Source organism: Tauraco erythrolophus, chromosome 19 (assembly GCF_009769465.1).
Source record: "Tauraco erythrolophus isolate bTauEry1 chromosome 19, bTauEry1.pri, whole genome shotgun sequence".
NCBI lineage: Eukaryota > Metazoa > Chordata > Aves > Musophagiformes > Musophagidae > Tauraco > Tauraco erythrolophus.
This window is the reverse complement of record NC_141483.1, coordinates 7,367,642-7,439,418: the sequence shown is the minus strand read 5'-3', so window position 1 is coordinate 7,439,418 and position 71,777 is coordinate 7,367,642. Positions and strand designations below refer to the sequence as shown.

General features: G+C 42.5%; 2 protein-coding genes across 7 annotated transcripts in view; one reads left to right on the top strand and one right to left on the bottom strand.

The window, feature by feature from the left end:
• Positions 1-13,481: 13,481 nt before the first annotated feature.
• GNB1L (G protein subunit beta 1 like) lies at positions 13,482-56,568 on the top strand. Of its 4 annotated transcripts, XM_086623321.1 has the most exons (8): positions 27,487-27,613; positions 34,299-34,309; positions 39,723-39,838; positions 40,077-40,202; positions 42,123-42,285; positions 45,997-46,095; positions 50,899-51,114; positions 55,466-56,568. In XM_086623321.1, exons 1-8 carry the CDS (start codon positions 27,487-27,489, stop codon positions 55,730-55,732), a joined length of 1,125 nt encoding a protein of 374 aa, XP_086479447.1. In that variant the 3' UTR covers positions 55,733-56,568. The 4 variants fall into 4 exon arrangements, with proteins under 4 accessions (XP_086479449.1, XP_086479448.1, XP_086479447.1 ...); XM_086623323.1 differs by lacking the exons at positions 27,487-27,613; positions 34,299-34,309 and adding an exon at positions 13,482-13,537 and having other exon boundaries at positions 39,711-39,838; XM_086623322.1 differs by lacking the exons at positions 27,487-27,613; positions 34,299-34,309 and adding an exon at positions 14,185-14,204 and having other exon boundaries at positions 39,711-39,838.
• Positions 56,569-70,244: 13,676 nt separating this feature from the next.
• Positions 70,245-71,777, bottom strand: part of TBX1 (T-box transcription factor 1) — a 10,234-nt gene continuing 8,701 nt past the window's right edge. For all 3 annotated transcript variants that reach the window (XM_086623501.1, XM_086623503.1, XM_086623502.1), the window contains 2 exons: positions 71,464-71,564; positions 70,245-70,684 (listed from right to left, as the gene is read on the bottom strand). In XM_086623501.1, the coding sequence (XP_086479627.1) occupies positions 70,245-70,684; positions 71,464-71,564 (541 nt within the window). The remainder of the gene's footprint in view (positions 70,685-71,463; positions 71,565-71,777) is intronic.

Sequence of the window (71,777 nt, the reverse complement as noted above, 5' to 3'; positions counted from 1 at the left end):
GTCTGGGAATTTCTAGCTGTAGCTAGAGGAAAAGGGAGGCTGCAATGGGAATTGGTATCTCTTGATCATCAGAGAGAGCAAATATAATACAGGCGGCAGTCTGGCTGCCCCTGGAGCAAGTCAGAAGCAAGAAGCTTGCAAGCAGGCACCTCAGAAAGCTCCCCAGAGTTTTGCTCTGCCTGCTGCACCCGCTGTGGTTACTTGGTAGGTTACTTGCCCTGCTTGTTTTGAGGTAGCTAGAGTCGAAGCATATGTTTTCCATTTAGAGCTTGGAGGATGCCCAGGTCCGACTTGGCATGCTGTCTGCACTGGGCATCAGCAGTACAGATGTGGAAACCACAAACCCGATTAATATGAGCCTAGAGTAAAAACTCAAATAAACTTATAAATAAAACCAGACTTGCAGATTATTTGTTTCCATATTAGTCTATAATAGACCCTACTCAATATGTTTGTTTTATTTAGTTTGGTGACCGACATAGGTATTTATTTTTCCAATAAAAATTTAAATCAGAATGCAACAGACGAAGTAAGCTTAAATTATTTGTGCAGAAGATGATTGCAACTATCTGAAGCATGTAATTCCTTACATGAAATGTTAGTCTACTTTGAACAGAGATGTAGCAAACTCCTCAGTATTTAATTTATCATTCCATCATAGCTCCAAATCCTACATTTATGTATTAAAATGAACTCCTAAATGCACTTTTATCTTCAATGAACAATCCAGAGGTGTTGGACTGCTTGGTGGGTCTAATTCTTGGAGTAAGCACCATCTGTGTGATCCTGGATGAGCCACTAAACGATCCCCATGTCTTAGCTTACAGTGGTGACTGTGGTGTTTGTCCTGCCAGTCTCCTGCTGAGCTCTGGGAATGCTTGAGGACTTCCTGCGCTCCTTTCCAGTGCAACTTCAGCTGCTTCAGAGTAGGTAATGAAATCGTCCAGAGAAGAGAGTTCCAAAGAAACATTTGAGAATATTCTTCAACAGTGCTGACAGACATTTTGCTCCATGGAGATCTCTTCCTGGGAACTGCTGTCTCTTTATACAAGGTGAGATTGCCTTGATTCAGCTCCGTTTAAGCACAGTTGTACCAGAAGAATCTCGAGTTCGGCAGCAGTAGGGCATCTAGTTTATTTTGCCTGTACTATGACGCTTAGGATGGGACACCTGCACAAAACCTGACAAGTCTTTGAAGTGAGACTTGTACCAAGGCCTTGTACACATCTATGGTAAGCAGGATCTACAAGAGATCAATTAGGCCTACCTAGCTTTCAGACCATACCAAGGTGACATAACTGGAATTATGCTTCTCTCTTCTAGACCTCCTAAATAGACAATAGATGGAAATAGGCACTTCCACCTGCTGGTTTGGTTCTCATATAAGCTATCAAGGGAGCATGCAGTTCTTGCAACCCAGTGGGATGAGCCTGGGCCTTGGTAAGTGCTTGCAGTGACTTTTTTGTGCTGGGGGGCTCTAAGACAAATGAATAAAAAAACAGTGGTCTCTTCCCATCTTCACCTTGCAAAAAAATAAGGGAAGAAACTCTCACACGTTATGTTAGGATGTCAATGCCAGAGGAAATACACGAGCAGTTATTCCATTCAAACGTCCAGTTTTTCTTTCCAATTGTTTCTCTGGGTTCCTTTTATATCTTTTCCCCTCTTCAGCTGGTTGAGCGATGGCTTGGTCTTATGAAACAAGTTTTCAGCTTCACAGTGGTCTTGACTTCTCATTGTTTGGAACGCAAAAAGGTCACTCAAAGTAAACTCACTCATGCTAGATATGTTTTTCCACATGGAAATGTTGGGGGGCCACTCTGTGCTGTCAGCTCAGAAAGGCCAGAAGATGCCTTTAGACTCCCCAGGTGCCTCTGTGTTTGTTTTCTAATGTTATTGCACATACAATATCATTAATATTACATCCAAAGCTTGTCCTTTTAAACAGAGTCAACACATCTAACCTATTAGTCAGCCAGGGTAAAAGGAAAGGATTAAGTCAACACTTTAAGGAATTAACCCTTTCCATTGCCCAAAAAAGACATTGAAGATGATATGACCTTCTTAAATTGCAAAAGGGGCTTGATTGTTTTCTCTCACAAAGTAGTGGAAATAATTCCTCTCACTTTGACACTCAGATGTAAAATGCAATAGCCTGTGTCCTGCGGGAATCAGAAAACACTGGTGACTTACAAGACATCATTCTCTTTCCTGTGGCACATGCCATTGAAGGGGAAGAAATTTCTCTCCCACCCACCTTTTTTCTTTTTCTTGAATCCCCATTTCCCTGTGGGCTGCCTCAGGTACTGGGCTAGGCTTGGCACGTAGACACAATTAGAAATATAGGCGAGACTGCATGGAGCAAAGTGTCCAAGTGCTGAGTGAGTGCCCAATGGGCCGTAGCAAAATGCACAACCAAGTCAAAGAAAAATGGAAAATATTTCATAAAATTCATCTTTGCATCCCTTTTTCCTTTCTTGATATATGGCCCCTTATTCACAGCTGCCCGGGCCCCGGCCCCGGCCCGTGTGTAAATATGTCAGTGCACCAATGAGACGGAACATGGTTGCAGAAACGCCGGCGGCTGTTCCCAGATAAAACGCTGAGCTGGAGCCGAGGCGTTTATTGTAAATAAAGATCAAGGCAAAGCAGCAACATTTCTGTTCAATTCAAGCCTGCCAAGGTTGCTAGTCCAGCTCCTTTCACGACTACCATATGTCCACATGGATTTCCCCTTCCTGAAAGTGACATGTTACTCTTCTAACAGCTCTGTAGCCATCGAAAATTCCTCAATACTTTCCGTGTGTTGCCTTACAATAACCTGGAAACACTGGTGGCAGATGGGGCAATGGGTGCATGTATGGGCATGCAGGGGAGCAGGAGACTTCTAACTGTTCAGCTCTTATACTGCTGTATCTTAACTAACTTTGCGGGGCCCAGGAGACGTTAATGCTTTTTTTGGTTCTGCTCAGTAGAGGGCACTGGATCCTATAAACAAGAGTTGGTACTATGAAGCACAAAAGGCCTGATAGCTTTAGCAGATGGACTAATCTTTTTTTTTTTCCCTCTGAACACTGGTAGTGCAGAAGAGAAGTCTGCGGCTCTGTCTGCTGCATGCTGATTGACCAAGGGACGACCATAGCATGTGTTAGCAGGTGATAAATTCCTATCTTTTATATATATATTTTTTTTTTAATTTTAATTAAAGTGTTAGCTACAAAAATCAGTCACCTGAAAATCAAGTTGGCTAAAGTACTAGCCATCTGGCATCCTTCTGAACAGCAACACCCGCCAGCTGGCACAACTAGGGGGAGATGCAAGCACCTACAAACTAGAGCCTGAACAGCCAGGCTGGGGTGGAAACTAGTTGAATTGTGCAGGCTTGTTCCGGCAGTGCACAGGGGAACTGTAGGAGTGATCTGAGAGGAGTTGGCTGAATCAGGGAGTTTAGGCTTCTTTGTAGCCCTTGATCTAAAGTCCCTACAATTTCACTACAAAGTTTTTTTTTTTTTTCCAATGAATTCGTCCTGTTCTCAGTAATGCCTGCAAACACTGCACTCTCAATCCGCTCTGCTCTCCCTTTCGTCACGGAGTTCCCTTTGCTGTATGCCGGGGTTTGCATTTTCCTCACTAATGTCTCAGATGAGCTGTAAGCCAAAGGGACCAACAAAAAAATATTAGGATGTAGCTTTTTCAGTTGAGGTTTTTTTTTACATTTAGATGGATATTGTGTATGTATGTTGTAACATAATTCTTTTAATAATGAAAATTTTAATGCTAAGAAAGAGCGTATATTAAAAAAACTTCCTAAGCCTTCATCTGGCAGTAGTGTAATATGTTGAAGATTTGGAACAATTTACTCACATAAACCAAGAATAAGAACTGAAATTATTCATTATCCACACTCACAGATACTGACCTAAGTTCTTGAGCTGACCTAGAATACTTCACTCTAGATGACTGCTCCAAATGCAAGAAAATTTAATACTACCCCAATATATGCTCTAGCTCTGCTGAAGAAAACTGCGAGGTGATGCTGTTTCCCAAAAAGCAGCTAGTTAGTTATTGAAGGCTTTATACTTGTATACCAACAAATCTCACAACATCCTAGTAATTGCCAGATCCAAACTAGAGGTGAAATATGCCGGAAAATGTGGCAGTAGCTTCCAGCATTTGCTGATTCCTGAGCTTAGTGGGACTCAGGGACGCCTGCCTTGCAGAGCAGCAAGGTCTCGCCACTGGGAGAAAGGAGCAGCTTTTCTTTCACACACCCTCTCTCACAAGTCTGAGCTCCTGCCTTTGCCTCGGCGGTACAACACACGGTTCACGAGCTGCCCATGCGCCACAGGTGGCTGGCCCTTCGCCTGTAGTGCTGTGCCGCTGTTCCCATTTAAATCAGATAGAAACCATGATTGCTATGGGTTGTGGGTTTGGGTTTTTTATTAAATAGGTCAGCAGGCCCTAACAGTTGGCAGCCATCTCCAATCCAGCAGCTGTGTGATGAAAGGCCATATTATGGCAGGCTCCACTATATCTTTTTATCTGTCCTACTTGGTACAGCATGTTCCAGGTGGAGACTGGCATGATGCTAGTGCTAAACCCTGCCCTACTGCCGTTCCCTAGTGACAACAGCAGTATCCTGGCTCCTCGTCCCGTGTTCACATTCCAGCTCCCTTTGACTGCCCTAGAAACTACTGCTCCCATCACAGTTCTTTGATATGTGCAGACTTCCTGACTTGAGCATGTTATTCTGGGAAGAGAGATCAATTCCTTTTAGCTCCTTTGCAAACAGATTTCTTCTTGAAGTGGTTCCTATAGTCTGTATTAGGCTAAACGAGGTCTGTATTTTGTAACCAACTTCACCTTCCGCTGCAGAAGCCTGATATTGTACCTTCATTTCTGGTACTGTAAATCATTATTCCTTAACACCACTCAGTAGAGAAGTAGATAGATGATAAACTTGGCCATAAATTGGTTCAGTAGCAATTTCCCTTAGCAGTTTTAAAGTGTGATATTTTAAAATATTTTTTTTAACAGTTCCTTGACAGGTTAATGGGGTACATGGACAGGAGACTTCTGCTTTATCCCCTGGAGCCCTGACAATTTGAGGTGTTGCCTGGCTCAGCTCCTAGACATGAGAGGAAGGAATAACTTGCACTTCTCCCCAGTGATTTCCTGATGCTCACTGGTGGAGAACAGACATGATTCACTCCAGAAGGTACTGCTGAGTGCTCTCAGGTGTCTGATCTGCCAAGCAAGGTTGGTAGCATCAGCTCCCATAAGATTTCCCTCTCCTGAGGAGAGGCTGGTGTCAGCCCCAGCTAACTCTCAGAGGTCTAACATCAAACTGTGTAGAGTTTTCTTAGAAGCCAACTGAAAACGTGGTGCTGTTATTATCTGACACTGGCTGAAACAAAAGCCAAATGTTGATGAATGTCTGATCCTAAAAGTAAACAGTTTGATTTTTTTCTTTTTTTCTTTGCGAGTCAGGGGCCCTCTAGGGTTTTATCTGATTTTGGCAATCTCCTGCACATTTTGGGGCCTGAAGCATGGTTTTAATTGTTACATCACAAAAGTTGCCAAATAACATTGAATGCTTCTTAAAAACTCTCTCAATTTTATGGAACTTCTCAACGGCTTGACTAATACAATAATTACTGGAACTCAGCTATGTTGCCTAGTGGCAAATGGAATTTTTTCATAATGATGCTGTCTGTCGTTAATAGCAGAATTTGTTCTTTCTCTCAGCGGGAGAGAGGCCAGAAAGCCATGGTATCTGTCTTTTTTAATGACAGCCAACAGCAAACGGATAAAATAATCAATTATATCTACAGATAGGCAGATAAAGTATAATTTATCATGTCAAAAACAAAAATGTTTTTAATTGGGCTGTTAATCATTTTGTAATTTTAACTAAAGATACGGGGGCTCTACTTTGTGCTCAGACATCACTAATATTTCATACAACATTAGCTGATCTTATTATAGCTTTAATAATAGTGTTTACTACTAACTGCCAAAATATAAAATGCGATTTCTGCTCTCATTAGCTGAAGCTTCTGCAGTTATAAAGGGATGCCTTTCCCTTTTATTTTCCTCCCTCTAGAAAGATCCAGGGGAAAAAAAAAAAAACAAAACAAAACCAAAAAAGGGTGTTCAGCTGACTAATGACCTATAACAGCTTCTAGAGTATGTTGGTCTTTCTGTTTGATTAGGAGTACCTATACTAGTTACCAACAAACACGTTACTGATATGATGATTTGATTTGATTTGATTTTTTACAGCAAAGCATATAAGCAGGTTAGCATAACACAGCAAAGATTGGAAGTTGGGAGTTTTGATTTCTAGCCACACCTGTGTTGTCTTGTGGGAAGCTGGGCAGATCATTTAATCCTTCCTAACTTGTTCTCCCTGTCTGTAATGCAGGTATTAGATAGCTGCCTCATCAGGCAGCTGTAGAGTATGTAAGTGTTGTAAGATTCCTGAAAATTTGTAAAAAAGATGGCAAACGTCTGGATGGATAGCTGCAATAGCAGCCTTTCTGACAGCCAGCTCTTTGAGGAAAGAAATGGGAAGTTTATGGCTGGATTTAAATCTTTCCCATATTATAACTGAAAATGTCATCAGGACGCTGTCTGATTTCAGGATCAGTGAGGCATCACCTAGGAGAAAAATCTCACAGCACTGCCTACGCTTTTGTTATTATTCCTGTCGATGTCATGAGCAGATGCCCTTTGTGGGACCAGATCTCTCTTTTTACCTGTAAATTCTACATTAAAAAAATGACAGCCATGCTGTGAGAATACTGTGACTTTTGAGCACCCCTTTGCCTCAAATACACTGGAATAACTTCCTTGCTTCAGAAGTGTTTCGCAGAGGCAAATTAATCTCCATTCCTCTTAACTTGGTTTCCATCTGAAAAGCTCTACCTGACTTAAATGAAGAGCTGGCCTCTGGAGTACCTGTTTGGGAGCAGAACATACACTTAACTTTGTTTGGCAAGGGCAGTTTTCATTTTCAGTGTTATGGTGGGTGTTTTTGGCTATAGGTTTAATTTTGCATCCATAGCGTCTCCCAGTGATACATGTAACAGAGAGGGGCAGGACTGCCCTTCCCATAACTGCATCTTCCCTGGAAGTGGGGGAAATTTAGTGGATTGACTGGGTTTTTACAGGTCTAATGGCAAGATTGAGGATGTATTCATACTGGGGAACCAGGAGGAGAGGCTCTGGGGCTGACTTGCCCAAGCATAAATAAATTGGAAGTGCACGAACATTCAAAAAATTCCCAGAGAGTCACGTTGCACAATTTAATGGGCCTGGTGCCTTCACCTGTGCCAATTTTATGTGGCTCCTAACTCTGGTGTTAAACAAAAACGAGACTTGCTCTAATGACATCAACAGCCTGCGGTGAAGAAAATACACTGCTACTTTGATACAGATCCCCTTTTAAGGAGGACACAGTAGACAGCCCAGGCTCTTTTTCCCATCTGTTAGGTGAATGTTACGATTCCCTGCTCCAAAGCGTGCTCTCAACAACACTCCTCCACTTTCAGCGTTACACTAGATGATTTTTAATAAGAATGTGGTTATCTGCTGTCCCTGGTTTTGCCACCTTGATTTTACTCTCCTTCTCCACTACATGAAAGGATGAAAAAAGGGTATGTGAGTTGGCTGGGGGAGGGGAGCAAATAGCATGGGGAGGGCATTAAATGAACCAGCTGTTACGTGTGAAGTATCTGCTTTCTAATTGCTTCTGTTGGAATTCAGGGGAAAAAGGCACTGGCTACACTTAATTAATAAGACAGGACTCACATAAACTCCAGCTGTGAGCACAGGACTGGTCTTTAAAGGATAAGCTCAGGAGGCCGGGCAGAGAGTTTGATTTCCTTGCACTAAATCCTGTCACATGCTGCTGGTGGTGTGTGTGTGTCCGCTTAAGCCTTTTGGTTGGTCTGTCTGAACCAGACAGGAGGTGTCTGTTGCTGTCCACATGCCCCACCCCAAGAAAAATGATCTGTCCTCAGAAATCAAAGGTGTGAGGCTGTGTTTCAGCCTAGGGTGAAACTGCTGTGTTTTCACTCGAGTTCAGAGTCCCTGAAAAGTAGGTATGTTTGAATCAAAGGGTTTTGTTCAGACTTTAAAACAGCATGGGCTTTTGCAGCTGGACCCAGGTACAGGTTTGCCTCTTGGTCCTCGTTTCTGCGTAGTTCCAGAGGGTTCGGGTTTGGCATCCTGTCAGCATCTCTCTCTCGTCTGGGCTCTGCCTCAGGAGCCTTGCTGCAAGGGTACCACTGGTGGGGTGGTTGTGCAGCTGATGCCTCCAGACCATGTCCAAAGGCCATTTCCCAATGATCTCTTTGAGGAGAACAATGCCCGGTTAATTTCTCTTATTTTAAGAAGGGCTCATAAAGATCATCAGGAATTTCCCTGAGTTATAGACAATGCGCCTAAAACCCACATGAAAATGCGAATGCCACAGCGTTTCCCCGTTTGGTCCTGCTCTAGGTCTCGCTGCCGTAGGACGCCCTCCACCACCAGTGCAAGGTCTTCCTAGTCAGAGTGCAGCGGTTGGGGTCTGTGCGGAGACCAAAGTCCTCTTCCACTTTTCATGGGATGGCATCTCTGGATTTTGAAGCTTGTTGTTTAAGTGTGTTACATTAGGAAACAGTGGAATTAGGGAAAAAAAAGGTATTCCCATGTAGTTAGACTGGCTGTGGAGGAAAATGAGCTTCCTGCTTAAGGTGAGGTGTCATTTGCTGGATGGAAACCTTTGTGTCCCAGCTCTCCTGCTCCTTTGGGTGCCACTGCTCAGGGCAGGTCTCTTCCAGTGTGATCACTCTCTCTCCCAGGCCCTCTCCTTTCCTGGTCCTGTGCTCCTGCCTTGCATCTGTCCTGATGCTCCTCGGATGAGTGCTAGGGTCAGCACAAGGGAGGGGACATGGCCACGTGGCTGCAAAAGGGTTGGGAAAGGAAGAGCGCTCTTTGTGGCACGGAGAGCCCAGCTGTTCATTCCCACCGCACCCTTCCTTCCTAGGCTGGAGCTGAGCAGGTCTCCATTTGACTTTGTCATGCCCGTTTTCCCCCCTTCTCTGCTTGAGATCACCTACCACCTTCCGTGAGCTCTGAAAATGCAAGAACCCTTCAGATTTCTGGTCAGAGCCCTTATTGTTTTGAAAGATAAAACAATCCAAGGCTGAAGCATCCAGGAGGATTTTGCTGTTTCACTGCTCTGCTCCTGCTTTCAGTGACAGCTCGGCCTGGTGTGGGACTAAACACACAGATACGCCAACAGCTCCAGTCCCCTGAGGTAGCTGCATGGAGCGGGACTTCCCACCCGGAGAGAAAAACAACTCTCGGGTGTTACAGCATGTTTCCAAGCAAGCAAGGTGGGGCCTCACTTTGCAAAGCTCTATAAACAGCAGCTCTTTGTTTCCTCTATTTCTCTTCGCCCTGAACGTGTTGCTATTTTCAAAGGTTGGTTTCAAAGTGCTGATTCAGAGCCACCAGCCGTATTGTTTTATCTGAGGAGATTAAGGCTGAGAATGTTGTGGTTTTGTAGTGAAAAGACTCCATTCGAAATAGCAGCATATTTGACATGAGACTGTTATTTATGCTCAAATAACCATCTCATTTAAGGATGAGGAGGCTTTTTTTTTTTTCTTTTCAAGTTTAGATCAATCATGTATGAAGAAAAACTCCCACTCAGCCTCCCTTGGCCCCTAATACTTTAATTTAATTCTTCTTCTGGTCATTATTTTATGATTTTGTCCTTGACTGGTACGTTTCTCTTTTGTTCTTCCTTACATGAACCATTAAGGAGGGAAGGAATTTACATTTAAAGCTCGAGTTGTGTAGCTCTTAAGCCATAAATAATGTTTTATATAATAGATTCTAAGATTATTAGTTAGCCTCCCTCTTACTTTTACAGCTCATCTGATTAGAGGGGACATATTCTTTTGAAACTTAACTATTTCTGTTTCGCTTTTGCAAGCACACCTGAGAAGACAGGATCTGGCTGCATGCATTGTTGATCCAAAGACTTGCCATAGGAATGTGAAAAAGCTTGCCTGCAAGAGAACCGATTGTTGGCATGGAGAAAAACTCAGGAGAAGCCCTGTAATTCTGAGATGTAGTCGACTTTCTAAATAAGGCACGTCTACAACTGGAATTGAAATCTGTCTATCTGGGAAGAGAAATGCATTCAAAGTACACTTTTCAGGAGAGGGCTGACAGGCACATAATCGGTGAAGGAGATGCTTCGGTATGAGGAGATAGTTATGCTCAGGTAGTAACTGATTTTGGACAGCCATAGGAAGTAACCCATTGGGCTCTGTGCATTGCCTCCCCAAAGCTATGTATCCCGGGCCAGACGTCACAGAGCCAGGCATCTGAAGCTCAGCTTTTCCTTACAAATGCAGCCAAACCAGCTGCCACAGTTTGCAGAGATCCTGGGACTATAGCGCCGAGGTGCTTTTCATTCTGCTTGACGAAATCTGCCCACTTCAGACAGTACCTTAGGTGTATGGCCAGTTAGTCAGGCTTTGCCAGTGTTACAAACCATGGAGCTGGGCATGTGGGGAAAACATCCCTACTAGAGACAAAGCTAGTGAAAAGTGCTGAAAAGCCTCACCGTGGACAGCCTACACAACGAAACTATCTCCTCTAATTAGTCCATGGTCATCAGTGAGGCAAATGTGTCTGTCTCATGAGCCAGACAGGGTGGTGTTTTAATAATAGGCATAAATCTATTGTGCTTTTCTCCTCATGACCTAGTATATTCTGTCAGGGCAATACATACCCCAGAGAAGGAGTAGAATTTATGTGTACAATAGAACAATAGAGCTTCAGTGGTATCAGCTGTTTGACGAACTTTAATATACATTTGCTATAAAACAGGCAGCAATTACCAGAATGTGATACTCAAATAAAAATCCATGATCCATTTGCACGACAGATCTTCAATTTACTCACATTCATGTGAAAGAGACACATAAAAATGATATCCATGCTTAAAATCACTTAGAAGCAGTTGAAAGACCCCACAGTTGCAAGTGATACTGCAGAACTTAGCTAATACTCAGGTTTCGATGGCTTTGCCTTCATGATTCTTCCAGTGGTTTCTTTATGTTTTCTGGTATTTTGCCAAACACCTGTGAATCAGTGCACAACAAATATTCCTGCCATTTAATTTAGCCTTGCACAGAAAAGCTATATTAGGCCTGATGCAGACCTAATCCCAAACCTCTAAAGAGGTTTAAGGCACTCTGGTTTCACCTAATCCCGAAACCTAAACCAGAATCATTGAAAACCTCCATAACGCTAAAGGAATGGGCAAATAAAGGGTTTCCACTATGAAATTATTAAAAGGACACAGTGTATCTTTTGGATTTGAGACCTAAAGCTTTACCTAAGGAGCTTGGACTGTCCACAATAAAAGTGTTTATTTTGAAGATAGGAGGTTGAAAGGTTTATTTGACTAGAGGGCCGATTTAACCTTTCCCACACAAAAAAAAGAAGGGTGATCCCTTAGAAGACTGAAAAGTGGGAAAAGGGATGAACAAGTTACAAGGTGGGGCAGCCCAGCAAAGCAGCCAAAGAAAATGAAGCCCAGGTTTCTGCTTAAGCCTCAGTCATAGCTCTCTGTGAGAAGGAGCAAGAGCACAGCCCCTGATCCACAAACAGTCTGCTGGTCCCTAAAGTTCCTCACAGCAAACACGTCTTTAAGGAAAGAGTTCTTGGTAATGTAATAAGTACATTGCTGCTGTTCAAAATGGAGAACATTCTTTTTTGAGATCTTACTGATGGGAGAGAACGTGTAAAAACGTGCACTGTGATGGAACTTCCAATTACAAATTGCATCCAACTGTAATAAATTTGATCTTGCATTAATTCATGTTAAATTAATTGGATTCTGTCATTCCTGAGTTCTGGTAACCACCTTATCTTGCCATATAACTCGTTATCTTTGTGTTGTGAAAGGGGTATTTTATTTTCAAGGCAACTGCAGGGAATATTAGCTGTACCATATTCTAATAAACATTTAGCTCCTAACAAATTAAAGACCTGAAAATATACTGCACATGTGGTTTCATTGTGCGTAGCATTTTATAGCAATGATCTGCTGCTCAAAGTCTCTTAATTCAGATCATTTCAGCAAAACACGTAGGGAAATACAGGGCTGTATTTGTGCATTATACAATACTGAAGGCATTTATCTGTGCTTAGGGCATTCCTAACAACGAGAGGCATAGCCTCCTCAGTGTACTGCGTTTTCATAACCACTAAATGCCATTTAAGAGCCCATTAGAGCAAGGATTTAGGAATCGGTGTTCCTACTGATGAGAGGTTTGATGTAACTTGAGTAGAAAAGCAAGCCCCAGATTCTCCTTCACTAACTCACAAAAAATCTCCATGCCTTTGTTTGCATCAATAGAACTGGAACAGCACCGTGGTAGTCTAGGTGTAATTTAGCTTTGAAAGACTCTTTGGCTCCATAGGCAAAACCGGCAGGAAAACTGAAAAGCATTAGTCTTACGAGGTACCAGTCTTTCTAGCTGGAATTATAGCAGTGCAGCCTTTTGAGAAGCTACATAAATGACAAAGCTTTTATCTCCTGGCCAGGTGATACAAGCAAATGATGGTTTATGTGCTTTCTTTGAGCACGTCTCGGTGTAGCTGGAGAGCAACAGGGGACAGTTAAGAGGTAAGGCAATGCCTTTCTGCAGTGCTGTCATGTGGACATGCCTGCTCTGAGCTTGCCATCACCTGTCTGAGGAGGGTGGATGGGTATGTTGGCAACGTATGTTCCAGTCCCACACAGCAGCGTTTTTGTTGTGGTAGCAACAATACATACTGGGTTATTTCACTGTTGCCTGATGTAGTCCAATTATGACACCTAACTATTAATTTCCATTTGGAACCATTTCAGGAGGCAACCTTCTTCTCTGAAGAGGATGTCCTGCAAGACAGCATCTGGAAAACTAAGTGTGACCATGTTGCACTGAGACTGGGGTCTGTTTATCCCGGAACAAGTACAGCTTGACAGCGGCTGCCAGAGAACGCAAATGAATTCCGGCCCATGACGACCCCGTGCTCAGCAGAGCCGCTGGCAAAGGGACGCTGTGCCAGTGGCGAGCGGAAGAGCGCCTGCGGCATTCCCTGGCACGCGCCGCGCGGACCGAACTGCACAGGGAGACCGACGGCGGGCCGCGCCGCAGGACCCGCCGAGCGAGGCTGCGCTGGCTGCCGCGGCCCGCACCTGCGCCGCCTTACCGGCCAGGTGGCCCCGTCGCCACTCGGGGCCGGCGAGAGGCCGCAGGACACTCCCGTAAGCACCGAGCGCCCGCGGGACCGGACGACGCATGCGCGCATCCCTTCTTCGCCCGTGACGTCACGAACGGTCCGAGGGCATCCCGGTGGCGCTCGGCGCTCCTCTGTGTCTGCCTGATTCCCGGGAGGCAGCCTTAGGTAACCGGAGGATCGCCGAATCGTCGCTGCCACGCTTCCTAGCCCCCCCGAGGCGGAGCGGCGCTCGGTGAGAGATGGCGGGGAGGAGGAGGATGAGGAGGAGGGCGGGGGACAGCCCCGCACCCCCGCCGCCACGGGGGACTCCCAGCGGGCCGCTGCGGAGGCGCGAGCAGCACCCGGAAGCGGCGCGCGCCGCTACGGGCGGGGCGGGAAGGGGAGGGGAGGGGCGCGCGCCTGCGCGGGGTCGTCGCCACGGCAACGGCGGAGCGGCGCTTGCGCTGCGCCTCGGGCTGCCGCGCGCGGGACCGGCGGCGGAGTGGGCGCGCAGTGCGCGCCCGGCGGACCGTTGTCCTCCGCCCGCCTCGCGCCTCCTGTCACGGGCGGCAGCGGCCGAGGCCGCCCGGTGCGGGCGGTCGCGCTCGTCTGGCCGCGGGTCCCCGTGCTGCTTACCGGCACCGGAAGAGGTACGCGCGGTTTGTCCCGGCCGGAGGAGCGAGCGGCGGTGGGAAGACGCCCAAGGCGGGCGAGAGCCTGAGGGAGATGGCGTGTCTGCGGCTGCCGCGAGGCCTCCGCTCGATCAAAGTAGCGTTTTGGTTAGAGGCTGTGTCCGCTTGGCTGCCGTTCAGTGCTCTGAAGCAGCGTGACTGCAGTCTCTGTGGAAGGTCTCTTCTGGCAGCTGTGGCACTGCTGCCGTGTGCTCCGAGTTCAGAACACCCATCGCATGTGCAATATCGGTGAGCCGTAAATAACAAACCTAGTTGTGGTGGAACTCGCAACTCTGATGTGCTGAATTTTACAATCATTCCATAGTGATCCCAGTGCTTTTCCTTTAGGACTAGCAGGAATAAGTGGTTTAAGGTGTTTAAAAGTCAGCAGTAGTGAACAAGCTGATGGAAACACCGCTGGAGCAGAGCAGGGCGAGGCCAGGACCTGCGTCTGCAGAACATGGAACCCAGCTCTGTCCGTGCAGAGCACAGCCTCGGGCGGGCGGGCGCCTGCAGTCCTCAGGGAGGCTTAAAGGTGCCTTAATACCCCTCAGTTGAAAGCAATTACAAAAGCAATTACAAAAGTAAAACACAGTATGGTTCATAATACGTATAATATAGTAATATGAAAACTAACACTGTATTTATCAACTGAATAGAGCTCTGATCAACCTGCTCTGGCCTCATAGCTGCCCCTGTTTTGAGCTGCAGACCTCCTGAGGTCCCTTCCATCCAGAGTGGTTCTATGACGGTATAATTAATAGACTGTAGTTTCATAATGCAAACTTTATTCAGATATAGCTTACGGAAATCTATAAAACTAGCCTCGTTGCAACGGGTTGACTCAAGTCCCTAGGTTTTTACTTTGATTACTATCGGAAAGCGAAGGAAATCTGGCCTTTATGGATACAGATTGCTTCATTGAAGGGGAAAGAAAAAGATCGACACCGGTCACTTGTCTTCGCATGGTAGGTGACCTGGGTGTGCTGCTCCTCAATTCACGCAGCAGCAGCCGGTGTCCAGTTTTCGGGTAGCAGGGTTTCCTTGCTTTTGCTCCCTCTCCTGGCAGTCTGGTTCTGCAGCGAAATATTGCACAGTGAGCGAGAGTGTGAGTCTGTGTTACAGATATTTTCGGTACGGGCACTTTGTCTGCTATGTAGCATTTTATGGACCTAGCTGGCATTCTGAATGTGGTCTTGCAGCGTTTGCATGACATTTGCGTGCTGATATCTGACATTTGGATTCTTTTATTGTATGTTTTTCTTCTCAATAGTGCTGATTGTTGGAAATTAAGAAAATGCCTTATACAACTCCTTTGTATGCCACTTTACAATAGAAAATATTTTAATGTCCAGATTCAATAACTTCATTTTGAAATGAACAAGGTGAAAAATAGGCACGGTGTATGCTCTGGGAAAAATAAGAGGTCATGAGAGATGGAAATCTGCGTGTAACTTTTACCCTTTTGCTGGGAATTGTTTTGAAGAGCACTTCTCCATGCTTTTTAGCATAGTCTCTTTGTGACTTGTCATTCTTCCAAAGCTCCTTCCACTAACCCCAATTTTAGTAGCCTTTCTGTGAGGCTTTTAGAGAGGACTCCGTGACTGGGAAGCATTTCATTAGTAATTTGTCCTGTCTGCACAAGTTATATGGACTATAGAGGATATTTTATTTATTTTTAACTAAATTACTAAATTTTAAAGAAACTACTGGAGTAACTTCTGGGTTTTTGATGATTCTTATTAAATTTTTTGTTGATTTACAGGTCAACTAATTTTTTCTTGTTTAAAAATATTCTGTGATCAGGAAAACTAACTCTGTTCTGGCTCGGATGTGCCATTATCAGTTATAAAGATTCTGCAGATGGAAATTATGTTGGTGCATGCACTGGAATAGACGCCAGTTTCTAATGTCAGATAAATAGTCTGGTTTTGGTTAAGTGGTATAAAGACTTATTTTTAAGCATCAGAATTACAATATTAGAATCGTAACATATTAGGGAGCAGAGCTGTTGACTAAGTATGTTATGCCTTTCCTGACCCTGTTGACCATTTTAGAATACTGTTTCTTTTTGCAAAGAAACACTCAGCTAATGACCTCCGTATGTTCTTACATTCGGAAGAGACAACTCTATCATGTAGTACATCAAACTATATTATGTTTTGTGTTCGCATACCTTTTATTTTTAATTTGAGTAATATTTCTCTGCAAGCTCAGCCATAACAACATCCTATTTCATTGGAACAGTAAGAACTGTAAACCAGTCAGTTGTCATTAATTAGCTCATATGGGAGATTTAATTCTGAAGATTCTGGTTTTCCAAAATGATATTCTACAAAGCACTGTCTTCATTGGAGAAAATAGCTGCTATGACTACTCTTCTGTAATAAATTGTTTTGTCGTAAATATGTTGGATTATAGATGTACATCAGCAAGATTTCTGGGATTGTGAAGACAAACTTAGCAATGATAAAAAAAAAAAAGGTTGAACTTTCCTTTTTGGACACATCTTCTGAGTTGTAATGCTGATACATTACTTTTGTACAGTCTTGAAACCTCAGCACAATATTACATGTTTGTGTGTATGTCTTTATAAAGAAAAAAATTAAGTTTAGTAGCAGTAATAGTGTTTTGATCCCAACAAAATCTACATGGATAGATTTATGTTTCCTTTGTATGAATGCAGTTTGACTATACTAGAATATACTTAGTACTACAAATGAAGGGTTTCAAATTAGTAATAGCTTGAAAACTACTTTAGCTACTGTTTGGGTTTTTTTTCCAAATTACTGGTCTCTGTGAAGCAGTAAAAGTGATCACAAAGCAATGAGAAAGAAATCTACAAAGAAACCTGCACAATTTTTGCCCTAGCAAACCAGCTTCCTTTTGAGCTCTGTGCTGGCACAGTTCTATGATAAAAAGTGGATTTTTTGCTGCTCATAAGCAATAAAAATAATTTCAGAACTGTAATGAATGCACTTCCTATGGCACATTTTAATTATATGCAGCTAATGATGGCATAGCTTGTCATTTAAAAAATTGTTTCAGTGGCATTTATGGCTTCGTGTAAATGCTCGTATGTCATAGGATTATTTGAAAGAACTGGAACTTTCGGAGATGTCAGGTTTGCCTTGTTGAGAAAAGTGACTCATTAAACAATAGGTGCAAGTTATCAAGAGTAGTTTGTAGAGCACATGTAGGCCACAAATATTAGAGTCAACGGATTTACGTTAAAAAAGAAGTATTACTGGATGTCGTTTGAAAAGGCATATATTAGCCTTGAAAGTTTCCAGACCACCAAAGTGGAGAATCCAGGCTATGTCATGATTCAGAAGCATTTAAAATATGAATCAGTCTTTTCTGCATCTCAAAAGTGGAAGTTATAGGGGAAACTACCTTTTCTATAAATGGATTTACCAGCACAGATCTTTAGAATTGTAGCATCGTACTGTAAGCAAATTAGGAGTCTTAGGAGAAAAAAAATAATGTAGTCAGCAAATTTTCTCTTTAATGATTTATTTTTAAAGGTCAGAAGGTGACCATTACAGTAAAAAAAATAGTAATTTCTACAGGAAAACCTTCCCAGATGAGATGCAACCTTGTCCTAAACGTCTGAGTTTGCAGCTGAGGTGTCCCAGAGCTGCAAACTCAGCAGGGTGACTGTTGGGCATAAGGTAAAGCTAAGCAAGAACTATTTGGAAAGAAACATAGACTAATGTTTTACTTTTTTTTAGTTATTCCATAATTTTTCAGTAGAAGCTAAATTTCTTTGATTTAGAGGAGAGAAGGATTCTGCCTTAAAACATACCAGATAGGGATCTTAGGACAGACTTTTCACACTCAGACAGCTGGAGCAGCTGTAGATTCCCCACTGAAATGAAAATGCTACAATTCAAGATTTAGAAAGGTAAAAAGTGTGACCAGAGCATTAAATAGAAGGGCCATATGATACCAAAATTAAGCTCTGTGTTTATTATAAAGAAAATCCTAGTTGTAGAAGGGAAAAAAATGAACTTGTTCTACCACTTTCTTTTTTCCTCAGGAGAAAACACAGAATATATCCTAGGTAATAAATCTGGTTTATGGCTCACATGAGAAAGGGTGGAGAAACTGCCATTATTTTCTTCCCAGAAATTGAAATGCACATGAGCTAACATGGGAGACACTGGGATTTTCATGCAACAAATGCACAGCTGGCTTCTGCTTTTATTATTTTTCTAAACCTAATAATTTTTCATTTGATTACCTGGTGGCTGACAAAACTATCACTTGCTCAGTGTTTTGTATATTTAGTAGAGTAGGTGTGATGCGAAAAAGATACTGTAATACATATCCAGAAGCATAGTTCAACTTGTTCAGTTGATGAGAAATTTCTACTTTCGTCTCCTTAAAATGCAAGTTTCTATCATCAGGATTTGAGCTTGAATATCAAGAAAGTAACTTCTTGAGAAGTAGAAGCAGGAGAATTGTGTAAGCATTTGAGGATTATTTTTTTTAATTCACATTGTAGAATTACATGATGCTCTACACATATAAATAAATTGTCAGGAATCAGTTGGCAGTCTACAGTGCCAGTTTTGCCACGAGAAAGTGCTAAGATATTTGAGGGGAAGAAAGTCCTGGTTAGTGTTGGGAAGTGGCAGAAGTAGAGCTGCAAACAAGATGTATCAAGGATTTTAAATGTACCCATGAATACACAATGTGGAAAAAATAAAACCAGCCACAAACCCACCCAGAACAATGAGACAAAATGATAAAGTGAGCACAGCCATGAATGTGGGGGAAGAGGAGACATCTAGGACTGAGGTTGCTCAGAACCATGTCTGTGCAGACCTCTGGAAAGCCGTGGATCCTCAGTTTGAAGTCAGGAGGGAGAATGGCCTATCACAAAACTTCGAGTGCCTTCTGCAGAATAACGAAAACATATTCAAGAACCCAGTACCCTGGTCTGTTTGGGATTGACAGTTAACACCAGGGACAAAGCAGCTTCTGTGTTGACTGTCCTGGTGTTGGAAGTGCTAAGTTATGCCAAAGCTTGCTGTCTTTGTTGTCCTGGGCAAAGCAGTGCTAACACCTTTGGTAAGTGAGCAGCAGAGGAAGAATGCAGTTTTATCCCAGATTGATTGGTCTGTGTTGTCCTAGTGTTTAGTGTGTTCCTAATTGTTATTTTCAAAAATTGCAAAACAACTCAACATGTTCTGGAGGCAGGAGAGTATGTGGGCTATCTGCTTCCACTTGAATATTGTGTGATGTCTTCTCTGGTTTTAATTTGGAGTCATTTTTAAATGGTAGATGGTCAAAACCATGTAAGAAATTTTTAAGTGAAATGATCTTGAAGCTACAGGTTCATTACAAAGCCAAACCTCTGCCTAATTTGAGGTCAGTTTTATGTCCTTTTATACAGTGGCTGGCTGGGGAAGGAATGATTTTGTGAATATTAGCAGAATCTATGTACTATGTGTCTATGTTCTGACCTAGCTCCATGGCACTCACTGAAAAATTGGTGACAAGTTCAAGCTCTGTAACTAGAAGGTTATGACTTTGCTAAATACCATGAGCCAATATATTTTCGTGGATAAGGAAAATGACCTTAATGGAAAAATATGAGATTACTGAAGTGGCAGTAGATCATCATGGGAGCTCTCTTTTGGTTGTATCTCTCTCAGAGACTTTATGTCTGCTAGGGATGAGAACACTTGGTGTATGGGACTGTTGCTTGGGACATGGAAGTGTGCGAGCCTGTATCACTGGCTGGTGCGCACTGCGTGTTGCCCACTGCAGAGGCCCATGTAGCCATCTCTTCAGAGATGTAATTAGTGCAGCCAGCTTCACTGCCTGCCTCCTTTTTCCTCCATCTGCCTTGTTAGAATTTGCATCTCTGGCCTGCCAGTATTTACCTATTTGCTCTAATAGATTTTCTCTTCTGTGATGGGCCTGTTTGACCTTCCGAAGCTATACTTCGAATTCTTGCATCTGTGTTAGACCTTTTGATTCTTTTGTCCTCTGACATACGAGATAATGCCACGTTGGTTCCCAGCTGGGCAAACATGTTACTGTGTGACTGGAGGGGATGTGTTCCTGGCATGCACCTGGGGACACTGGTGGTTAGTAGAGGCCTTTGGAGCAGAAGTGTCTTGCCATGGTGGCACTTCTCCTGTGGCACAGCACCGTGGCCTTTCTTCTGCACTCTGATCCCTTGTCCCAGGATCAGAGGGCTCTCCATCCAACCCAAGGTTGCGGAGAGGGAAAGAGTCCATGGTGCTGTGCCGCATAAACAGGTGATACAGAGTCTTCCCTGCAGAAAGGTCTCTTCCCTGGTAATGTGATACAGTGTTCATGCTCTTGGCATGAGATTTGCCAGGTCTGCTGTTGGTAACAGTTTGACCTTACCGAACAAGGCTCTCAAATTTGAGAGTAATTGGGAACACGTGAAACATTCAGGACTTTTTTAATTTTTACTTTTTTCTTTTTTTTCCCCCCCCTTAGTTGTGTGTTTAGGCCCCCCACCTTTCACTTCAATAATTGAGGGTGTTGGTTACTTCCTTCTGTGTTTGTGTAAGAAAAGCTTTTTATAGTCTCTTTTTCCAGTTGTCGTATGTACTTCCTCCGTTGCATTCTTCACACTCCCTCCCAACCACTGAAGCTAATGGAAGACCTTTGGGTTTTTTTATTTATAATAAAAGTGAAGCTGTGGGATTGGGAATGGTCATTATTCCTGCTTCAAAACGTCTTATTCAACAAGTTGTGTTTTGTTCATGGTAAAGGAGAAGCATGTAAGGAAGCAAAGAATAATCAGCCGTATTGAGTTTACAGGACGTTTATTTTGAAGTGGACATTTCCAGCTCAGTTTTTGTTTGGCTGAAAATCTACCTAGAAAAACAAAAGTCCATCAGAAACATGAATGGAAGTGGATTGCACTCTGTTTTTTCACAAAAATTTCTTACTGTAATGCCAAATGTGAAGAATTTTTCAGTGTCGTCCATCCTAACTTCTGCAAGGATCATAGCTGAGGTGAAGGCAGTCTAGGAGCTCCACATCCATCCATTATTTCTCCCAGTATGGATGAGTCAGGCACACTGACAGCACTTGAGCCTTGAGAATTTGGAGCTGTGCTGGAGGTCTTCCCTTTAAGCAACACCAGTTACACCAAGAAGGAAGGACGGTGACATGGCCACTTCCCCTTCATTGGCTGACAGAGGTATCCCTGTTCAGGACAGCATGCACTGCGTCCTGCTTAAGGAGAGCAGAGCATCTGGTTTACCACAGCTTCACTGCTGCTTGCTGGATGTTTTTATCACCATTTGTCTAGGACAGTTATTTAGCCCTAAAATAGAATTAGTGATATTCAATATTGCAGTCTTTCCCCAGCCCCCCCCTGACAGATAGCTTATTGAGAGTATCTGCTGGGAATATTCTTTATTTCCTATGTTTTGGATGATATTTCTCAATAAAGGTTAAGTTTTGGAACTAATTTTCCAATTAAATTTTTTTTTAATATAATCTTGCAAGGTTTTCCAACACTAATGAACACAGCTCTGGTCTTTCAGTGGAAAGGGATGTGCAGACATGGCCACTGTGGACTGAACTACCTCAGTGCTTCAGATCTTTCATATTTTTAGTCTCCATATAAGCCTTTGTTTTTCCCAAGTGACTAGTTTTAAGGTGACATGGTAACTCTAACCCAGTCAGGGCAGGAATTCACTCTTCCCTTTTCCCACATACTAGCTCCACTGTAAGCTTGCAGAAAAAAGTAGATCTGAGGGACATAGAGCTTAATTGCAACACTGGGCCTGAGAATCCTTGCACTTAAATCTCATGGCTCACCATGGGATGTCTAAGGTCCTGACAAGTCATTTTTCACTTTCTCTTGTGTTCTGTGATTACTCTGTGAAAATAACATTTTAAAGGCACTTGCTTATTTTATTGCTCCACTGCTAAATAATTGAAATCAGCACTTGGCATTTAATTATAGTGATCTTATACCATAAATATTGTGTAGTGCCTGACGATGTAATTGGGCATTTTTATAATAACCCCCTATTTTTTTAAACAAGGAGAAAATGTCTGAAATTCCTGCCTTCATGCTTGTGCCCATTAAATGTGGTTATGATTACTAGTGACGACGTATGTTCTTCCTAACTAGGATTCTCTTCTCTTTCATGCTGATATTATCTCCATGCTAGATTATTCCTGTCCCTCATAGCACCTCGGGGAAGGAGTGGGAAGTAAATGTGTCCCATATGACCGCTTTAGACAGCAGTTTTGGGTGTGGGGAGATGGGACAGGAGAGACAATAGCGTCTTCGAGCCTGATCCCTCACTGTCCTGTAAGTAGGGCACGCAGAGGGGGAGCAGCGCCCTTTTGTCTTTTTGTGCTATCAAGCTAGTTACGAGTAACGTGGGAGTACATTGCATTCAGGATGGGGTGAAATAATTTGTTCTCCCATGCAAGAGGAAGGGATCCAGGGAGGAGCTGTGACTCTGAGTCACCCATTCTTCCTGCAGTGCCTCCTGGGGTGGTGCCGCTACATGCAGCCCAATACAAGACTGAGCCTGAAGGCTTGAACTAGCTGATTGCAAATACTTTACAGAAGTCTTATTTTCTGGTAATTACTTTAATATGATTCAGTGTTTTCCCTTTTGTCTGATCTTGTTGATGAGCCTTCATGCCTGATCTTTCCCTCACCGTCATGGGAGCAGGGGAAGCATTCCCATGCCATCTGTACCATTCCTGCTGTGTTTCGTCTCTGGGTTTCAGTGGCTGTGAGTAGATGCATTTTGAGACGTCGTTGCTGTTTAACACAGCAGACCAAGTGTATGTCCTTGCAGAAAAATGGCTGATCCTGGACCTGTTCTCGCGAAGCCTTTGAAACTACTAAGCTGATTTGGATAGTGGGGGTAGAGCAGTTTGCAGAATTGGGGTCCGGGTACTGCTTGCCAGTTCACATTTCTATTGATTTCTGAAATTAGAGCTCCTGTGGAAACCCGGAACTTTGCTTCTGAGGCAAGTGTTGTGTATGAAATTAGTCCAAAGCACCCACTGTTCAACAGATATATGAAGAATGGCTAGGATTTAGGTTCCAGTGGGTCACCAACAGTATTTACTAGAGACTAATAATAACAGTGAACAGAGTAATTCCATTCCCAGATCTCTAGGGTTTTAAAAATCCAGCAGAACCAGCAAAATACCTAAAGCCCAACCACTGAAATCCAGCCAAATTTTGTAGAGATTACAATGGTAGCTTCAATTAAATATAAATTGTGCACTTTAAGCGTACAATTTATTTAAAAAGAGTTATTTTGCCAAACCATAAATGGACCAATAACTAAACCAAGAAATAACAGATTAAGAATTCTAAGTTTATAAGGTTTAGAAAAAGCCTTTCAGATATTTTTAATACTTTTGTTTAACCATGTGATTCATATTTGATCCTAGTTAGACCTAATTCATACAAACATATCTTTGTAGCAGGCTGTACACTTCTCATAAGCAATTGACTGGTCTGTGTTATCACATTTGTTCAACAGGGTGGAGGGAGAGAGGTGTAGAGTACAATTCACTTGCATAATCTTTTGCATATAGTAGAAAAATTCTGACTCTCTTTATACCTACAAGAAATACATGGGTGCTCATAATTCATATTATCCCATAAAATTTAGAAGACCATTCAGAGACTGCAAATGAAGGTAATTTATGTATAAAACCTCATCCATGAAGAATTTATTGCCATAGTAGGTATAATATACTTTGGCACAGACTTCTTCCCTGAAACTAGTAGTTGCAGACTCGAAAAACGAACATACCAAACACCTTGCAGGTTAAACTGTAATCTGGTTTTATACAAAACACATTATTATGAAAACTTTTGTGCTTGAGAGTCCTAAAGCCAGTTGCTAAATTAATGTTCCATGGCCATTGCAGATGTGTGTGAACATCTTCACTGTGTGAGTAGGCTCTTTAAAATCAGCATAGTTTAGTGTTGCTGCCTTTGTGTAATAACTGATGTATGCACATATTTTGGATCTTAGTGGGAACTGAGGAAACTGCAGAAGTACATTTATGTAAAACATTCTGATGTGTAGTATCTAAAAATTAATATTCTGCTTTGCAAAGGTAGTTTGCTAGCAATGTCATGAAATCCAGATCTTGTTTCCTCCCACAAGGGCTGCACTGGGAACATGGGGCCTCATCTTCCTCTCTGCTCTTGGGCAAAACCGCCAGATAAAGGCCATGGGATCCACCCGTCTCGTTGCCATTTTGAGACAGAGGCATTTCTGGGTGACCAAAGGGAGATGTGGCTCCTGTGTCCCCATTGATTCTTGCTGGTAGACTTGGGCATGTGGTGGCCGAGGTGAGGCCAAGGCAGGGCCGTGGTTACATTGCAGCCTTGAGGAGTTTTCAGCACTGTCTCCGCAGTGCTTGTGTAGCTCATGCAGCTGCAACAAAGAGATATTTTTTTTTGTTCCATCTGCTGGGGTCTGATTTCTTTTTTCTTTTGAGATTACAGTGTACACATATGCTTTTATAATTGTTGCCTGTTTTTGACCCAAACACTTTTACTTTCATGAAAGTTAATGACATGAAATGAAATTAAAATCAAGGGAAAATGGCAACTCTTTGCCACTGCAACATTTCCATGTAGTACAACGTAACCTTAAAACAGAGAAGGGTCTGGTTTACTGTAACATATGCCACTTAAATTCACATAGCTGGGAGTGGAGAGAAACCGCTGCTGGCATGATGTATTAGAGGGATTTTGGCCCAAGTCAGCAAGAGAAGCTACAGGGCTTATTGCTGTAAAAATGGACCAAAGCTCTCAAGCATTGATGTAGAGCGACTAGAACCTTTAAAATTCTTCCCCAAAAGATACACAGTGGTGCGGGGAAGCAATCTGCTAGGCTTGGATGGACAGAGAACATTATCAATTCCACTGGGATTTTAACTAGTAATTCCAGGAAGTCTAGGTGTTTCAGGAAGTGCTATTAAAATATTATGCTATTTCTTCCGGATGTAGATCCTTGGACAGTACACTTACACTTAGCTTTTTCTCTGCCTTGCAGCAGAAATCATAAACTATTGAGGGCAAAGATAACTTCCTTCGTTAGGTGTATTAGCTGGAATTGTATCTGTTGCAGGAAGAAGTGACTTCTGTCTTGAAAGTGACGTGATTTTTGAGATCAGTGAAGATTTATCTCGTTAAAGATGTCATTTTGCTACTAAGGAAAAACTCATTGGGTTCATGTCTGAAGTACTATGTTCAATTCTCTGCTTTTCCAGATGGATTTAGTGGAGTTAGAGATGGTGCAGAAAATGGCAGCTGAAACGATCCCAGGAAATGGAGCAACTGTCATATGAGGAGAGATTGAACAGATTGGTACTCTTTAGTTTAGAGAAAGACAGGTATTTATCACTGAGCTTTACAAAATCATGAAAGTGATGAAAAAACTGGATGTGAAACAATTGCCCTCCAAATCCTGCAATGCAAGAACTAGAGGGCACCAGTGAAAAGCTAGTAGGAGATCTAGTTTAAAACAAATAAAACACTCATTTTCTGAAACTTCAGACAGTGAACTTTTTGCCACAGGGGATAGTGAAGGCAATGGTATCAGCAGGTTCAAAAGGGATTAGACAATCTCATAGACAGCAGAACTATAAATGAACAGTGAAACTACGTGCCCTGTAGCATCATTAATACAGCAATTGGGCATGGAGGAGTATGGGGGGGAATGGACTTCAAAAGCAGTCAGGCTTCTACCTTTTCCCTAAATAGCATCTCTAAATAGCCTGCCACTGTTGGAAGCAGAATGGCTAGGTGGACCAGTCATCTGACCCTGCAGGGCATTTTTTTTCTGCAGTACTAGAACCCTATGATGTTTTCCTTTGAAAGGTTCTTATTGTTAGTACACTGAATTCTCATATGGATAATCAAGAAAAAATTGGTAGCAAGTGTTTTAATACTGCATTTTTGATTCCTGAAATATTAATGCATTTTAAAGTCTGATCCATTGATAGTCAAATGCCTGCCTGATACTGTGCGTGTTACTAACATGGCATTTCTTTGGAAAATGTACAACTTGGAAAATGGATTTTAAATTTGTGTGCTTATTTTTGTTGGCAGTGAGTTTCAGTTATCTCTGAAGTGAAAAGCTCTCCAGGTGCAATGAAGCTGGATGGTGCCATGCATACTCTAGCAGGAAGGTATGCAGGACAAGCATGCAGGAAGCTGAACCAGAGTAGTTTCTTCATGCTCCAATACTGTGTGCTGCTGAGATGTCTTTGTGCTAGTTCCAAGTAGGCCAAGCTGAGAGGATGAAACGGAAGAGGGACTTTGGGCCAACCACATCCACAGATCAGGGGTCCAGAACTTGGGACATGGTCCCTGTTCCAGGCACTGGGCTTTAGTGATACCACAGAGTGGCACTGACATCCCTGCGGGTTGGGGCACCCTCCCCACGCACCCTGTTCAGTGCCTGCCCAGCTCCTGAGCGCTCAGTCAAACCCAAAATATTTAGGCTAGTGCTTCTTAGAGAGTAGCTAGATCTTTTATTATTTGTATGTTTTTTAAAATTTATTTAGATATTGTTTGTTATCAACATCTGTAGCATTTAGAGGAGACCTGCAAAGAGGGGGAAAAAATCACTAATTCACTTCAATATAGGACAGAAAAATTCTTTACAATGTTTTTTTTTTTGTAAAAAAAAATTTCTTTTGTATGCTTTATTTTTTTAAACATTAAGCATATCAACAAAAACATCCTGTGTTTTAATTAGAGGGTGTGGACTTTGTTCACATGGAGACTCTTAAATATATTTGTGCAGCTCCTCTGCTCTGGGCACAAGCTTTTAGTAGAGATACTTACACGGGCCACAAACTGTACCAGTACAGAGCTGGTTGGTTGTGTCTGAGGAAACTGGTAGTGCTCTGCTGTCAATAAGAAATCCGGTGTAAACAAGTGCTCACTGGTGGACTCAGATGTGCTGTTGGGAAACACGTTTGGCTTTTAATCAAACGAAATGGAGTGCTTGGTTCTTAAGAGCATCTTTTTTCTCTCTTTCAGTTAAATAAATGTTAACACAAATTAAGAGTTTAAAACTGTCTGACTAAAGCCTCAGCTAATTGAGCTTTGGTTCCGTGAGTTTCGACGTCATCATGCTTTTTGTTTTCCAGTTTTCTGAGGAAGTACTTCAGCTATAGGGCAAAAAGAAACAAAAGAAACCTTTTCAATCTTCTTCACACTCGAATACATGTATGCATATTTTTAGTTACTATTTACTTCTTGCAAATTTATCTTGATCTGAAAAAAGTTTCAGACGTATTGTTTTCTTAACAAAGATCTGACCCTCATCTTTACAGACAGTTTCACCATTTTTCCTATCAGCGTGTAGTTCAAAGGAGCACTTCCAAGCATGCAGGCAGAAACCAGTTCTCTTGTATAAAATAGAGATGTGTGTTTTATATCACAGGAGTTTAGAGAACAATGCAAAGGTCAATTGTGTTGCTTGCTCTCCTGTCACATGATGTGGGTGTGTATATGAATGCATCCCTGGAATTCCACTGTGGGATCCGCATCTTTGAAGCTGATGCTAAAATTACTGCCGAGGCTCTTCCAAAGGCGGATACTGATAGAAGATTCAATGAAATCGAAGGTCGCCAGCCTGGTAGGCGTTGAAAGATACCTGGCTATGATACTATTTCTGATTTAATAATGCGAATGGGAGGCTAGCCCTTTGTAATAATTAGGACTAATTACTGAAGAGGTGTTGACAGATGGGCTAAGAGGAAACAAACTGCCTTTATCCAGTGGCTTAGAGTCAGATTACTAGTCTTGTGTTATCTGTTTCTCAGAAAGTAGAAGCTTCAATCATTCACTAAGTCTTCAAAGGGGAAAGGGATCCTAACAATATACAGGATTTGGGATGAAGCTATGAAATACATCTTTGACTCAAAATGGCTAAATTAATCCCCTTTCCGAAAATTATCATACTTTTAAAGTTTGAATTACAGATGGAGAGTCTGATTGTAGTACAGAGAAATATGTGAAATCAGTTTTGATGTCCTGTCAGTATTTGTTGTCACTGTTCCTGCTCATGTATTAGTCTAAACTCAATTCCTTACTGTTAATTATATTAATATGAATTCCTTGATTCCCTCTTACACCATGCTTGCTATCCACCTGAAATTAAGACAAGGGAAAATATTTAGTACTTTCATGTTCAGTGTTTGTTTTATGCAGATGTCATATCTGCTCAAAAAGCAGAAACTACATCTGCCAAACTTAAATATTTACCTTTTTAGGAGACAAGATCATGCGTATTTTAGGAAGAAAGCAAATTACAATATAACTGCATTTACTGAGAAATTACTCATTGATGTAGAATTTCCTTAAAAAGTATTTCTTCTCTCCTTTTGGATGTAGTGTCCATCCAGTACATCTGCATGAAGTAAGTAGATACAGTTGTCCGATATAAATGGAGTTTGCAAAGACATTCAGAAGTTAATACTTTGTCACTAGAATGAGCACTCAGTGTGACTTACTTCAGGCAAATGATTTAAAAGTCTAGCAACTCTGCATCTTCTCAAATGACTGCTTTTAAGTGCATTTCTTCCCACTGCCCACCATATTTAGGTCCTGTTTTTCTGAGAAGCACGAGATAAATATGGTTGCATTGAATAGCATTTACAAGAAGAGGTAGCTTTCAATTATTTATTTACTTCTAACAAAAGAGGCCTTTTAATTAGTGTTTAAATATTTATAACAGTTTTATTGTGCTGTAAAATCGGTTATACTTTGATCTAGATTTTCTGGTTTGAGATAATGAGGTTGGTAAAAGTTTTCCTAATGAATTTGGTCAGAACATGACACAATCTGATTGTCTGATGAAAGATTGACACTTCAGTTCCTGCCAGCATAAAAGTGTGATACAATAGGGGGCTGTTCAGCACACATTCAAAGGCTGGGAGTTCAAGTTCAGGTACTGCAGAATTGTTCTAAGTTTCAAACTGAGGCGGTGAAATGCTTTTGCATTTTTCGCTACGTTTTTGTTCAGGAGTAGTTTATAGTGGGTCAGGAGTGAAGCTTGAAGTTACATATGTAAACTACGTAACTCCATGCTGTAACTTTGGGTTTATTTCTCTTCATTTGCTAAATACAAGTTAGTGTTACTCTGTAAAACAGAGAAACTAACTGCTCAGAACATGCAGACACAGGAAACAGACTAGAAACTGGGAATTAAGTATCATCAGTATAGAACTGCTGTTAAATGTGGGACCAGCTTTTTACTAATATGCTCCACCTTTTAACAATTTAACCATTTAACATATGATACTCTTATCTGAGAGCCTTGAGATGAGCATATTTAACTGATGCATCCTACACGCTTATGCAAAAGGAATACAGACTTCTGTGATCAAACTGGCGGGAAAGAGCAATTGTGGGTTTGTATCTAAAGAGTGAGCTTAGCCTAAACCGTTAAACATTTTTTTAAAATTTGATGTTCAGGTAATATTTGCCTTGTAAATGTCATTCCTGTTTGCACTGGAATTACAGTGATCCTTATTGGATTTCTTGGATTAATTTGCTCTCCAGTAACTTGACTTATCCAAATACTTATGCTGTATTGGATGGGAATCCTAATAGACAAATGACACATACTATTAGAAATTAAGCTTGAATTTTGGGGGATATTTCATAGCATAATCTGTAACTTCGACTCATATATTTAGAAATTATATACATAACACTAAGTCTTCCCTGTTTTTAAATACTGAAGGGATTCATGGAGAAAGTAAAATGTAAGTAGCAAATGGCATGATCTTTACTGAAACACAGTTGCTTCGAACCTTGAGAGTTCACCTGAGTAAGGATTTAAGGTTTTAGCCTAATGAGTTTATGCAGATTAAAGTAATGTCCATGTTGCTTTGTTTCTTAAATGTAAATCTCACTGGCTGTGGGAAGGGACTGACTGTGCCTGGAGTCACTACATGGAGTCCTAACCCCAGTTCTAGTGCCTGTGCCACGCTGGGAGGTCACTTACCGCCCCTGCCTCAGAGTCTCCATCTGCAAAGAACGGCTCACAATAAGGCTGTCTCAGAGATGTTTCTGTAGTTTACACAGAAGCAGAAACCTCCTGAACAGAAAATGCTTTATGAAATACTGCTGTATCAGATGAATCCTGCAAACCCTTCCTTGTTTGAGCAGTCTCACAAATATCATCTAGCAGTTTGGACAGGCGTAGATCAGATGAAAAATGTGGAATTTGAAACATGAGCTGGACACAAATAGGAATTACCTTTGATTATTTAATATTCCTTCTATGTTTATGTCAGTTTATCCTGTTTGCTATTTACAATTTCAAAGTATATATTTTAACTGTCATGAAACAGATGTTGAGAATACGAACATGGAGGGTAGGAAACAGGTACAATACTCTGATATAAATATGACTTCCACTGTGGTAATGCTCGTAAATTGCTTAGCCTGTTCAATTAAGTGCAGAATCTTTTTTTCCTCTTTTAACGAATACGTATTTTGTGAATGTATTGGTACTTGTCTTTGTAATTCTATGAAATGTAAACTGCATGATTAAAGTAAAAGGAAATATTTTGGAAAGCACTGTCAAAGCTCAGCTTGCACTGCATTTTAATTTAATTGCCTGCCTCTGCAAGGCGGCTCACTCTCGGTAAGGCGTATACAATAGGGGATTATTTCATAAGCAGAAGAAAGCGCACAGCCAGGAACACGCACGGAAGTTTTAAAAGTACATGAAAAGTAGATTGCTTCATTGTGTCTTCATAAGAGTCACCACTCAGGATCTCCTCCCACCAAATGTGCAAGAACTGTGAATTTCAGGGGTGTCCATGTTCAAAGAAACATCAGGACTTCTGACTGTGAATAACAGTCATTTTTACTGCAAGTATGGCCAAAGCAAAATAAAATGCAACACTAATAATTCTGTCTGTAATAAAGTATTTGTATAGATTTCTTTTATTGGAATTTAATCAAAATAAAATATTTATAGAGTAAGAAAAGAATTTATATACTTTTGGTTTAGTTGAATCTAAGGTAACTTGATGCAAAATTAAAATGTAGCATCTTGTAAAACTTACTGAGATAAAAAATGAATGTGATTTGATTAAGATAAGCATGAAAATGGGTTTTGGTCCCTTTCTCCCTTATTGTGGACTGTATCAGGCCAGATCCTGAGCAGAGCTCAATGTCAAGGGAAACAACTCCATTTCTAGCAGCTCTGGACACGGTCCTGTACATCAGATATCAACTGATAAGTCATTATGTGATGTATTTTAAAAGTATAAGTTGACTTCCTATAGGTTATCTTTTTATTACGTAGTGTCATGTAACATATACGTTCCCTTAACACTAAAAAATGTTAAGGCACTCGCACGTTGAACAAAAAACTATAGAAGACAAAATGTCATCCAATTTGTACTGTATTTCATGTTCATATGCCCTGTGGGAGGAAAAGAAAAGTAATAGGACAGACAAATAAATAAACGTGGTGTTGAAACTGGCATGACAGTTCCTGCTCTTGCGCAACGGAACTGCAATCAATTTATTGTCTTCATTGGTCAAATGCCAGAATAACAGTATAATATTATACAAGAGTAGATTAATTAAAGTGTAATTAGAATGGAATAAATTAAATAATCATAAAAGTTTGTCATGGGAAAAATATGTGTTTAGAATTAATTAGTTTTCAAATAAAGTGATATTTTAATTGCTCAGAGTTACAGAATCCTTGATTGCAGACATATAATTCTGGCCCAAATAACTTCAGTTGCTGTAACAACTTGATATATTTCTTCTCTGTCAATTCTTTTTAATAGTTTGTTACTAAACAAGATTATTGCAGGAAATGTCTGCTAAAATGTCTGGAAGATGTTTAATTAACTCTATGCTATCTGAGGACATTATTAGCTCTTGGAACCAAAAGATTTGTAGCTGATGCTGCACTGTGCAGCACCCCTAATTAAGGAGGACGGGCAGACAGAGCCCCGTGGCTGACAGATTGCTATGCATGGCTGAACTAGAGGCTACTCAAAACAATCTTTTGATGGTCCTTGGCTTATCAATTTTCTGCTAGATTACAATGATTTATCAAGTGTACAAACTTAAGTTCATTTTAAGTCTGATGGTATGGTATGGTATAGAGAGACAGTTGTATAAATACTTTTCCCTTATATTGTGCATTTTCATATTTTCAAAGTGGTTAGGCATTTGTTGTCGTTTTCAATTTTTTTTGCATTAATTTTATGGAGAATGTGTTGCAGAGCTGAACTACTATGGGCTTTGATGCCTACTTTCTTCTCCAAACGAGGCTGGCTGTGATTATATCATTGCACTTTACCAAGCAATTAATGGTTTCAGAAAGCAAAGCAGACGGGTGTCTTTGCCCTCGTCTGCAAAGTGGACCTGTTTATGAAGTTTATGAATTTCGTGTTTCAGCTGTATTTCATGCTGTATTTTAGACTCCTGTATTAAAAGCTAGTGCAATGACATGTGAGGCAGGGGCTCGCATGTTTTCAGACCCCATATTTTTGGCATGGACGTATCCATGATATTCGTCTGTCTCCAAAATGTTTACTTCAGTAAGACTTGCAATGCCCAAAATGTTTAACTGTGTTTAAAAAGGTCACCCAGCTGATAGCTGAAGGCGAGTATGTCAGAATGAAAGACTGAAAAAAAATTATCAATCCGACACAGTGGGAGTATTAGAATGATTAATGTTTATGTTAATTTATGGCTTTTACATATTGATTAATAGCTTTTTGTCTCAGTGACCAAAATGTGTAAGTGGCAATGAGATCCATATGCTAACTCAGTGTCTTTCAAATAATTACAATCATTCTTAGTTTTGTTCCCATGCTGAATCTATGTTTTCATATAGAAAACAATTATTGTACAGTGACTTTTTAAAAAATTGCAGATGGAAGTATTTGAAAGTGACCCTCAAGACACAAGCCCTGGTTTCAGTATTCCTGAAGGTTACATACTGACATTTATATGTATTTTCCTGGCAAACTTCATTACTTAAAATTCTAATAATGTTGTGGTTTAGCCTCATTCAGTTAGGGGATGTTTAGAGACAAAAAAGGTGCTAACGCTGTGCGGAGCCATTATCTGAGAGGAAATAATTAAAAATGTATTGCAGTGCATGATGGTTATTAGTCATTTTCTTTTCTGCTCCCACAAGATTTTTTGGCATATCACCAATTGCTGATAAGCAATTTTGTTTGCTATCTGTGCATTGACTATGACAATTAAAATGTGGAAACTTCCATCAGTCATTGTCCAAATGCCAGGAGAGAAGGTAATTTCGGGGAGCCCCTGAGGATGAACTCCTAACTTCTCTTGAAGTCAATGGGAAATGGAGGCTCTCAGCACTTCTCAAAATCAGACTTCTGAAGTGTTTTTCTGAGCAGGTAGTCATTGTTGGTCATTAGAAAGGATTTGCTGACTATTTAGAATGAAAGCTGTGACAGCATTTAGTGTTCCCAACCTATAAAAGGAAGGACTCGTTAGTGGTAATATTGGCTGTGTGGTATCTTAGTAAAGGATTGTGTAGCTAGGTCGTATAAATTACTGCATTCTTTTCGACATCGATGTGTCTTTAACTAGAAAGTTTTGTAAGCAAGAGAATTCTATCTAGAAATCTATCTACAGTATCTAGATACTGTATTTTCCAGTGCCAGCACAAGCACACTAATGGATGCTCCCAGTCCACCGCTGTGATTTTTGTTCTTTAAATTATGTTTTTAGATTCTGAAGTCACCTGTGAAATACAAATACACATCACTGTGCTTAATCTCTACTTTGGTAATCATAGGTAGGTAGTAATATGAAAAATAACAAGTTTAAGAGAAAGCATTTCATTATCCTTATTCCTGAAAATTAAGAGTGCTTTCTTAGTACATTTTACTGATTAAATCACAAGTTTTCTATTATTCTAATTTCAACTTGAAATCAATTTCTTGATTTAAAGATTTCTACTGATTTCTAATTTCCACTTGAAATAAATCATTTTTTAAATTAGCTTTAAATAAATCCTAGAAGTATAATACAGTTTATTTCTCAATTTAGCACCAAAGATAGCAAAGGGAGCTTTAAACGGAAAGCTTGGGTGTTAGTTGACTGATGAGTGAATTTTCGTATGTTCTGGGCTCTGACCTTTGCAGCTATTTGTGCAGAACTCCCCCATCTCTTGATCTGCGCCGGCAGTTGCTATACCAGCTTCCACTGATTTACTTTTACAAGTGCACGTTTCTGTCTTTGCACACAACAGACACACCTTGTCTTTCTGGAGACTGGTGTAAGAATGCCAGAAGCAGGCTGCCTGGCTTTTAATTCTGGATTTTAACCTAAGTGGTGGTTTCATTCTTCCCTAAGTGTTTTGTATGTGTTAGCTCCTTATAGGACACAAAAAGGTATTTCCTTCTACAGTCAAGTTACTTTTCACCTTCAGGTGACTGTCTCACAACATCCCTTTCTATTGCTGACTTCCCTGTTTCAGTGTGTTCTGTCGTTTTTTGATTTGCACATGCAAAATGAAAAGCTGGGCTTAAAACTTTGTCACAAAACGTCTGAAGAATTGTTTAGCAAACCATATACCTGCTTTCAGACCTTTTGTAGTCAATAACGTATAAAAATTCACTTTTGCATTCAGATGAGGTGAACTTTAACTCATTCAGCTTGTGCAGGTTTCCTGGCATCTCTTTTAATTGCGTGTGGAAATGCTACTCATTAAATGTAGCTTCTTGTAGCCCTTAACTCTTGTTCTCTGCTTTGCAGAAGTGCCACATAACCAGGCAGCGTTTTGTGTCAGCCAGGGATGTCTGAGATGTTTCCAGGTCCCGCTGTGTTGTGGCACAGTTCAGTGAGGTGAACCGGGTGCGTTTGGGACCATCCGGATCAATCTCTGCTGCTCAGGTGACCTGCGTGCCAGCGAGGTGACAGCTGGCTGCGCGAGGAAGGGCCGCAGTGTTCAGAGGCAGCCGTGTTACAGGGATGTTCCTTGGGCAGAGGACAGGTCATAGTTTTGCCACTCCGAAACGCGGTTGTCTGCAGTGGGTTGGAGGCCGCACACATGGGATATTGTGTTTGGAAAGCTCGTACTGCAATGCTGCCTGCTGTATTTTAATGCTGGAGCTTGTAAATGTAATGGAATAAACAGTTTTTCTGTGTGTTGCACTACTAATTTGAGGGAGTCGTTTATTTCCACTGACTTCCTCGGAGGTTACAGCTCGTGACCCACTTGAAAACAAACCCATGCTCTAGAGCTACGCTGTACAACGTGGCAGAGTGTCACAAACTTCTGAGTGAGTGCAGGTAGGCACAGAAGTGCAGGCTGAAAAGGGGCTTTTGTACGAATGAAAAGGAAACAGTCTAGAAAGGGGGAAGAAGAATTTATTCACATCTTTCTCAACTCATTCTTTGCTCTGATTTTTCCTTTGGGAGGATGGCACCTGGTAGACTAGGAATTTTCAAAAAATAACAGGGATTTCATATATCTGTTTGTGAGCACACCTGGATGTGTTGAATATTTTGCAGTAGTAATTATGTCTGCACACCTGCTGGTTTCAGTCCCCAATCAGTTTGCCAGACATGCCTAGAGAGATTTATTTCTCCTATACCTGAAAAAGCTCTTTTACCACCGAGTGTTTAGTACTGTAAATAAGCCTAAAGAAAAAAAGAGGAGGATTTTTTCTTGTCTTTGCTTGAGCCAGTGGTATCTCAAACTGAACTGTGGAGTTTGTAGGGGGAGGCGAGTGTTTGGATGATATTTTAATAGCAATTTGTTTTTGCTTCAATGTGTGATAGAAATACAAGTGACAGGAGTGGGAACAGGAGAGTTGCTGAATTCTGCTGGAATTTTTCCTGTGGGAATCTGTTAATGTTTTTAATTCTCTGAGAGATTTTTCTAAGGTAATCCTTTTGACATTTACGTATTTTAAATGACTCTCATTAAATGAAAGCTGAACTTTTTTTTCTATATAAAATGCTGAAGTGATGATACTGGAATACCACTGCATAGAAATTGAAGTGGTTTGAAGATTATTCTAATTGCAGCCTAAACAAAGTAAGTTTTGTGAGGGATATTAATAGTGAATTGTTCTTTAAAATAATGTCATTTTGAAGGAAATTCAATTGTTCTGGCATTTAGTAGAAGCAATTTTTTAAACGAAACTCTTTTTACTACCTAATGTGTGGTGCACATAGCTGTTTGCTAATTGAAACACTAATTTGAACAGCTGGGTTTTCCACTCCGTGCTTGCGTAGCAAATATAATCTATGCAGGAGCCCAAGGGTTTGCAGCGCACCTTGTGAAAAATACTTTCAGTTGTCTGTATCATATCAGAGTGTAGCTCAGCCCCTGAAGGAGGATGCTGTTACCAGCACAGGGAAGGCTGGAAGAAATAAAAAGTGGAACATCTTTTAAAAAAATACAAGCGTGATGATGTGGTGTTGTGTCTCTTACTGGTGATACCCTCTTCCAAACAAATAACACCATAAACAAAATAACTCGTATCTTCTCATATCCTTTCATAGGAGGCAGGAGTCACAGCATGCTATGATACGGTAGCTCAGGGACATACATACAGTCCAGCCTTTAGATGCTTTTAAATGAACTTTCTTCTGGAGGTTGCACTTTGCTTGTTCAAGCCCTTGAGCCAGATTTTGCTCGGAGACCAGCCTAAATAGTAAGCAAATTAATTTAATTAAATTTGCTGCAGATATCCCCAGTTAACAAGAACATATTGGTCTCCCTGAGGCTAGATGGAGTTAACAAGAAAATAAATGTCGTGCTAATTAGAGAACTCATTTTCAGACACCTGGGGTGAAACTAAAGTCTTGGAGATTTAGGATTGAAAATTCATTTGAAAATGAATCTTAGGTTCCTAAATCATTTAGGCACTTCTGAAAAATTTACCCAGGGGCTTTAATCGTTCCACAGTTATCATATTTAGCATGTTTGTAGTTATCTGCTTAGCAAAGCACAGTATAACCGTATCACTGCACCACAATGTATTTCATTATCCCCGTAAGTAAAGCAGAGATATTGGCCTACCTGGTGAGTTGAAGGTAGGTTAAATGTCTTTGTTTTTAGGATGCTTGTGTGCCAACAGGCACAGATGGATGCTTTCTTGGAGTTTTTAAGGTACCAGTGCACCAAATTTCTGTTTGCGACCTCAGAGGACTTTCAGTTGATTTAGGTACCTGAAAGCTTTTAATTAGATCTTGGTCTTAAGTGACTTGTCCAAGCTCATGGGTGAAGAAGACAGCACAGATGCAATTTTATAGTTCAGCACTTGCTGGGAGAAAAATGAGACACTTAATACTGTCACACTGCCATTCATCTGAGTCATCATAGGAAGTAATAAGGAGTCCTCTCATATGCCCAATAAAAAATGACATAAGTTTAATATTAACCCCATTTTACAGATTCACGTATCAGATTAGCAAAAAAGCAAGCAACGAACCAGGCTCCGAGGAGCAAAAAGTCACTTCATTTGCTTAAAGCTTGAACATACATTTTCAGGTGTTTTTTTTCCCGTAGCCAGTCTGAGAGTTTTTCTGAAAGATTGTCCTTGTAAAGACATGCATTAGTAGCGTCTGTTTCATGCCAGGTAAAACCCTTCCCACAGCCACGCACACACTTGCTGTCTGTCAGCAAAAACTTCTGTGTCACTAATTAGAAAAATGCTATTAAAAACCTGCCTTGTAATCCCAGATAGCCTCTGGGTTGACTCAGTTCTATTTTGTCTTCCTTGCTCAGTGCAGTAACCCGGGATCGTCCCACCGTGAAGAGGGACCCCACTCCCCTGACAAGCTGCCTAGCTGCTCCTTTATTTAGGTGGCTCTATGGAGCGTCATTTTGAGGGCAACAGCACACAGCTGTAGTGTCCCAAAGAGGTGACCCTCGGTGACAAAATCCTCAGTCTAACAGGTTTATAACACAGATGAAGTGTGTTACAGACAGGCACTTGGGAGCTGGATCTCACCACAGGGCGAACCTGTACATCATGTAATCATCTGAAAATTTACTCCAGCCTGTCATGAGCCTACCTCATCAGACAACATCATAAAACAGATGAGTCAGGGCACTAAAACGTGGAGGTTATCCACTGAGCTCATTATTTTCTTATCTAATTACACAGTGCTATTGAGGGAGAACTGCACATTATGCTGAAGAATCCTGTTTCATCACTAGTCCCAAAAGATAATTGTGTTTAATTAGGACCTATAGGTACCATAGTGGTCACTGATCTATAAACACTCAAGGCAGACCTGCAAATGAGGTGCAATAGCAAGTGCATCCATTAAACACAATCCAAAAGCTGATACGGAGTTGAGATGACTCAACTTAAAATTAAAAGTTAAGCTGTTTTAATTTATAATGTGACTTATAGCTGTAGTGCTCTGTTCTGATTCTCTGCAATACTTCTGCTGTGAACCAGCAGGAAGAAAACCACCTGGTTTTCCCTTACTGATTAGAAAACTGCTTATTTAATCCAGTCTAATATATGCAGGAATGGGAACAAGTGATGAGAGTTGACATCTGTAGTGGCAAAAGCTGTCCTTTTCTGTGTAAGGTCAGATCAGAAAGGAAGAAGCACAAGTACAAGCATCACTAATAATGTCACAGATAAAGCAATAAAAACTTTTCATGGTGAAAACATTTTTTGCAATGTGCGTTATAGTGCATTTTCCAATGAGCTGTGAATTGTACTTACAAAGAAGTTGCTGGTCACCTTGTCCCAGCATGGGTCTGGAGGGTCATTTGAGCAAGTCACAGAAAAGTCACCCTTGTCCTTCTTTCGTGCTGTGCACAACGGCCTGCAGAGGCGTTAATGTGAGTGGAAATGCTTGGTGAGGGTGCCGGATCAGTGAGTGTGCCCAGTTACATCACACAGACCATCCCTGTGAGTTCAGAATAAATTGTTCTTCACATTTCCCATGTTAGACAGGGCAACAGGCTTCCCCATGTGCTTGTCCTGTTCTTTGCTGACTTGGACCACATTTGAACCAACGACATAAAGCTGAAAGCATCTGTCTGTATTGATCCTTTGGGGAATACAAACCCCTTGGAATAAAATGTTTAACACGTAGTCACTAAGTTAGTGTGAAATACTGGATTTCTTTTTTCAAGTAACCCTGCTTGGAACCAAAAATTCAAGCACTTGGGAGCAATGGGATTCTTGTGTAAGAATGATAATAACTAATCTCGTCTGAAATTCTTTTCAGTTGATATGTTCACTGCGATGCTTTTCTGTAAATGGTTGTGAGTGGAAAACACTGAAATAGTATTTTTATGGGGCGGAAGGGGAAAGACTTGCCAAGGGGTTAAGTGGAATGATCAATTGCTTGCCCACTGAAATTATGGGTATCCAGTTTCTTGCATTTCCTAGCTCTTCCTTTTTTCGGCAGGGAGAGCAGCTGAACAATTTTGTATTTACAAGTGCGCAAGAGGTGCACACACGTGGCCAGCTGAGCTCTTGCCTTGCTTAAAGAGGAATGCAGTAGAAAGCGGATTTGACAGCCGCTTATCAGTGGACGTTACGAGGAACTACTTTACACTGAACTGTATGGCAAATGGAAATAACATCCAATAGTGATAATTCATAGAGGAAAGTGACTAGGAAAAGCAAATGTCCTGATGGGAATATATTTAAGGTTGTAATTTCACTTTAGGCTGTTTTACCCTCTGTGATATCTGTGTCTTCCTCTCACTCCCCCAGTTCATTGCTCAGATGGCTCTGCCACCTCCAGATCCACAGTTTGTTCTCAGGGGTACCAGTGCTGCAGTCCACACTCTGCACTTTTCCTGTGGAGGCCAAGAACCCGATGTCCCCATCCTTTTCTCTGGGTAAGTAAACCAGGATTTCTGGCTGAGTCAAGTATCATATGGACGTTTTCTTTTAAAATAAAGTGTATCATTTAGATAAATTATATCTGGAGAAAACAATGAAATGCATGGTTGGCAAATGACGGGTGTGTTACCTTTTTATGTACGTCTTCAGTTTTGAAAAAAAAGGAAAAGTATTAGACTGTCTTATCAGATTGTCTGCCGTGGTCACGCTAAAAGCATCTGTTCTGACTGCCAGGTCCGAGAGTGGGTTTATCCATGTCTGGAACCTGAAAACACACAGAGTGGACACTGCACTGGATGGCCATGGAAGAAGATCTGTCTACTGGGTAGAGACAATGGATGGTAAAGACAGGCTCCTCAGGTTAGAAAAGCAGGCAAAAAACAGTGAAATTATTCTTTTCTCTGTGATATACATGATTGGAGAGGGAAAAAAAAAGGAATCTCTTATTTCTGGAGTAATTGAAAGTCTCTTGAACACATATGGAACTGTACAGAAGTACAAAAATACAGAACAAAAAGCGGAAAAAATTATATGATTAATTTCTTTATGATATATATGTGACAACATCACAACAACTTGGGGTCCATCGTGTCTTTATTATTGCATTGAGATAAGGTGAGGTCTTTGCGTAAAGGAAACATGCTTGGCTTCAAAGTTGACAAATGCTTCACAACTGGTTCTCAGGGAAGATCAAAATTGATATAAAGAGTTTACAAATAGAGGGGAGAGGGTGAAAAGGTAAGTAAGGAAGAGAAGAATTGGAGATGGAGAATGGAAGGCTGAAAATGAGCAAGAACGCTGAGTTGCACTCCTTTGCTTTGTTGCAAAATCTCTCCTGTTCTTGTTTAGCAAGGGAAGGTCGGGAAGATTTGTGTACTTTGGATTAGACAGGTGATCCAGAGTAGATGCCAAAGTGTCTGTATGACTAGGAGGTGTTCTGACATGTTTATCTAGAGAAGACATCTCTTATAATATACAGTGGAACTCATTTAGCATTTATATTTGTTATCTGCTTAAGTACAATTATCAACACTCTCCCCCATAAAATCATATTGAATGAGCATTGTTTGTATATAGAGTTTTTCCATACCTCTATTTTTGCTGCAAGTTTCTAACAGTTCACAGAGCAGTGCAATTTTAGGACAGCAGCTACCTGTATTTGTTGTTTCTCTCTTCTAAAGCTAAACCACAACAATTTCTTGCAGTACCACATTGTTTGTATGCCCAGTGCTATAAATGTTTTGACAGTTTGTCACTCACCTGCACAGCAGATGGGGGTTTCTGTACTGACGTTGAAGTAGTCCCAACAGTCTGTAGATTTGCATCTACCTCTGTTCTGGTTTCATCAAGTGATACTGCTAATTAAAATAAGAAATGGATAATGGATTTTTGATGATGACTCCTTGTCCCAGGTGATAACATGAGGACACATATCCTGTGCTACTGTACTCTGTGGACTGGAAGCTTCTCCACAGTGGTAGTTTGTTCAAGAGCCAGTGGGATCACATAAATATGTAGCAATTGATGCTGTGGCCTCTGTCTGGCCTCCTTGGCCTTACTGTGGGACCAACACACAGACTTTTCTGTGGGATGGAGAGGTGCGCAGAGGAGTCTCTGCGTGAGCAGCTCTAGTACATCGGCGATGCAGCCGCTGGTTCTCGGTTTGGGAAGTTTTAGGCACAGCGTTTCATTGTCTAATTCCTGCTACTCACTGCACTGCCGGTCCCTCTCCTGTTGTGTCTCCACACACACGCAGGCGTAACCGTCCCTGTGGCTGCGGGAAGTTGACCACTGAATAACTGTAGCTTTTTATTAATCTTTGATGCAGTCTTTGTCGTCTTGCTGTTTGTTTTTCATCTGCAAACATGCCTGATGTTTCTGTGTTGTTGCTAGGGTGAGAGAGTGTTAAACGTGTTCTTCTCTGGCTACTTTTGATGCCTTTTAAAAGGACATATAAAGCACATAGAAACAGCGTAACTGTGTTTGATCACGAATCTCCAAACAAGGAAGCGTGGCTAGCTGTGACTGCAGTGCGCCTGACTGGCTCTCAGGTCCTCCCTCCTCCCAGTAACTTTTGAACCTGTTGGGCAGTTTGCAGTCAGTAGAAGGGTGGTGGTCACGGTGATAGATTTCATTAAAGGCCCAATTAATGCCCCCACAGAAGCTGTTCTAAGCTCACTCCTTACTGCATGTTAAAGACCCCGCTCTGAGATACTCACCTGCAGGAAGCCAGGCTTCCTCAGACCTGCTGCTCGTGCATAACTTGCTTTACTGTCACAGTCAGGGTCGTGACCAGAGGATCTGCTTGTGGGATTTAGCAGAGGGACGGACTTCAGTGACGGATTCCGTCTTCACAGAGAATGTGGGATTCTGCAGGTGCTCTCTGTTAAAGGTGGCACAGGGACGCTGGCTAATGGCCATGGCAGCCAAAGCCCTGGAGGAGGTAGGAACTCTCTCTTTTTCTGGTGCTGGGGAGATTGCTTTTGGGTTTTAAATGAGATGGTTCAGAAGGGGACACATCATGGCTCTCAAATTCTCTGCTCAAGGAAGGCAGCACAAGGAACCTTTGGGCATTCTAATCACTAATTTTACCTGCCAGAAAGATGACTGAATTATGTAACTCATGCTCTAATAACAAGGATAGCACCCCAAGATTTGTCTGACATTTAAGTATTTGCAGCTGGTGCTCTTTCATGTGCAGGAGTTTTGAAAACTCCTCTAGTGCTGCTGAATACTGTTAAAGGGGAACAAGTCCTTCTGGGGGACTAATGGTCAGAAAGCCCGTCATCAGATGGAGGTACTCATCTTCCATCTGAAGCTGAGTCGTGTTTGGGGAGGGGAGGTGCAGGTGATTTGTAATGCAATATGTGGTCCTTCACCCCGGGCTAATTCTTTAACTGGTACTTGGCCTGGAAATAGTTGTATTGCTATTAGCAGCCAGAGGTTTGCTCGGTGTGAGATAATTGTAGGGTCCGTTTCAGTTCCTACTTACTGGGTAAGTCCACGTCTAATACCCATTATCACAGCAATCACAGGCTGACAGCTGTGTTGGCAATGTCCACTTCTGCTTTGTAGAAATCATACTTTTGTTTTGTTTGAAGGACTACTGAGGACATTACACAAAAATAAATTATTTCAAATACTTGACATCAAAATACCAAAAAAAGAAAAAAGTGGCATAAATATGAAAAGAAATATTGTAGCTAATTGCGAATTGTTCATGAGCATGAAAGGTCACATGCTTTTCTGGACTATAGGATACGTATCTTGAAACTGCAAGTTGCATATTTTATATACAAAGTACTAAGTGGGAATGGTGCCTGTGTTGCAAGAAAATGTGAACTTGTTATTATTCAGAAGTTAAGCACATATTTAAGTACTTTGTTGGCTCTCAGCCAGAATGTTCAGCCTTTTACAGAACTGAGTAAGCCTGTGGACACAACCACTGTACCCATAAATACAACCATTCTACGTCCCATACGTTGTTCTGGTCACACAAAGAACTCTCTCCATTTTACAGCAGTGCTCAATAATATGTGAGTTAAACAGTATTGACAAGTGCATTCTTGTGTCAGCCAAACACACATTCTGGTAATGAAGAATTAAATAATCATCTGATCCAAAGAGAAGACATTTACCTCAATGTCTTCTACAGCTCATCTCTGTTTTGTTTTCATTTGTTTGCTTGGGCTCTGCAAACTGATAAGGATTTGCTGTCTCCTGAGGTAAGAGTTCCACTCTGTGTATGAACCTTTACACTAGACCTGTGTCAGGTTTCAATAAATTCACATAAGCTCCTATAATATATAGTGTTTCCAAACAGGCAGCACTGTGTGAGACACAGTACATTTGCAGCTTATGATTAAAATTAAGACTTAATAAGTGTTTATGCTTGGCTGGTGCCCAAAAAAAGAGTAATTTTGTCTTAAAGCAGGTTCAGTCCATAAATAATGAGATCTGAACAGGCATTTATTTGTTCATGATTGCATTTAAATCACCAATTATGAGTTACATGCACTTTTCTTGCCAATTTGCCAGAAACATGTTAAAAGCTTTATTAATGTGAAAAAGAAAAAGGGTGTGTTTCCTTGTGGCCAGTTTTAGCCACCCAGGAACACTATTAACCTCAGGCAAAGGCAAATCTTTCTCCTATTAAGCAAAACCAATATAAACACAGAACTTCAAGTTTTAGGTTACAGTTGTCAAAATATATGAAATAGTATTTATTTCTAAGGCTTGGTTGCCTCTAATGCAGACAGTCTCTGGAACTGTCAATGGAGCACAGGCAGCTCACGCCTGCCCGCCTTCTACAAAAAGCTTTTCTCATCTTTGTGTTTTTCTTTGCTTTGCAAGCCCAACTGTAGCCGGTGTACCAGTTTGTCCATTTTTCATCAAGGTAAAGCAAAGGAGGTTATGGGGTTTTTTTGACTTAACCTGCAAAATTGCATTTATCACAGCACACTTATCCTTCCTTATTTCATAAAAGTTGCAGTTTTAGTCTTGTCTCCAATGCCCTTTGGAGAGCCAGTGATGAAAGACATGAGAAGTGAGCAGGTCATCTTCATGTTTATAGCCCATTTCCTGCAATAGCTTACTTGGTCATTATGTTGGTAGCAAGAAAGTTGCCTAGAGAAAAGCATCTTTTATTAAGCATGTAACTCCAAAGAACCAGAAATCCCAGATGATCAAATTTTGGTCTGTTCATAGGTTTGGTCTACATATTGGATGGCTCTTCGCTGTAGTCTCCATTCCTCAAATCTAGAGAACAGTTTCCTGCTCCATGGCTAAGTGGCTTTAGAAAGTGTTCCGTACATTGTGTTTGGTGCATTGTCGACTTGCAGTCCTAGAGCACAGCTGGCTTTTGGCAGGCTGGCTGACAACCTCTAGAAACAGGAAGATGTTCTGGCAAGCCTTGAACTAAAGGTACGGGATTGGAAAGCCATCGCAGCTGCCGTGGTCTTGATTGATGGCTCCCAGAGGAGCCGTATTTGTGTAATACCTCATCTCAGATGCTTAGGGAAATTCGCGTGACTGGGGCTGTCCAACAGCACTGCTGGGCTTTTGCACATTCCGAAATAGCCTAGAACGGCTGGTGACACTGGATTTATCAAATGTCTGAAGTCCTTTCATTTTATGAGATAATGCAGACCATTGTTTATTTAATTAAAATAAAATATCACCTTAGTGATTAAGTATGCATTTGAGAAACAGCAATATTCCTGCCAGCAGGTTTTGATACCTAAGAACTTCTATTTCTCCAGAGTTCCAGGCTTGACAGTCAGCCCAAGTGAGGCACTTCTGTGTCAATCAAGAGACTCAAAACCTGCCAGTGCCAAATTGGAAAGGCAGACTGCCCTGATCTTGCCTGCCATCATCCTGAGCTGGAAATGAGCTACTTCCTTGGCAGAGGAAAGACTTGCCCCATGCTAAAAAAATAAAATAAAATAAAATAAATCCATAATTCATTACCATCAGTGCAAGCAACAGTCGAAGCTGCTATGGAGACAGGGAGCAGGTGTTTAACGCAATATTGTCTGGTTCTGCTTTGAATAGGGTCAGACAAGATTGTGTTCAAAATACCTGTGTGCTGTCACTGCTCCAGCCTGCACTGGCAGATGATTCTGGGTTTGCATTTTCTTAGTGCCATCAGCCAGTAAATAACAAATCCACCTTAGAGATACATATTGCCTGTATTTCCACACAAGCTCTGTGTTACTGTGACAGAACAGAGCAGACAATGCAAGTGTCCACAAGTGAATATAACACAAAAAAAAAGCAAAATAGATGGAAAAAGGGGAGACGGAGAACAAGCAGGGAAGTGCTTTCAGATTAGAGAGTCTGCCGTATTATCTAGTGTATGCACAGTATCACCTACTGTATGGAAAGAAGACTATAATGCAGATTAAAGAGCACAGTGGAAGAAGAAAATTTGGTCATTCCGGCAGTTTTGTCTGGTCTTTCCTAAAACAATGCATTTATTTAGATAGCTGTAGATTCCCCTACAGCTCCAATTTAACATGCATTTCTAGTTTCCTCCAGACAGTTTTTACTGGAAGAGCTTATACTAGCCTTAATCACCTTAAGAGACTTGTGTTTTTAACAGCAGAATTTTGACCTGGAGCCTGACCAAATACTCTTGTTTTCCTGATGTCAGGTTCAGGTTTTGGAGCTGCCATCCAAGACATCAGTCTGTACCTTGAAGCCAGAGGTGGGTGCCAAGCTGGGCATGCCCATGTGTCTGAAGTTATGGCAGGTAAGGCAAGAGCGCCTGCTAATTGTGAAATGTTTTCCCTGTGATTCATTTTATATGAAGCACATGAATCTTTCTTCACTTGGATTTTGATTTACTATCAAACCAATCAAGTAATTATACTATTAAAGGGGGGAAAGATTTGTGAACATCCTTAATGTAACTTTCAGAGCTTTCCAAGCTTTAATGGAAGATTTGCAAATGCTCAGGAAAAGCTTTGTATCCTTAGGATAGATACAGTTTTTGCATCAATCAAGGGGAAAATGAGTGACTTACCAAAGCCAGTTGTTTGATATGGTTTTTCGCTGCATTAAGAATGATGAGAAATGATCAGATTACTTAAAAACGGTGATTTTAATGGCAGGTTACAGTCACTTCAGTGCCCTCAGGACAAGGAAGCACTCTATGAACATTTCTATTCCAGACATGCAATAGGAATAAAATATTTACGGTTGTATTGACTTTGGACAAAAAGGTAAATAAAAACAGTTAATGAAAAAACCACCACATCTGCAGAGTATTCAGCAAATCACATTTATGGAGTGCCACCAGTGAAAGACAAGTAGTACAAAAAGGTGGCAGTAGAGGGAGGAAGGAGTTTAGGTGATTATCTCCAAGTCTCCAAAGAATTGGTGACAAAGCTGATTCCCCATTTAACTCCTGACCACATACAGTGATAGGTCTGCAGTACCATTCAAGCTGATTCCAAGTGTGTTATTCCTGCAGGTTCATCCAAACATTTTTTTGGTTTCAGCTGAAAAAACTGTCAACCAGTTGTGAATTTGAGGACTTAGTCTCTTCACTAAAGGTCCTGAACTAACAAGTCTAGAGGAATTCAAGTGCTGACTTCAGACAAAAGTAGGAGAGGCCACAGTTCAAGTCAGTGGTGTAATTAAAAGCTTGAAAAAAAAAAATAGAAGGAAAATGAAATAGACTGATTAGGCTTTTATTAAACAGAAAGTTTCTCCTAAAAATGCAATCAGTGTTCAGTACTCAATGAAATGAATGGGGCTTTCTGTCTCCTGGACATATTTTAATAAGATGAAGATAACTGAGGAAATGTTCAGTGTTGAAAATTTTGTTGCCTGTATAAAAAGTCCTCTGTCTTGCCATATTTTCTACACACATTAATATTACTATTCCTCTAGGAAGCAGAGCAGGTGCAGAGTCTTAATTTTATGTAGTTTTTAATTTTGTTGCCAGTGGGGATAAAGCAGAGGACTGGGAACTGGGAGAGGTAAATTATTCCATGCAAATTCTGGCTTTGGGAAGTCACCACAACTTCCTAGGCTGCGACAGGCAAGGACAGATAATCCCTTACAGCCTCACAGCTGTACTTGCTCTTTTACAAATGTGTGCAACTCGCTTTCAAAGCATGGGGGAGGAGGGTACTCTTGAGGGCAAATAATTACATGTGGTGTGCCGAAGTGATGCTCCGCGCTCTGCTTTGTGGTTTCACTGGAAGCGGCTCGCTGAGTAACCCAGTAACCATAAAAGCAGAAGAACACGAGCTAACCCAGCTGCTCCCCTTCCTGAAGAGAGGCCGTCCAGGATTTCTTTGTACATTACTGCATTGGGCAATATAGACATACCCAGGAGATGAGCACTCCCCAGCCCATCGCTTGTGGGCAACGTGTTGCCTAACAGACTATTTGATGTTGCTTATGGCACAGTAAATTAACAAGTTGGAACAGAAGCTGCCATGGAGAGAGCTGCATAATGGTCTGAAGGAAGCATGCTCAGGGTTGTTGTCCAACAGGAGTCTAGGGGCTGCAGCCATGTACCATCGTATTTTTCTACATGCCAACAAAAAAAGATCCACGTATCAGAGAAGCAAGACACCTTACCAGCAGCAGCATGAATTAGAAACTTCAGAGTAGAAGAAAACTGAGGCTTAGGGGAGGCTGGTTGATGAAGCTTCCCTGGCTTCTCCTAAGCGGTTAAAAAGCTGGCAGCCGTTTATTTTGTTGGTTTGAAATGTTTTTTTCTCATTTTACTAGGTCTGTCCTTAGATGAGTTAGTTCGTTCCATGGGTTTTTTGCCTTGTGAAGGTTCATATTCTTAAATATACTGTCCCTTTGGCTTCACACTTTCCTGCTATTACTAATTGGGTGGGGTAGGATTTGCAGGAGTATGGATAGTCTTCCCTTAAATTTTTTGCACTCCTTGGGGAAGGCATCATGTTGCGTAATGGTGCAAACAAAATAATTCAACAGGAATAATACATGTAGAAACTGGAAACACAGAGTTATTACTTTATATAAACTACAGCAATTATTCCTGTTGAGTTGACAGCAGATCACTTTTTCTTCCTTCCTTGACAGTTATCCAAATGCAACAACAAAATGTCCTGCTTAGGAAGAACAATGATTTATAATTTAATTTTTCCATTGAAACAAAACCATGAATGGTGAAGACTTTTCGCCAGAAGTGTCCGTTATTGGGAAATGAAATAAATAGGCTGTTGTGAACCACTGCTTGGTGAGGCCAGGCATCAGACTCAGAGCTCCCCTGATCGTCAATAGCTTTTATTGTTTCAGTTCAAGTATACACACTCATTGAAATACTACATTTCATACAGTTAGGGAAAGTCAGGAAGAAGAAGTGTGGGAGACCTTCATTCCACAGAAAACAAGACTTTGTTTTAAAATAGACCAGTCTTGTATCTCATCTGCAAATTACTTGTTTTCAAATCTAAGCTAAGATGCCTGCAGCACATTAAAAAAAAAAAAAAAAAGAAAAAAAAAAAGAAAGGTTTTGCTCAGCATTTCCCATAATGCTGAGCACTCAGCTGTATCTCTTCTCTACATAAGGGCTATGAGCACCTGTGAAAATCTGGCCATCCCATTCTGAGTAAGGCAGAGGCACCAGCCCTGCCCATCCAAATCTTTTTTCCTGGCTACTGAAAGTTACACCTTCTGTAGAGCCCAGGGCTCCGGAGGAGTCGTGCTCATAGAAGAGCAGTACAAATAACTGGGGGCTGCTGTGGTGTGTTTATGCCCAAACTGAAAGCTTTTTTAAAACTTAACTGACATACCTATGAAATACGTGGTTTTGCTTTGAAGATTTTACCCTTCATTAAATATAAATAAAATCTGGAATATTCATTTCATTAGCTTCATTCAGATGTTTTTGTAACTTTCCCCCGGTATTAAAAAACAGATACTCTTCATCCAAAGTACCTGATGAGTTAACATTAATTGACATATATTTTATGAGTATTAATTGCTCTGATGTGATATTATTTTAGCAAATCAAAAATTTGACATAAAAATGGTGCACAGTTCTGGGCATTGTGAGACACCTTCTTTGTGGGCCTTCCTAGCCAGAGCATGCTCCCTACCCCTTCAAAAGAAAAGGGATCTTAAAGCAAGGAATGCGGCTCCTGCCGGATCCCAGCTGTGGGCAGACCTTTTCACAAAGATGATGCAGGGGATTTCCCCTTAGTTTCCTTCTTTTAAGGGGCAGTTTGCTTCCCCGAAGTGAGATCCATTCCTCATTTAAACACTTCTTTAGGCTGAATAAAGCTGAGAAAGAACATGAGGCTTTTACTCAGCAGCCTGACTGCCTAGACCACCCATCTCTTGTTGGTTTAACTTCCCCCAGAACAAATACTAACCAGTGGGAGATGGTCTGGACCATTAATGGGGCAGTGAGCCTTTGGCCACCGCAGGTTTCTATCATGAGCGTGACAGCCAGCGAGTTTGAAGAACCTTGTTAACAATGTGATGCCAGTGAAAATGAATTCTTTATAAATGTCCTTTGCCTTTATTTCAACCTGAATCCCAAGCAAACGAATCCCATAAGATCAGGTGGTGTCTGGCAAGAGCTGAATGAGCTATTGGATACATTTCATAGGCTATGTCTCTGCATGAGGTGGTGGTCATAATCCCAGTTTCTATTTTGCTGTTTCTTCTCCTATTAAAGCAATAACTGGCATTAACAGATCCCTGGTTTTCAGTTACTTTTTGTTAGGGATTTGCATCTTCACTCATGTACCCAGTCACTGCTCACAGGGTCATTAGTCTTTTGGCTGGGGCAATGATGAATATTTTCCTTAAGTGTGACATGTAATCCAGTAATGTCCCCTTCTTCGAGTTATTTCAGAGGCTTAAATAAATTAGGTGTCTGCCCAGGGTGCCATGCCCTTTGGCCTGTGACATCATTAATCAAAATAGCTTTCAATTGGTTACAGTGGGACTCAGGCGCCTGTTAACCCCTTGGTGACTCACCCAGAGATTCCTGAGGAGAGGTTCAGTGTTTGCCTTTAAGCACTGTGGTGCACACGGGTAATCGATGCCTGTGTGTAACCTACACTGGCACAGTGACACGGGAATCTTTACGCACGGCACTTCTTTCAATGGCCAGACGGTTTTTATAGTTTGATAGTAACTCTGCTGCTCTAATTTTTTTTTAAGGAGCACAAGCAAAATTCAGGCCATGAAGTAAAACTTCTGAAAACTTCAGGTAGCCTTCAGGTGTTGTAGAGGGCAATAGTTTGGATTTTCAGAGAGAGATTTTCTGTATGTGTGTGTGTCTATGTTAGATACATATTATATATATAAACCACAGAATTTTATATGCAGCTATAAAAACCACACGTGCATGTCAGCAGTTACCTAGTATTGCTTTTTGTAAGTGGATGGACTATCCAGATTTCACATTCAGACTTCTAAACTTTTCACTTCTACACCAGTCAGCATTTTCATTTATTTTCCTGGTGCTTGGACTGAAACCTACTTGGGGATGATAATTTTCCTGACAGACTATTTCCTTTTCAAACAATTTTACTTTTCTCTTGACCAGCTCAGCTGTGGTTCACAACCTCTGCTTCTAACTGGCTATGAAGATGGATCAGTGGTCCTTTGGAATTTGTCGATGAGAAAAGCATTGAGCCAACTTGTTTGCCACCAGGAGCCAGTGATGAGCCTTGACTTTGACTCGGAAACGGCCAAAGGGATCTCAGGCTCATCTGAAAAGGTGCTTAGCATCTGGAGCCTCAATGAGCAACAGAACCTCCAGGTCAGGATCACTGGCCCTCCAGTGTCATTTATCCCACTTTGCACTAACAGTTTGATAGACTAAAAAAATATTTAGTCATGAAGAGAAGTTGTTGCAGATCTCTAGCTAATTAATCACAGACTGGTTAGAATGTCTGTGCTATGTGACTAGACTTAGCAAAAGATGGCAAGGATTTAAAAAAAAAAAAAAAAAGAAAAAAGAAAAAAAACCCTCTCACATGTTTCTGGTTTTACCAAAGTTGCAACAGGCGCACGAGCCTAGCGCTACTCAAGCCATTGCCTCTGTATCTTCATTTATCACGTTAGTAGTATCCAGCTCTCAGAATGTCCTAAATATTATAAATGAGTTCTAAAAATGAGAAACAAAGGATTGCTTTTCCAAAGGTTCTGCTTGAATGGATAGAGGTTTCTTTCCACTGTGGGAAAGACAGAAATATTCCATTAAATACTTCACAAGCAAAAAAGAGTAGCAGTAGCCCAGCTAGCACCAAGAGGACTTGAGGTTCAGGCAACCAACTTCCCTTGGCACCTTCAGAGCCCCAGCTGGAGACAGGGAAAATAAGTTAATTGGATGTATCAGTTTGTGTCGGAGCTACGCATACCTGGGATGGCTGGTTTGGAAGGAGGGCTCATCATCACCAGCTCAGGCTATGCTAGTGAACGGCAATAAATATTGCTTAATCTGGACAACTTTAGCAAAGTGTTCCAACAGTGCCAAGGGGTTAAGTAGGTTTTAACTAGGTGTGGAAATGAAGAGCATAAATAAGGCTCATGAAAATTAAAATGGCCCTGAGTGCTTTAACCTTTTTTAAAGTGGCACTTGTCCCCTGAACACACAATGAAGAAGGTGAGTAGACAAGTCCCAGTGAGAAACTTGGTATTGAGACGAGTTTTCTAAGGCCAAGGTGTCAAAACTCTGATATCATGACAGGCTTCTTAAAGCTTCAAACACTCCGGTGTTGGAGAGGAAGCTGTTCCTTCGTATTAATTATGGCATAGCTTTTTTGTAAATTCAAAGAAAATCTTGTTCTCCACAGCACATTTCAGTTATGAATGAACTGTAATGCAGGGGTACAGGTGTCACTCATGGGAAAAATAAACAGTTGTTCACCTGAAATATTCCAGGTATTGTTTGCCACATGGTACTCACATTCCCAGGAGATGTAGGATTAGGTTACATCTTCAACACATCACACAGAGATAGTAGATTTTCTCAACAGAAATTTAAATGCCAAGTATTACAAACGGTAAGTAATGTTTCTGTGCTTCGTGCGTAGCATTAATGCCCTAATAAAACGCATCTTTCATACGAGCACTAGAGATTGTCAAGGACATAGATTAAGCTTTTTTCCACTATTGCATTAATAATATAAACCAGATGGGGACTTTTTTTTTTCCCTGACATTCCAAGTACCTGAGGTAATGGTAGATGTTGGAAAGCCACTCAGTGGCACATTATTTTTATTCTAAAGGTTTTAATAAGTAAACGTGGTGCACAGCTATCTGCCGTTGGAGAAATAATGACGCAATGATGGTACTTCAGCTCTGTTTTAAGTGGCAATGTTCCAGAGTGTCAATGAATAGATGATGAAGGTAACTTCATAGTTTATTGCTATGGGGAAAGTTTGGTGTATTGTCTTCTACAAGAAAGTTGCTGAAATCATCACTGTCAGCAAATGACTGGATTGGTTATGAGCCTTCTGATTTGGATGAGATAGTGTAATTATGTGATGATGTTTGTGGTAGAATGTAGGAGGTAAACAGCTTCTGCAGGTGAATAAACAAAGCAGAACTAAGAAATCTGATAATCACAGAAGCTGCTTTATATATGACCAGGAAAAAAAATCTATAAGCTGTAACGTAAGTAAGCACACAAGTTTTGTTGGTTGGGTTGCTGAGGCTTTTCATTCAAACACTAAAGCTACAGCTGCCATCTTGGCTACTTTTCTTACAAGAACAGGGCTTAGCAACATGCTTTGTGGGTAGGAGAGGGAGATTAAAGAAAGAAAAGAAAAATCGTAGATAGCGTGTGTTAAGGAGGGAAGAAGAGGTGGGTATCTGTTGGCCTCAGCATGTCAAAATTTCTTAATGCATCTGCTAGTAGATGCACGTGTCCTTGGTCATGACTGGCTGAAAGCAGCTCACCTGTTTTTACCTCTTTGTTTTCTTAATTACAAGCTGGTTTTCTGGTTAGGAAATAATGTTGGTGTGCATTTGACTACAGTAGTTGCCCATAAGTGGCTGAATGGCACAAATCCTGGCACTAGGATTTCACCTGGCTGCAGATACCTTGAGCAAGTTGTTCTACTTCATTTTGTTTTTCTCTCTCACCTCTTGTATTCGCAGATCATGCACAAATGCCCACTGTTCCCTCATGTTCCATAGCCAAAAGGCATCACCATTATAGGCTTCATTTTCAAGTTGCAGCTTGCTGATGACATACGATTTCACCCAGTCGCCCTGATTTTGCTGTATGGATCTTGCCCATATAATTGACAGTAATGATGGGAAGCACCACGCCTGGCATTGGTTATAGCCATTAGCTAATAATCTCAGTTACAGAGCAAGGCCCATCTTACATCTGCCAGGCTGGTGATGGAGTAATAAATCCTTCCCTTGCCAGTACGCGTACGCCAACAAAAATCCCACTGAAGCCATGCTCCGTGAGCGTAACCGGGGAGTTTGAAAGAACGTGCGTAATAACAAAAAGCACAGGTTTCACAGTAGCAGCCCCTCAACAAAGCCCACATACAGCCTCTTACTTTCATCAGGCTTGAGCAAAACGTGCTCTCCTCTGTTCTGAATTGGTTGTAGACACATTCGTCGGGTCCATTTGAGAAAGGAATGTGTGGAGCATGCAAGAAGCACGTCAAGTCTCGTTCCCATTGAACTGCCCCTCTCTTGCTGTTTGAGTATGTAGCCGGGCACTTGTTGTATAGTTGAAGAATAATTGCTTATAATGTTGATTCCAAGATGTGTTCAGCTGCATCTGAAACCAAACTTGACCAGCACTTCTGGAGTTTTAGTTTTCTACATTCAGTATTATAGTTCAAATTATCTGCAATATGTATATTCTTTAAAATCCTGTACTAATTATACATTGTGGAATGTCCTTCGAGGAGGAAAGCCACTCAGATGTAACATGCTCATCAATCCCTTCCCACCTCAGAAAAGCAGCAAACACACAGCGTATTAAAACATGCACTGAGTTATATTAAGCTTTGGTACAAGATAGCTACAGACTCAGTCTTAAGTAGACGGTGGCATTAACACATAGTTTCCTATTGTGCTTGTAAATAACAGCACTTCAGGGTCAGCACACACTCAGGTGGTGTTTTCCACCCTGACAAAAGCGAGGCTGTTTCAGCACACACGCGTGCACACGCACGCTCCGGTGCATATACTGCCTGTTTCAGAGGCAGACTGCTGACTAATACAAGTTACCTGAGGTGAGAACAGCAAAAGCATATTCTGTTGAGCTTTTTTTCCCCTCTGTGCTTCAGGGGAAGCTCGTGTCAATGAAGTGGAAACTTTTCTTTCCACAGCTAAGTCCTGTGCAGCCCCAGTGCCTCCTGAAGGAAGCCAAATGCCTCCCAGTTTAATTGTGCCCCTCAGAAACTTGTGCCCATAGTCTTGGGCGTATACTTGTGCCCATATGTAGAAACTTGTGCCCATATGTAGTCTCTATACAGTAACAAAAGGCTTCCAAGATTGAAATCAATAACTTGGTCATAATCCCCTTCTTGGAATTTGGTGTAAATAAAAGTCTCTTGGGAAGGAGTACTAGAAATACAGATTTCCTGACACTGTAACCTAATTCCTGGAAGCATTCCTTTCTCAAGACTGTGGTAAATGCTACCACAGCTTATTGGGGTTTTTGCGATGGGCCACAGTAGTAGAAATAAGTAGCAGGTAGTTTAAACATCAGCACGGGAATACTGCAGAAGCAGGGAAAATGTATGGCCATAGCTCTGAACGTTGCAGCTCATGCAAGAATAGCTGGAAGAAAAGAGCACAGCTGTGTAGTCTGGGTCTCAAACCCTTGCCTCAGTGTTTCACTTGTGACAGAATATAAACAGCTTGAAATGCAATATAAACTGAAAACATACAAGGGATGCTTTTATGTTTAGAGAATGGTACTGGAGCTAGACAGGCTCGAGTTAAGGTCTTTTCCATGTCTGTCTATAATTGTTCTCACTAAAGCATCATCCACTCTATGGTGAAAAGCTCCATACTACCCGTGTGATACCAGTGTATATGGGTGGGCACTATAGCTTCTGAAGTCCCCAAAGGTTTCTTTTTCTTCTGTTTGTTTTGAACAATTAGAGCTCATCTATAACTTTCTCACACAGGTTCACAAAACACACAAACTTGTCAACGCTGGCATATCTGATATCACCATCCGTCCAGACAAGAAGATTTTAGCAACAGCAGGGTGGGATCATCGCATCAGGATTTTTGGCTGGAAAACACTGAAGCCCTTAGCAGTGCTGGACTACCACACAGCAACCGTCCATTGTGTGTCCTTCTCAGATCACAAGAACCCCAGCGAGAGACTGCTGGCAGCTGGCTCAAAAGATCACCGCATCAGTATCTGGTCAATATATACTCAGACGTGACATACTCTGCACTGTTGTGGCCCAGGAAGACAGGACTGGTGAAGCAATTCTTTACACTGTAATTCAAACCTGGACATGGGGAAGTAGCAGAATGTGTTTCCAGGCTGAAGTGAGAGTCCTAGGTTAATTTTTATTCTGCTTGTGCAAGCTGCAAGTTTTGTTTTCCAGAGAGGGAAGTGGATTTTTTAAATTTGTAACAAGCAGAGCAAGGCCAGTCAGGAAGCTACAGAACAAGTCACTTTCTACTACAGGTTTTGCAGCAGCTTTTCTTTGGCAGGTTGCTTAAATAACTTGTGCCAATATCTTCTTTTGTGAAAAAAGACTGGAATCTCTCAGACTTCGATGGGGGCAGAATATGTCTGTTTGTAAATCATTTATGTATCCAAGAATCTGAATCAGTGTAAAACATCACTCTTTCCTGAAAATTTATACCCATTAAACCACCTCCAGTGGTTTCTCATTGTCAGTTACTTTTTCTTCCCCCTAACTGAAAAGCTATCAGAACAACCTTGATTTGTTCACACTTCTGTCAGTTTCTAACTTAAACCAACAGCCAGGAATGTGACTAGGGATGGCCTTTGGCATTTATGAATTTCATTATGTCTCTTGTCACCTCAAGCCTCACAATTAATCACAAGAAAGAAAGGGGAAAAAACCTTCCCCTGCACTGCAAAGCTATGTAAAGCCTTTTTCAGAGCCAGCGCTAAATCCTTTCCATAGACTGACTAGCTGAAGGATTTAAACTCAGCAATCCAATTAGCACCCTTCTCCTTGGAGAGTGAGGGGTGAGTTTCAGCATGGCAAGTCTGGGATTCAGCTACACAACTCCCATTAACAGCGAGGGGAATTGCATGGCTAAATCCTCACCCCACCGTGCGAATGGCTCCATTAACTTGTCACCTCTGTGGTCATGGAAGCTGAAATTCATTCATGAAGCTTTTTTTGTTTGAATCATGAAGCAGCATTTGCATTCTTTTAAAGCATGACAGCCACAACAGTGTGTTCATAGACGCCTTACTGGTGAATACCAATAGTCATCCAAGCTGCAGTTACAACTGTCCCAGTGAAGCAATTAGCAAGGACCAGTTAGTTAAACAGGAGGTGCCCTGGCGACTAGGACTCAGCTTTACAAACTGACGTGTTCTGTGTCCGGGCTGTGCACTGTTGGTACTTCATTGGAAATATTTGTTTCTGCCTCTGTTCAGAGCTCGGTGTCAAAGAAAAAGTCACGAGAATTGTAGTGAACAGCAACATCAAAAGACTTAAGAAATCATTTTAGGGAAAACACACAAGCAGCTTAAGGTCTGGGTCTGCTGTGCAGCTGTGCTTTACAGGCAGAGAATACCGTTAGACTAAAAGCCTTAAGCATTACGCCTGATGTTCTTTTCATTAAAACACAGAAACAGGATGATGGTGCCAGGCTTTTCTAAATAAAACTTGGCCTTACACATTTTGGTGTGCGATGACACTTTAAATAATGCATTTCTTTGATTATTTCTGTAATATTCAGTAGCAGCATGGAGGAGCACACTGCAGTTGAAAGTCTAAGCCTAATTTTGTGTGATCCTGAGTCAAAGGGAGGTGCTGGTGTTCATTACAGCCACCAGACAGAATTGCGTGGATGGTAAGTGCTCCATCTCCACCCATCATCCACCTCCCACACAGAGGAGGAGCTACAAAAGGCTCCAGGCCAGCAGCCTTACAGAATGAGACAGGATCCTTCTCCACAAACCTGCTGCTGGAAGAAACCTTCTCCCCCTCCTCTATAAAAGTAGGTCAGAATTGACATAGATAAACACACACATAAATAAATACAGAAAGCATTGTTGTGTGTAGTCCGGGGACCTGTCATGGGGAGTTTGCGAGAGATTTCCTTTTGGCCATCCTGTCTCGTACGCCACACACGAAGCCTGTCAAGCAGCCTTGAGATTGGTGTCTCCCATTTGAGTGGTGCTCTGCAAACATTAGTGAAATTCTGCTGTATGAGAACAATTTCACAATCACTTAATTTTTTAAAAGCACATAGCCCAGTGGATACATGCTTGGGCTTTAGTCTCCTCTCCACTTAGATTATAAATAAGTTATTAAATTAAGGAAGTGGTACAACCCAAGTCTCCCATCTGCTCAAGACAGTGCCCTGCCCTGTGCTTTAACCTGTGTAATCACTGCAGCTTTTTAATGAACAGCCTTGAAGTGAGAGCCGATGAAGGCCCATGCCCTAAAAAACACTGTCAAGCTGGTGGTTGGGCACTGTCTTGGAAGGTGGAAAAACAGTTCTGCATCTCCTTAAGCATGGACCTAAGAGTTCAGTGTCAAAAATTAGTACTTTATCCCTCTCCACTCCAAGGTACAGGCTTAAAGACACAGCTGGTACCATCATTTTGCATGGCTCAAGGCCAGGAATACCTTTTTGGGACTCCTGGTACAACAGACATGGGACTGCTCAGTGCTGCTGCCCAACGTGCTTTTGGATTAGCTGAAAAACAGCTTCTGAGCAAAACTTAAGTTTCCATAGCTCATCACTCAAAAAAAAAACAAAATAAACACAAAACCACCCCAACTGTCAAGACACATAGTCAGTCCCTGCATTGTGAACCCACACTCAGTTTCCTCTCTCAGCTGTGCATCTCACCTATTAAAAGTTCCTTTTTCCCCCTTCTTCCCAATGAACTTGAGAGCTGCTTTGCACGGCACTGGGCGTGGGGAAGTGGCCTGGAGGATGCAAGCACTCCTTCTCTCCATGGCAGCAAACAGCAGCCTACACTGTTGGGCAATTTCCACAGAATTGAGCTGTAAGTTTAACGCTCATCCAGCAGAAAAGGAAATCCAGGGCTCGCCCAACTTGGGCAACTGGTTACGGAAGGAAATGAGAAGGGCCAAGCCTGGTCCCAGTAGAGAAGAAATAATTGCTCTTGCCTCTCTCCCCTTTGTTAGGAAAAGGCAGCTGTGCCACCAGGACATATTGTAAGCAGTGGGAAGCCAGTTTCGAGACTGGAGCAGGGACTAAGATGCAGCCCTCTCCAGCATTTCAGGGCAGCTCCGTGCTCAGCACACCCTTTGTTCTGAATGCCAGTTACGAGCACCTAATGCTCCAGGGCCATGATGAGGCTCCAAGGCATTGACACAGCCTGGCTCCCGCTCCTGGCTGGGCTGGCGCGCAGCCACCCCCACGCAGTTCTAGGCCTCAGGCCCCAGAGCAGTGCACAAAACCTATCTTTAACGAAGGCTGCACATCTTACATCCACTGTAGGGAGCAGCTTTAGACGGAAATGCTATGATATTGGCACAGTGGCAGCCCCCAGGAAGAACAGATTACTACCCTGTATCTTAGTAGGAGTGCAGTTAGAATCGCAGAAACGTTCAGGTCAAAAAGACCTTGAAGATCATCCCGTCCAACTGTTAACCCAGCACTGCCAAGTCCACCACTAAACCATGTCCCTCAGCACCACAGATACACGTCTTTTAAATACCTCCAGGGACGGTGACTAAACCACTTCCCTGGACAGCCTGTTCCAATGCTTGACAACCCTTTTGGTAAAGAAATTTTTCCAAATATCCAATCTAAACCTCCCCTGGTGCAACCTGACACCTTTTCCTGTCACTTGTTACCTGGGAGAAGAGACTGACACCCACTTTGCTACAACCTCCTTTCAGGTAGCCGTAGATAGCCATAAGATCTCCCCTCAGCCTCCGTTTCTCCAGGCTAAACAGCCCCAGTTCCCTGAGCCGCTCCTCCTAAGACTCGTGCTCCAGACCCTTCACCAGCTTCGTTGCCCTTCTCTGGACACGCTCCAGCACCTCAGTCTTGTCGTGAGGGGCCCAAAACTGAACACGGTATTCGAGGTGCGGCCTCACCAGTGCCAAGTCACTTCCCTAGTCCTGCTGGCCACACTATTTGGGACACAAGCCAGGATGCTATTGGCATTTTGGTCACCTGGGCACACTGCCGGCTCATATTTAGCCAGCTGTGGACCAACAGCCCCAGGTCCTTTTCCACCAGGCAGCTTCCCAGCCACAACTCAATCAGATCAAAGCCTGAAAGTTCAGAATCTCTGAGTATATTCTTTTCTCTGAAGAATGCCATTTACTGTCAACATCAGTGTCTGAAGTCATTATGGAGATTCACAACGAATGTTTAGAGTTCCTAATAGGCATTTTGGAAGATGCCCTAAAGATTACTCTGTGCCTTCACATCTAACTTACTGTCCTTTGCTGGGGGTTAAATATTTATGTTTGTCTGACCAGATAGATTTAAAAATAAACTCTGTCATGCAAACATAAATTGAAAATGAGGACATGAACTGCATCTGTACCCTTACGAGCGGACAGACACAGAGATAAAGAGTTTCACCAGCTTCAAGAGGAGGGACACATTGCAGATCTGCTTGCAAGAACAGACCCATCCTATACTTAGCTACCTTTTGTTACCAAAGCACTAACCATGTGATACTTCTGCAAATTACAACAATTAATTAACACTTTACATGGCTACTGATTTTATTTAAACACTCGGTAAAGGGAATTATTTTTTTTTTCACATTATAGTTTCCTTGAAATGAGCAACCAGACTATATTCGTTTGATTTAAGAGTTGAGCCTAAATGTCATAGAAAGTGAAGTACAGTCTTCTAAAAGTTTACTTGCTTAAGGAACTGACCAGGACTTTCCCAAAGTAGAATGATTTCCAGCAGGAAGGACAGTCTGTATTGCTATAGACTGTAAAATACAATTGTCTGATTGTATCTAGGAAATTAACAATTACCTTCTCTGAAAAAATTTTAAAGCTCTTTACAATTCTAAGATGAGCATGGTTATCACTCAGGATTTCAGCTGAGTCGCTTGCAGGAAGGCTGTGAGTGAAGAGCCACCTTAAGCTGCTGGCGTTAGCTCTGGAATCTCACCTGCCAAAAAGGAACAGGGCTAGCCTGTACCTGGCCTAAAGGATTCAGGAGTGAAGGTGATGACAGCTAAATTATTACAAAAGGCTTCCTCCCAAGAATCACTGTCTTTGGCACTGAGAGGGAAGAAAGCAACCAGCACTCGTAAACTAATAGAAATAAATCCCAAACACTAGCATTTGTGTAGCAATTACACAGAATATTTATCATTGGAATGAATGCTGATCTCTGACCCTCTAACATTTTTTGCAAATTAATCCATTAGTTCCAACTCCTTTCTCTTATCAGTACATGAGCCATAAAGCATTGCAGTCCTAGGTGTAGATGAGCAAAGAAAGAGGAGATTAATTGCATTTGTAGTAATGAGTGAAAAAGGAAGCAGGCTGAGGGCCTGCAATGAGGCACTTGTTATATTTAGCCCTATACAAAGCAATTGCATTAGCAAACCAATACATTACTCTCTGCATCTTGACTTGGATTGTAGCAAAGGTCTGAGTTTTAAAGAGCAGATTTTTATAGTTAAGTCAATACTGGCTTCTGGACTGCTTTGGTTTTTTAGCACATTTAAGATGCATGTACAAAGCCAACTTACAAATTAATAAATCTTTCCTTTAATTCAGTCTGCCAAGAACAAAGATAGAACACTGACTACTGCAGGAGCCATGTTAGTGATGTAAACCAAAGGGCTGGGGATTAAACAAGGATTACCGAGCTCTAAATCAATGTGTTTCCTTTTCTGGCTGTGTGTCTGTGGTGTGAAAGTATGGATCGTTACATAAAGCACGGCACATGACTGCCTGGATTAATTCTAGACAATGTTACAGCAACACTGAGACACGGTCTGATGTTTAAGCATGGCCAGAGTGCTCCCAAGAAAGCGATGGCAATGACTAAGGGTTTTCTGTCATTTGTAGTATTCTGAAATTCCAGCCTGGGTCATCCTACTGGAGTAATTTTTCCAAGTAAACCTGGCTGCGATTAATCCATGCCCTACTCTTCCGGGCCATGCTGGAGGTTTCTTTTATAATGTGAAGAAAATTATCAAGAATTAAGATCATACTGGGATGGTTTTGGCAATTCATTTAAGGATCTCACAGTATGAAATTAAACACAAAAAAAACCATCTGCACTATCAGATAGAGCAGGTAGAAATGCAACTTTTTAAATAGACTGAAATTGAAGCATACCAGTTGTGAAACTTGCCAACAACATCAAAGTAAGCGTGGAGCAAGTAGCTATATTCTGGATACCAAATTCTTTGTGCCTTGACCTTACCAAATACTCTCAGCAGCCAGAGTTTAGGCTGGGGGTTGAGCCATCTGCTCCCCTATGCATTTTTAAAGCCATCAGATGCATTTACTCAGCCTATTAAGAATTTTGTTCCAGAGTAGTAACACCCTCCCAAATAAATTCAGTAGTGATACACACCCCCAAATACATTTAATGCTTATGTCTGAGGAGGCAAATTTTCTATTAGCTATTAGTAGTTTATTCTCCTTCAATACAATCCATCACAAAAACGTTGACACTATAATGTGTTATTAAACCACACAGTTGGGACTGTAGCAACATAATCTTCCAGTTGTGAATGTTTTGCTCATCTGATTAATAGTATGAAATATATCCGTATGTTCTATCAGCATTCCTGTGTACTGCTTTATTCTGACTGATCTCAGAGGAATTCAAGTTACAGTTCAGTATTAAGAGGGGAAAGGTGGGGGAGTGAGGGGGGGTGATTGGACAAATCAAAACAAAGCAGCAACTTGCCCCTGTAAGTTTGGTGATATAAAGAAAGCACAAAGGGCTTTGAAGCAAACCACCTTCAGTGAGGCCCTAGATTCCTTATGGGAAAAGGACAAGGATGGCAGGGAGGGAAAGTACTTAGAGCAAGAACACGGTGATAGGTCTGTCTTTTTAAACTTGTACAGCAGCTCATCTCAGTTTCAGAAGTACCTGCTTTTACCTCCCCACCAACCTTTTTTAAAAGTGTTGGAACACTAGGAAATCCTGTAAACTGCAGCCTACATCTCTAAATAAGCCTGTGCTCACCCAGAGGAGCATTTATTTATTTCTCTACTACGAACAGTCACAATGCCAAATCTTATGGTGCCACTGGAGATAGCAAAGGGAGGGACTGAGGTCTTGAAGTGGCCACATGCACCGCAGAAGATCCATCCCAGAGCAGGACTATCTCCTTACAGGAGGGTGATTTGGCAGTATCTGTCACAATTTCACTAATTAATTGTCTATTACAATTGGCTATTACAATTTGAAGTTCTAATTTGAAAAAAAAAAAACAACTGTTACATTAGATTGAGATTACAGACGGATGCCATTTCCTCCTAGCTTTTATTCACAGTATACATCAATAGGGGCAGCAAAAAACTACAGAAAGCCTTTGGCACTTTCTGGACAGCAGTGATCTCTTTCCTACCAGCTGCAGGGCTGACTGATCCTGATTATGTCCAGCTCAGGGAATCTAGGGAAGATGTTAAAATGCTGAGCCGTTGTTCTGCGCTGTAGCTCTGGCATCTCATGCATGCAAAGGTACATTTTCCAGGCACCCATGGCACTGCTCGCTATAAACATGTTCTGACACAAGTAGGAGAAAGAGTGGTGCATTGGGCCTACATAATAACTTTAAATACAGCAGAGAATGTGGACATGGCATTTGTCTGCATGGTAATTTTGAAAAGTGCTGATGCAAAATCTCAGTGATTCTTGGATACATTGTGTTCACAGAAAAGCACCCCGACTGCTTTAACATAGTACTTACGGTAAGTACTGTCTTTTCAGATTTTTTTACCTCAGATATTTTGATGGCACGCAGACTTGGCATCACACTAAATAGAGACATTGAGTCTTTATAGTTTTATCTCTTGAGCCCATCTGGTTTGAAGTAGTTGACAGCAAGCAGGAAAGGGAATAGAATGAAAGACTCACTTCATGTTTGCCGAAATAAAAGAAATGTGTAAGGCAGTGCTCAAATAAAATCAGCCTGGGAGGAGGGCCGCTGCACTCCCTCGTCTGCCCTTGTAAGATGATTGGGATGGGACGGCTTCGCCTGCAACCCCTCAGCTCCCAGTGCTCTGACTGCCTGTTGGAGCTCACCCCCCAGACAAGAGGCAGATGAAGCAGGCAGGCTGAGCACCGACAGGGACGGGGAACCGCCTGCCTCCGGAACGAGGGGCAATGGGAGCACTGAGCAATCAGAGTGAAAAAGCCAACACAAATGCAGAGCCCTTGTCCATCAGCCAAGCTAACCGTGCAAACACCTCACACGAAAGGGCTTCAAAAAATTTCACATGATGTTTATTCCAGTTTTAACTTCCCTTTGCAATTTACAGATACAGCCCAAGGACTTCAGTCTGAGTAGCTGGGCACTTGTGCAACTACTCCTGTTACAGGCAGGTACAGCAACAGCACCACAAGTGTCCTGCCCTGCCCACGGAAACAGCCGGTGGGTTACTTACCAGAACCGGCTTCGATGCGAGCATATTTGCTTGCAGGAAAACATACCACTTCCTTCTGCATCCACCAGTGACCACTAAGAGCTGTTCACACAGGAACTACAAAATTCTCTAAGTAGAACTTGGGCGAGAGCAGCTGTAACAGTGTGCTGGCTTTCTCAGAGAAGCACACTGCATGAAACGTGCATCCTCTCACAGAGGGGATGAGAGTCTATCCTTTATCAGCTACAGAATCACTCTGGGAGCACGGGATGGAAGTTGCTGTACGAGTTTGCAGGATTTTACACCTTGTAGCAGCTAGCCTTGAAAATGCATATGCTTTCGTTCCCTCTATGCTGCTCTGTCTCCTTATAGAATTAGGTCCCAAATGTGACTTTTCTGGCTTTTGTTCTTAATCCCTTTGTTACTAGTTCAAATTCATAATTTTAACCTAAATAGAAGTGAGTGATTTATGGTAATTATTTTATATAGGCTGCTCTTCATAAACTTCTTAAAAATCTGGAAAAACATTTAATTTCCCATCTGGAAAGAACACATTTATCATACTTTACTTGGATATACTTGGCTGACTGTTGCACATATATGCAAAACATATGTCACATATTCAAGGCTGAATTTCATAAAACAGAAATGCTATGAAATGTGACATAATAAATATATTACACAAACATATGTGGCAAATTTATAAAACTATGGTATCTTTGGTAAATTTATAATAGGTCATTTCTATTAATGGGGGCGAATGAGTGCATTTTCCTGGCATATGCAACACATCCAGTACTTTTTACACATATTTCCTGATAGGAGGTGGACCTTTGAAAACCAGACTTGTACGTGTACATATATAGTGTATATGGGATGTCCATATTTTTTTAAATTAATGTATATCTTCAAAAACAGCTTTTGTTTTTTGCATTGATCGTGTGTGCAACATACTGGGCAGAAAAAAAGTAGGAAATACTGTTCTTGGAGATTAGCAAACCTCTGATACACTAACTAGATTCCCGACAGACAACGAGTGTCTCTCACTTTAATAGGGAGCACGTTTTATAAGCACATGCTGTGGTCATGATAGCAGCCAGTAAAAGAAATCTTTGAGTACAGTCACTTTCATCTAGTTGTGTCAAACACTCACGTAAATTAAATATATTACGGATTGATTGAATTAGAATAATTAAATGAAGACAAAAACTGCATACGTTTAGCAAAAAAGTTACCTACATGCACACATGCTAGCCTCTACTCTACCAGACTGGGCCCTTCATACCAGTTTACAGCAATGGCTGAATTATTGCTGGCTGATCGTCCTCCAGTTCTAACTCAGAGATTACTGCCCGTACTTATGCCTGTGTGTTTCAAGAATCTGCTTTATAAAACAAACTTATATTTTCCTCTCAGACTGCATATTCACAAGCTTGGGCAAAAGTTCTCCGAGGGCTCGCTTTCCGTGCAGGATGTAACTCGTGCGATGCCCAGCTCTGCCCTCTGGAGGGAGCCGGCTCTTCAGGCACAGCCGGTGGGGTGCGCGGGGGCAGCACCCTCGTCCAGCGGTGCACCCCACAGCCCACCCCCCCAGCCCCGCACCTCCTGGCCACACGGGCCGCGCAACGCGAACGGCGGTCAGGCCAGTGCACCCGCTGCCTCGACGCTCTGCCTGCAAACCCGCGGTTGTTTCCAACCCATCGTCAAAGTGGTAACACAGAAGGAAAAGCGACAACGACCACAACAGGTACGTGCACACACACTCTTCCCCCACCCTGCACCCCCGCCGGGTCCAACCTGTGCACAGCAGCTCTTCGAGCTCCTTGGACAAAGGTGCTAGAACTTGCTTTGGAAGGACTGCTGCGTTCACTCTTCCAGCCTCCTCCGGGCAGGGCCCAGCTCCCGTCCCCCAGACCTAACCTGTGGGTGCCTAGCTTATTTCCGACAGCTACGGGGATCTCTCTCCGTAGGATGAATGTTGCACAGCACAAGTGAACCTGCTTTTCCTACTCCTTTCAGACCAGATCAAGGTGCAGCTGCCCCATGACCAGGGATCCAGGCGTCACAAGCTGAAACCTGCTTGCTGGAGAGAACGAGGTCTGTCTAGCAGGGAGAACAGCACACCAGCTGGGGTGGCCCTGAGCCACGTAGCCCCACTAGCCATGGCCCCAAGCTCACGGGAGACCCACACTGTGCCCCAGTGGCCTGGTGGCTGCAAAATGCCTTTTTATGCTTGCTGCAGCCCTTGGGTCATTCTCCACTCTGCAACCCACTGTTACACAGGCTGCAGCATGAAGGAAACCAGAGTACTTGCTCCCCTGGCAATGGCCATGCATATGTGTGCTTGAGATTGACCGATGAGATACCAACACCCCAGGATGCTGAAAGGCATCTGCTGGGCACCACCTTCACAGTTCCACCCAAAGCAGTTCTCAGTCTCCCCAAACACAAGGAAAGATTTAAAAGAACACCCATGAAGCATGTAAATGGTGTGCACAAACACTGCAAGCACACAGAAGTCTCATCCTCACGCTCCTGTCCTACACTGAACTTAGTCAGATCCAACAGCAAGAAAAAAATAAAACCAACAACAACAAAAAGCATTCCTGAAAACCTGAGCTATTCCCAGTGTTTGCGCTAAGTGATCAAGTAAAGCCCTCCCTTGTTTCACCCATGGGTGCCTAATCCTATATTTATCCACTGAGGTGAAGCGGTTTTCAGACCTTTGGAGCAATCAGTAAATTCAGCCTGTATCTCTGGAAAATGGAGCCACATGACTAATTTATTCTCTAGCCCTATGGGAAGAGACAAAGGATGCTTGTAACCTCTGTGCTTGGGCCTGTTTTACCAGCAGCTTTCAAATACACAGCATTCGGTGCGACTTGAGGTGACCAGAAGTAGAAGTATTGTCTGGAAACGCTGCAGCCTTCTTTACGAGTATGTGCCATGGACCTTGGTGACAGCGTATACTACGTGAAGTTTAAACATACATGTAATCGAATCACACAAAGTCATTTTTCAAATGAAACTGCCATACATATAGATAAGGCATGACCTGTACATGATATACCTTGACTAACTGGCTGACAGGTAACATGAAATTAAAGTGTGAAAGCTTTTCTGTGATTTTCAAAAGGCCTCTGCTACTCAATGTGCCGTGTTACAGAGTTTTTGTTTGTTTGAAGTGGATTTTTCATTGTGATAGAAAAAATAACACTGCTTGCTCTCCATATCTGGAACACTCTCGTCCAGTGAGACAGACATAGCTGCACAAGGTGGAAACACTCTTCAAAGCCCTGAGGAAGCTTGATTTGAGGACTAAAACATGACATGAAATGGACTGCTAACATTCTTTATGCTAACATATATAAGCACTTTGCATGTTGATGGCCTAAAAGCAAGGTTAGAAATTCCCTTTTCATAGTCAAAACTCAAGTCTTGATACAGCTGCATGGTCTCTCCTTCCCATCCAGACACAAGACTTCTGCAGTGGTTCTTCTAGCACAGAGGATAGACTAGTGATCCTGAGGGCCCACTGCCCGCAGCCATAAGTCAGACTTCTGTGATTTTCTCTTCTTCTAACAAAGATACATTAAAATTTCTACAATCAAGGCAAGGACCTTGTGTAAGGGCACAGTTTACTCCTGGTGTCTTGGGTCATGCAGTCGTCTCAGCTCTTGTGAAGTAAAGTACGTTTGAAAAGGCGCGTGGCCGGTCTGCACTGAGCACCGGTGGCACTTCTTGCAGCAATCAATGTATGTTTAAAGAAAATAGGTGCTTACAAATATAAACGGAAGAGTGCCATATCCATTTCAACCTGGGACCCCAACCCTGCAAGCTGCTGCGTAATGATAGATGGCTACAACCATGGGCAGCTCTGGCGACCTGGGAGCGAGGAGGGAAGGAGCAACCGCCTACGGAGATTCACTGTTTGCTCAGACTAAACAGCTCCCACTCAGCATCTCTCCTTATATAAGTCACTTTGGTTTGTAGTGCAGGTTTAGACTTCAGAGCAGACAAACTGACAAATACACGCACGTAATCAAACAAGAAATGAAAGAAAGAAAGAAGAGGAAAAACATTTATAAATGTCACTGTCCAATGCCTTTTCAATTTAAATGAAATAAGATTATCTACATATATCTACAAATATCTACACGTATCTACACTGTTTGCAGATATGATTCTTTGGTTGTCTTCACTTTTTTCCTACACTGCAACTATCAAGGAAAAAAAAAGTGTTTGTATAATCTTTGAAAGAAATAATAAATATAACAACTTAATTAAACGTTTGACCAAAGCTTTGGCACTAATCAGTTTACAGATAACAAATCATACTGAAAACTCTGAAATAACAGCAGCAAAGCAACAGAGCACATCCGAGAGCCATTTCCCACGGACTAACAATAAGCACAAAGCTATTTTACATCAACTTTTCTGAGAACATTAATTATTATTTAGTCAGACACTAAGAATTTCACAATTCACTGCAAATGTCAAATAAAATACATATTTCTTGCACAAGTCTTTTTCATGGATCCAGATATATTTTTTTTATAACAGAAAAAAAATTACATAAAATATTCACGTTAGCCTGTATCCCTTCTTAAAACCCTTCCAAAAAGTTTTGGAAGCCCAAAGCCCACTGCCAGAGACGGAATAAACATTGCTATTAACACTGCCACCTGCACAAGGGAAAGATTATGTTTTAAAAGGTTTGTAGTGAAAATGCACAAACATGGATGAATAGAGGACTTGAAAAAAAAAAAACACAAAAAACCTTCTTTTCAAAGAGTCACATGGAGGAATCAGAAAAGTGTTCATAATACTGTATACCAACACAGCTGAGGAGCTGTTCAATACCTTCTCTGAACACAAAGGGACTGCCGTTCGGTGAGCATCTGACAAAAACCACAAGCCAACTATTCAAAACACATCACTGGAGAAACTGTGATGCACAGGCCCATCTATTCAACAATAAGGAAAGAGTACTGAAGGAAGATATTAAAGCAAAAAGTACTTACCAGCTCTAAGAGGGAAGATGCAGCAAGCAGGTAGGTGCAGAATAGGTGCTTTGGGACTACTGCAGTTTGGGGCAGCCAAACATAAGGGGTGAGGCATTCTGGGGAAAAACCCTGAAGTTCCTCTAAAAGGCACTTCTGAACAGGAAAGCTCGGGAAAGTTTGTAGGAAGGCAGTACTGTGAGGCTGCTTGGGAAGCAGCCAGTCTACAAACTATTTCTGAGAATACACAGCCTGAACTCTACAGGTATTCCTCCCACCTCCAGGCTGTTTTTTAAGCCTCAGCCTCCATTGTCATGAAAACAAGCGGCTTTACATGGCTGTGCTCTTGGCCTACTTCTGAACGGCTCCAGAAAACGTGGCTGCGGTAAAGTTGCCCCAGCGAACCCCAGAACTCACGAGCAGTGGACAATTAGTGCTGACAGTGAAGACTTGAAGCGTCCCCTTAAGCAAAACTCTAATTCCTTTTGCAGTCTCCTGGAGAACCACCTGAGCCAACTGTGAGTGAGGCCGAGTGTCCCCGAGGTAAGAGACCGACACCGACACGTGCAGAGCACGGCGCCGCGCCAGGGCCCGCCGCTGCCGGGGGTGCCCACGGCCCCGCAGCCTCCCTGCGCGGTGCTGACGTTACACGTCCCGCTGGGCTGGCAAACACCCGCGGCACCGCCAGAACTGGTGCAACGCCGTACCTCCCTCAGAAGACCCAACGGGAGAGCGAGAAGGGGGCAAGTCACCTCACCGCTCCCCAGGGGCCTGGCTGGGCCCGGCGGCAGAAGAACGGCAGGCAGCCAGGGGAACGGCGGCGCGGGGACAGGGCGAAGGGAGATAGCGACATATGGCTTCGTTTATCAAAGTGCAGCTGCGGGTTGCACCGCGATGGAGAGCACCCGGCGCGCCCCGGCCAGCCTCCAGCAGCCCCTCACCGCCTGCCGCCGCTCGCCCTCACGGCCCGCCGACGGTGAGGTGCGGGACGGTGGCCTCGGCGTCCTGCTATTGGGCTGTCCGATTGTCGATCAGGTCAAGCTGGCCTATCAGCTCACACGTAGGGCGGGAAGAGAGGGAAAGGCGGGAAGAGGGGGGAGGGCAGTAACGGTCGCAGCACGCGCGGCTGCCGCCAGTCTCTCGCGCCGTCGGCGGCGCCGTTATCTGGGCCCGTAGTCGTAGTTGGCGGGCGCGCCGGCCGACGAGTACATGTTGGCGGCCGCCGCCGCCGCCGCGGCCGCCGCGTTCATGTGGTGGTGGTGGTGGTGGTGGTAGCTGTGCCCGCGGATGCTGGGGAGGGGGTACGGGGCGGGCCGGCTCTTCGCCCCCAGGTAGTGGTCGTAGGCGGCGGCCGCCGCCGGCGGGTACTTGTAGGGGTGATGGTGGAGCGGCTCCGAGGCGGCGGGCTCCAGGCGCAGTTCGTGGTGCGGCGGGCTGGGCCGGCCGCCGCCCGCGCCGCCCAGCGGCACGAGGCCGCCGCCGCCGCCCGGCAGCGCGGGGCTGAGCACGCGGGACATGAGCTGCTGGTGCGCGGCCTCGGCGTGCAGCGGCGTCCCGCCGGCCGCCTCCCGCTCGTACTCCCGCCGGCTCTCGGCAGCATCTGCGGGGGCACACAGCGTCAGCGCCGCCGCCCCGGCGGGCCGGGCTTTGCATCATAAACTCAAACAAGCGAGAAAGCAGCGCGCGACACGGAAGCGGGGCTCGCGAGCGGAGTGTGCGGCAGCATGCAGCAGGCACCGCGGCTGGTGGGACAGGGCCTTCCGACTGATCATGGAGCTGGATTGACTGACAAGCTAGCGCACGCCTGAAATTTTTGCAATTGTGTAACGCTAAACAAATACAGACTTCCCTTTATTTTGCAGGCCCGGAGTGTGTCGGAAGAAAGGCCCTCGGTTGTCTCCGCAGTTGTTTGCGTAATGGAAAAGGAGTCAATGGGCAGAGGTGCCGTTCGACCTGACTGCAGCTCCTGAATGGGAGCGGGGGGACCCTGAGCGTGCTGCCGAGGTGCATTAAAAGGGCAACGTGAGGAGGCCCGCAGCCCTCGCTGTATCCCCGCCTGAAAAGCTGAACTTGCTGCCAAAAAGTCAAAAATGGGACACTAAAGGAAAAGGGCGGTGTTTTTCAAAGAGGCAAAGTTGCTTAAGCACAATAGCAGTGTTTTAGACTTAGGAAGAATGAATTGGGCTACGAAGGCAGCTATTTTTGTTTAAAACATAGGTGTTAGAGCAAAGCTCATCAGCAATGGAGCCGTGCCCGCTGCAGACGGCTGTCCACCACCACAGTAAGCAAGGCTGGCCCCAAGCCTGCATGCACTGAGGTCGGCCATGCAGGCCAGCAGGCCCAGGGTGGCAGGCTGGCCCAGCTGTCTGGGACTCTCACCTTTCTCTGTCCCGTTCTGGTGGGCCGGGGATGAGACTGGATTCCGGGATCTGGCAAAAGCACTCATGAGAGGAAGGGCCCCTGGCCTGTGATTCCTAGGCCTGGAAGAAGAAGGGGAGAAGTGATACAGAGCTGATGGTCCCACCAAATAAGCACTTGGAGCGTTGCTGCTGTGAGCTACAGTTGGCAAACGGGGGCCGACCCAGTATACCCCAAACTCCCTGCAAGCCTTGTGCAGGTGTAAGCTGGGCAGGTGCATGCCAAACTGGGGGTAAGAGTGGCGTGTAGTCATAGTGAATAAAGACCCAGCCTTA

Coding starts and splice junctions, on each gene's coding strand:
- GNB1L (XM_086623321.1), top strand. CDS start 27,487: ATGAATGCATCCCTGGAATTCCACTGTGGGATCCGCATCTTTGAAGCT. Junction 42,286..45,996: donor CAGCCAAAGCCCTGGAGGAG/GTAGGAACTCTC, acceptor TCCTGATGTCAG/GTTCAGGTTTTGGAGCTGCC. Junction 51,115..55,465: donor ATGAGCAACAGAACCTCCAG/GTCAGGATCACT, acceptor TTTCTCACACAG/GTTCACAAAACACACAAACT.